The following is a 72,089-nucleotide window of genomic DNA, read 5'->3' as shown; positions in this document are numbered from 1 at the left end:
TGACATCCACTTCTTCACAATTTGTAATCTTGCTACAAACAACATCAAAACCATTATTTTTCTTTTCTTTATTCCAATATATTGAGAATCATCTCCCAACAGACACACTAAGGGGGAAAAGGGGCCTTTATCCCTGTACTCTCTTCTATTTCTTTCAGCACACTCTCCCAGTATGTTTGCAGGTGTGAGCATAACCACATCAAATGCAGCCACCCTGCCTGTTCCATTCCACACCTCACCTTAAATAATAATTCTGGAGTATAATACACCCTTCTAACTATATTGAACTGTATCATTTGATGATTTACATTTGTTGACACTTCCTTTACATTTTCCGAAATCTGATCCCATTTACCTGCTAAGTTACCAACTTCCTCTTCCCATTTTTCTCTCCCTCTATTCAGCTCTTCCTTCTCCAGTGCACATTCTCTCAATCTGCTATATTGTCTTGACAGGCCCTTCTTTTTTCCTATTTCATCCTGTACAATTTTTTATAATATCTGGGGTATGCATAATTCCATAGATCTCCTTATTTTCTGTACACTTCACAGCATGTTGCAAACTGATAAACTCCTGCCATGCCCTATCATCTATACCAGGGGTGGGGAACCTTTTCCATGTCGAGGGCCGGTCGGGCATTAATAAAATCATTCGAGGGCCGCATACCGTGCGCGGCAATTAGTAGCGGGGGTTTGCAGCACCCAGGACAAGGCATAGTATTGTTCCCCTAATGCCCCTGCTATTGTAGTTAACCCCCAAGTCATGTCCCTGGTAGCCTAGTTAACCCCCATCAGGTATGTCTCTGGTAGCCTAGTTATTCCCCCCCCATCAGTCATGTCTCTGGTAGCCTAGTTGTCCCCCCCATCAGTCATGTCCCTGGTAGCCTAGTTGTCCCCCCCCCCCATCAGTCATGTCCCTGGTAGCCTAGTTATTCCCCCCCCCATCAGTGATGTCCCTGGTAGCCTAGTTGTCTCCCCCATCAGTCATGTCCCTGGTGGCCTAGTTATCCCCCCATCAGTCATGTCCCTGGTAGCCTAGTTGTCCCCCCCCCATCAGTCGTGTCTCTGGTAGCCTAGTTGTCCCCCCCATCAGTCATGTCCCTGGTAGCCTAGTTGTCCCCCCCATCAGTCATGTCCCTGGTGGCCTAGTTGTCCCCCCCCCCCCCATCAGGCATGTCTCTGGTAGCCTAGTTAACCCCCATCAGGCATGTCCCTGGTAGCCTAGTTGTCCCCCCCCCATCAGTTATGTCCCTGGTAGCCTAGTTATTCCCCCCCCCCATCAGTCATGTCTCTGGTAGCCTAGTTATTCCCCCCCCCCATCAGTCATGTCTCTGGTAGCCTAGTTATTCCCCCCCCCATCAGGCATGTCCCTGGTAGCCTAGTTATTCCCCACCCCGCATCATTCATGTCTCTGGTAGCCTAGTTATTCCCCCCCCCCCATCAGTCATGTCTCTGGTAGCCTAGTTATTCCCCCCCCCCCCATCAGGCATGTCCCTGGTAGCCTAGTTGTCCTCCCCATCAGTCATGTCCCTGGTAGCCTAGTTGTCCCCCCCCATCAGTCATGTCCCTGGTAGCCTAGTTGTCCCCCCCCCATCAGTCATGTCCCTGGTAGCCTAGTTGTCCCCCCCATCAGTCATGTCCCTGGTAGCCTAGTTGTCCCCCCCCATCAGTCATGTCCCTGGTAGCCTAGTTGTCCCCCCCATCAGTCATGTCCCTGGTAGCCTAGTTGTCCCCCCCCATCAGTCATGTCCCTGGTAGCATAGTTATTCCCCCCCCCCATCAGGCATGTCTCTGGTAGCCTAGTTACTCCCCCCCCCCCATCAGGCATGTCCCTGGTAGCCTAGTTGTCCCCCCCATCAGTCATGTCCCTGGTAGCCTAGTTGTCCCCCCCATCAGTCATGTCCCTGGTAGCCTAGTTGCCCCCCCATCAGTCATGTCCCTGGTAGCCTAGTTGTCCCCCCATCAGTCATGTCCCTGGTAGCCTAGTTGTCCCCCCATCAGTCATGTCCCTGGTAGCCTAGTTGTCCCCCATCAGTCATGTCCCTGGTAGCCTAGTTGTCCCCCCCCCATCAGTCATGTCCCTGGGATCCTAGTTAACCCCCAAATAAAAAAATAAACATCCCACTCACCTTACCTCCGCTCCCACGCTGCCCATGTCCTCTTCTGTCCCAGGTCCTCTGTGCCGGTCTTCTCCTGCAGGCGGCGCGCGATGAAATGACGTAATCGCGCGCGGCCCGCAGGAGACTAAAGACACGCGCCGCTCTGCTGGGGAAGGAGCCGGCATAGACAGCATCCTCCTGTGTCCGGCAGCTGTCACAGACACCGGAGGATGCGGTGTATGCCGGCTTCTTCCCCAGCAGAGCGGCGAGCATCACAGGGGAGCTGCGGGCCGCGGGCCGCATCGGGAGGTCTCAGGGGCCGGATGCGGCCCGCGGGCCGGAGGTTCCCCACCCCTGATCTATACCATACTCCTTCTTCAACCTCTCCCATGATTTCAGCTGGCCCATCCAAAACACATCTTTCACTTTTTTTTTTTTATTCCTGCTCTTATACACCAACCTAAGGGTGGTATTACACCGGCCGATGGGGGCCCGATAATACCTGTAAACGAGCAGCGATCTGCTAGATCGTCGCTCGTTTAATGGGCCTATTACACGGCCCGATAATCGTTTAACAAGGGCTGCAAGGACATCGTTACCGATGTCCTTGCAGCCCTTGTTTAAACTACATACATTACCTATCCACGCTCCAGGGCTGCTTCTGCGGTCTGCTTCTCCTCAGGTCCCGCGCACTCTAGCTTCAGAGTGGCCTGTCAGCTGACAGGCCGCTCAGCCAATCACAGGCCGGGACGGCCGCGGCCTGTGATTGGCCGGGCGGCCTGTCAGCTGACAGGCCGCTCTGAAGCTAGAGCAAGTGGGACCCGGGGAGAAGACAGCATCCCTGGAACGTGGATAGTTAATGTATATCGTCAGTCGCCGGCTGCTCATTGCTATTACACGTAGTGGTGCGCGGTCAGCGCCCGACGAAAATAGGTCAGAACCTATATTAACGATCAGCCGATGATCGTTGTCATCGGCTGATCGTTGTATTTATTATACGGAGCGATAATTGGCCTAATTGGGCCGATTCGGCCGATTATCTTTCCGTGTAATAGTACCCTAACTCTTTAAATTTCCCTATCTCCACCAGATTCCTATTATACCACAGAGGGGTAAATTCTAAATATATTTTTATCCCTAATACATCTTTAAGCTCCTTCCATGTCTTAACTATCATTTGTACTGAGGGGAACCCTAACCACCACTCCAGTAGTCTTGATTCTAGTATTCCCAACACGCATTCTTGTTGTCCTCCCATCTCCTTTATCAACCACTGGAATATATCAAATTTCCCCCTACACTTCACTAAATTTAGATGTGATGCTAAAAAATAATATTTAATGAATGGAAATGAAAATCCTCCTTTTTTTGAAGGTAAACAAAAATAACTTAGCTTGATTCTCACTCTCTTTCTCCCCCAAATCAGACGATTCATCATTACATGCACCCGTTCAAAGAAATTTTTCTCAATCCATACTGGTGTTGCATCAAACAGATATAGAATTTTCGGCAGTATCACTGTTTTAGCTTACATCATCCTATCAACTCTGGCACTTATCAGATCTATCCATATTTCTATTTTTTGTTTAATCTGGTCATCTTCCCTTATAAGAATCGCCAAAGGCTCTAGCACCAGTGCAAACAACATAGGTAAAAGTGGACACCCTTGTCGGGTGCCCCTTCCAAGCTCAAACTTATCTGTCCGCTGCCCATTCACCAGAACCCTAGCTACTGGTTTATTGTAGAGAAGTTTTATTATTTTTATATAATTCTCGCCCATCCCATATCTCCTCAAGGCTTCCCACAGGAACTCCCACTCCACCCTGTCAAGTGCCTTAGGGCCCTATTCCACTGGGCGATTATCGTTCGCATAATCGTTAACTATTAACGATCTCAAACGACTGCTGTTGCGAAAGACCTGAAAACATTCACTCATTTCCATGGAACGATAATCTTTACTTATGATTGTATTTGCGATCATTTTTTCTTCGCTGATTCTTCGCTATTGCGTTCGTATTTACTGCGAACGACCGAACGACATCTTATTCAATGCGAACGATTTGCGAACAAGCAACGATAAAAATAGGTCCAGGTCTTATAAAGCGATCAACGATTTCTCGTTCGGTCGTTAATTGTTAACTGCATTTCAACCGAACGATTATATTTCAAAACCAGGAGTGGATTGAAAACACAGAAAGGATCTGTTCACACAATGTTGAAATTGAGTGGATGGCCGCCATTTAATGGCAAATATTTGCTGTTATTTTAAATTATTGATGTTATATTGAAATAATGGCAGTTATTTACTGTATGGCGGCCATCCACTCAATTTCAACATTGTGTGAACAGAGCCTTTCTGTGTTTTTAATCCACTCCTGGTTTTGGTTGCAATATGAGGACCACAATACTGACTGAAATATACATAGTGTGAACCCAGCCTAAAGCTGGAAAAAGTTTTTCTTTATCACTTAAAAAATAACGTGTCTCTGTCCTCCATTCCCCTTACGTTCTACATTATCAGCCTCGTACCCATCCCCCGTCACTAAACCTCCTACTCCTAATCTCATTCGATCTAAGGACACATCTTCGGCCATCTAGAGAAAGAGAGATAGGGCCCTATTCCACCAGACGATCATCGTTCAGATTATCGTTAAATCGTTAAATCCAAACGATAATCGCTCGGGTTGAAATGCAGTTAACGACCGAACGAGAAATCGTTGATCGCTTTATAAGACCTGGACCTATTTTTATCGTTGCTCGTTCGCAAAACGTTTGCAAATCGTTCGCATTGAATAAGACATGGTTCGGTCGTTCGCAAAAGATACGAACGCAATAGCGAATAAATAGCGAAGAAAAACAATCGCAATTACGATCATAAGTAACGATTATCGTTCCATGGAAATGAGTGAACGTTTTCAGGTCTTTCGTAATAGCGGTCGTTTGAGATCGTTAATCGTTAACGATTATGCAAACGATAATCGTCCGGTGGAATAGGGCCCTTAGAATCCACACAAAAAGAAGAAAAAAGAAATTGAAAGACCAAAATAAAAACCCACAACCTTTCCTACTTCCCCCTCCCCGGTCAATAATTATTATTATAATATTCCCAGACGGTATAAATTTTACCAAAGGTAATACATTATTTCGTGCAGTTATATATGTCACCAAAGGTGCTGTATTATTCTTATAAACAGTTATACCTTTGCAAACCGATATATTCCACCGAGACTAGTATATCAATAACATATATCTCACGTTGGGGTTAATATGTTATTATTAAAAGCTAGTAGGAAATTCACGCAATTTAGTATGTTATCATTTCTAAAAAGTATATATTACACCCAAAGCAAATATGTTATGATTACAGATCGATATGTTTCACCTGGTGACGTGTATTATTATTTCAAGTACCGGTATTACAAGCAGGTATATATTTCATCAGAAGTATTATGCTATTATTCGAACTAGTATATATACCACTAAGAATAGTATATTATTGTTACCAGTGAATAAATACTACTATCACAGGCAGATATATGCCTCTCCAGAGACAGTATGTTACTATGACTGGCAGATGTACATTTCACCTAGGGAACTGTGTTGTCATTGTAAAACAGGTATATAAAATATATTTCACCTACAAATAGTGCGTTATTAGTCTATATCAGGGCCGGACTGGGACTTAAAATCAGCCCTGGCAATCAAACCCCAGCAGCCCACATATCATATCCCTCCCTATATATCATGGATAGCGGTATAAAATACGAGCTGTTGCAAATTCTACTTTATTTAGCCATGTCCCCCACTACTCCCTTAAACATGTGAACCCCACCATCAGCACCTAAAAATAATGCTATAACATAATCTGCTGTGGATTTGATGCAGCATATTTATGCACTCATTCAACTGATTAAATCAGAAGCATCAAATCCGCATTGGATTAGGTATGAACGTGCCCTTAAAGGGAACCTGTGAGGTCTATACCAGGTAACACAGCTGTAGATCCCAGCGTACAGATCAGGGATCGGATCTTTAGTCCAGTGTAAACCTCTATAATCTTTCTTTTCATTACCAGCTGAAGTGTCACAGAGGTGGAGCAACAGCAGCACTTTCTGCCCCGCCCCTTCCTGCTCTGACTGATGGACGTATAGGTTAGTGCTGCTGCTGCCGCTGCTGTTGTGAAACTTTAGTTGGAAATGAAAAGGACAATTATATAAGTTTACACTGGACTAAAGATCAGTGATATCTCCCTCACCCCTGTCTGCTAAGAGCTACAGCCCTAGACCTGGTACGGACCTCACAGATTCCCTTTATAGGAGAAAAACATGGCCACTTTCTTCCAGAAACAGCGCCACACTCTTCTTCAGTTTGTGTGAGGTATTGCAGCTCAGTTCCATTGAAGTGAATGGAGCCAAGTTGTAATAACCATACACTGAGGACAGGGTGGTGCTGTTTTTGGACAAAAGTTACAATATTTTTTAAATACCTTTTATCCTGACTATGTTTGCACACCATATAATGGCAGTCAAAGCTACATAATAAGCTGCTAGATAGCCATTTCCTACTGGATATCCATCTATCTATCTATCTATCTATCTATCTATCTATCTATCAGTAGGGCCCCAGGAAAAATTGAAGGATATATAATGGTAACATGGGTAAGAATTTTCTGTGCATGATAATACTGTCATAGTTAATAACACCAGTAAGCAAATATTATCACCACACTGTACACGTTACTGCCATACTGTCACTAAGCAAACCCACCAATATTGCCAATACTACCAGTATATAAGTAACAAATAATATCACCACACCATGAGCACGGCCATTACCACCACATAATGACTAATACCGCTACACTGTGACTGAATACAATCCACATATATATCCATATATATATATATCCATATATACAATCCATATATAAAACACTAATATTACCAATAATACGAGTAATACCATCACACCATGCCCACTACTCTCACCATACAGTGACTGGATAATACCACTATACCATCACACCATGCCCACTACCCTCAGCATACAGTGACTGGATAATACCACTATACCATCACACCATGCCCACTACTCTCACCATACGGTGACTGGATAATACCCCTATACCATCACACCATGCCCACTACTCTCAGCATACAGTGCCTGGATAACACTATACTGGCACCAAATAACAGCCACTATATAAAGACCAATATTCTCCCAAAGCAGTGACAATAGAACACAGGTGTTACACTCTGTCCCTCCAGCTGTTACAGAACTACAAATCCCATCAGGACTGGACAGCTAAAGCATGACGGGAATTGTAGTTTTGCAACACCTGGAGGGCCGGAGTGTGACACCCCTGATACTGAGGTAGATCCCAGCTGTATAAAGGTTCTGCAGACATTATAAGTGATTATAGTGCAGTTACATCCTGTCACTCACAGTAGGTGTCTTCTCTGCATGACGAGACGTCCACTTTTCCTTTTCTTCTCCATCTGGCTCCGGCCATCATGAAGGCTTCTCTGGCCATGACTCCTCCTCTCCACGGGATCTGCCAGACAGACATTTTAGGCTTCATGCTCCAGCAACATCCTCATCTATACATCCCCCCATATAGAATAGCCCCCCTGCTGTACATCCCCCCCTATAGAATAGCCCCCCTGCTGTACATCCCCTTATATAGAATAGCCCCCCTGCACCCTCCATATAGAATAGCCCCCTGCATCCCCCCATATAGAATAGCCCCCCTGCATCCCCCTCCTACATAGAATGCCCCCTGCATCCCCCTCCCATTTAGAATAGCCCCCTGCATCCCCCTCCAATATAGAATAGCCCCCGGCATCCCCCTCCGATATAGAATAGCCCCCCTGCATCCCCCTCCCATATAGAATAGCCCCCTGCATCCCCCTCCTATATAGAATAGCCCCCTTGCATCCCCCTCCCATATAGAATAGCCCCCCTGCATCCTCCTCCTATATAGAATAGCCCCCCTGCATCCTCCTCCTATATAGAATAGCCCCCCTGCACCCCCTCCCATATAGAATAGCCCCCTGCATCCTCCTCCTATATAGAATAGCCCCCCCCCTGCACCCCCTCACATATAGAATAGCCCCCCTGCATCCTCCTCCTATATAGAATAGCCCCCCCTGCACACCCTCCCATATAGAATAGCCCCCTGCATCCCCCTCCCATATAGAATAGCCCCCCCCTGCACCCCCTCCCATATAGAATAGCCCCCCTGCATCGTCCTCCTATATAGAATAGCCCCCCTGCACCCCCTCCCATATAGAATAGCCCCCCTGCATCCTCCTCCTATATAGAATAGCCCCCCCTGAACCCCCCATATAGAATAGCCCCCCTGCATCCTCCTCCTATATAAAATAGCCCCCCCCTGCACCCCCTCCCATATAGAATAGCCCCCCTGCATGGCCACATGTGAAGGGGTTAAAAAAAAAAAAAATTCTCACCTCACCTCGCTCCCAGCAGCTCCCAGAGCGGCGGCTCTCCTCTCTCTCCTCCAGGTCCTCAGCGGCGCCTCAGGGAAGTGACGTCACCGCTGGGGGCCTGGTGGAGGTGGCTGCAGACGTGCCTGCGCGCGGCACGTCTGCGGCCCTCGGCACTTGGGAGGGGAGCAACGGGGCGGAGACACGCCACCGCAGCCCCCTCCCGCCACCTCCCGCCACCACAGCCCGCTCACCTTGGCCCGGCTGGCCCGCTCCTGACGTGCTCCGCCAATCAACGAGGGGCCACAGCGGCGGGCCGCATCGGCCCCACGTTGATTGGACTGGAGGAGCATGTCAGGAGCGGGCCGCAGCGGTGATCTTTTTTTTTTTTTCTATTGGACAGCCCGGGCGGCCCACAGACTGGTAATCTGGCCAGCCCAGCGGGCATTTGCCCGCCTTGCCAGATTACCAGTCCGGGCCTGGTCTATATGTTAGTATACGAATAGCCATAAACACACGACAGCAAATCCAATAAGCTTCTAAACAGTCCTCTGTGGATATCAGCAATTAGTCCTGGATTAGTAAAAGGCAATGGGGGAGATTTATCAAACATGGTGTAAAGTGAAACTGGCTCAGTTGCCCCAAGCAACCAATCAGATTCCACCTTTCATTCCTCACAGACTCTTTGGAAAATGAAAGGCAGAATCTGATTGGTTGCTAGGGGCAACTGGGCCAGTTTTACTTTACACCATGTTTGATAAATCTCCTCCAATGTGTATTAATGTATTACAGCAGATATATAATCACCTAGAGAAAAAATATATTATTGATATCAGCTAATATAGATCTTACTAACAAATAATATATTACTATTACAGGAGGTATATACCCAGAGAAATTTGTTATTATCACCAGCAAATTTATATTTCACCTAAGACCATATGTTGTTATTACGGACAAATATCCAGTATATGATCTATATGTAAATAAACTACCAAACTAATAACCTGCAACACAGTTATTCCTGATTAGCAATAATTACGCCCAGATTAGGAACAGTTGATAACAGCAATCAATAGCAGTTAGTCCCAGCAACAGTAAAACCCAAGTTAGAAATAGTTGATATCAGCAAGTAATAGCAGATAGTGCCAGCAATGGTAAAACCCAGGTTAGGCATAGTGGATATCAGCAATTAACAGCAGTTAGTCCAAGCAATGGTAAAACCCAGGTTAGGAATAGTTGATTTCAGTAATTAATAGCTGTTAGTCCCAGCAATGGTAAAACCCAGGTTAGGAATAGTTGATTTCAGTAAATAATAGCAGTTAGTCCCAGCAATGGTAAAACCCAGGTTTAGGAATAGTTGATATCAGCAGTCAATAGCAGTTAGTCACAGAAATGGTTAAACCCAGGTTAAGGAATAGTGGATATCAGCAATTAACAGCAGTTAGTCCCAGCAATGGTTAAACCCAGGTTAGGAACAGTTGATATCAGCAGTTAATAGCAGCTAGTCCCAGCAATGGTTAAACCCAGGTTAGGGACAGTTGAAATCAGTCATTTATAATAGTTGGACCCAACAATGGTTAAACCCAGGTTAAGAATAGTCTATATCAGTAATTGATAGCAGTTAATCCCAGCATTGGTTAAACCGAGGTTAGGAATAGTTCATAACAGTAATTAATAGCAGTTAGTCCCAGAGTAACTTCCTGGTTAAATCAATGTTCATTAATCTGTGTATACATATAGCCATGGAAGAACAGGACAGTAGATCCAATATTCTCTCAAACAGTCATTCGTGGATATCAGCAACTAATCCCCAGATAGCAAGGAACAATTCATCTCATATTCTCTTGAGCAAGTACAAATGGGTTAATAAACACACTAGGCGATTTTCTCCCACTGTGTCCCCTGTATTCCTCCCCTTTAATTCTCTATAATAGGGGTAGTATTCTCCGCTTGGCAGTGTCTAATAACACTAATATCACTTGTCCTTATCTGCGGGTTACCACGTCTAATTCGGGGTGCCTACAACGTCCGCTCACCCGACCAACTCCTCTTGCTTTTTTTTTTTTAAAGGCACCTTTCAACACCCCCACCGGCCCTCTTACTGCCGATGGAGCTCTCTGGCTGCTGCTCGCCTGTTGCCCCTCTCACAAGCTCCGAGCGACTCCAGCTTACTCCTTCCACAGACGTGCGGCGGCCCAGCTCTTCTCCTCGTATTTTCCTTACTGCCTTATCCTTAACACAAGCCGACACCTTCCAGCACTCCAACCTGCCCCTTTCACTGCCGATGGAGTACTCCTGCTGCAACCAGCCTGTTGCCCCTCTCACGAGCTCCAGACGGTTCCATCTCCCTCTTTCCACACGCATACTGAAGCCCGACTCTCCCCCTCATGGTCTCCTCACTGCCTTATCCTCTACTCAAGTCTAAGAGCCCTGGCCCGCTGATCAGCTAGCTCCGCAGACAAGCAGCTGGACCCGGCCACACCGTCCTCCACTGTGGCCCAGTCGCTACGACCACCGGTCTCACAGCCAACGGCCTGGTATGCAGTACCCTGAGGTGAGAGCAACTTCTTTGCTATCCGGGATCCTGATCAGGACAGCGATCCCTACTCAGAGTTCTCAGTGCATGACGAGGACGAGTATGTGGTTGAAGCAGCCTTTGATTATGATGACACAGAGTACGCAGCTACTTTGGCTCCACCACCACGTTCCCGTGCTCCGGCCACAGCAAAGCCGCAGGGCCACAACCCTTCTGGGGCGGGACCGCCTCCACTATCTCCACAGCCGCAACCGCAGGCTCACAAGAGTAAAATCAAGCAGCTCCTGGATGTGCTAAAAGACATTGCTAAGCAGCCACCCTTCTGTCATCCAGCGGCAGAAAAACAGCAGGCCTCAGCGGTACCAGCACAGTCCCGGTCCAATGGCGCAGCTACCAGGAAAGTCACTGCAGCAGAGCTGGAGAGAAAACTAATGAGGCATTATGATCAGCCCCGTCCTGGTTAAAAGCCCCTAGAGAGACGGAGAGCCACGGTACTATCGTTTGACAAAGACAAGGGATAAGGACATACGAGTGAGTCGTCGGGCCGTAAAGCAGTCATAATTGCCTGGTACCTGACATAACCTGAAGGAAGGTGAGATCATGGAATATACTCCTTACACCTTTGAGGGACTCAGATGGGCTGGTGTGATCACCAGACTTAAATCCTATGTACAGGAACCTTACACACCTACTGCATCAAAGGACTGGAATGAGACCTGGGAAGAGTACCACCAGCCCTGGAGGAACAAGTTGTTGTGGCTACAACCACTGAATGTCAGGCAGAAAAACGCTACTGCAACCATTGCTGTCCCTCCTGCAGCAGCTGTCACAGAGGTCAGCACTGTGTCTCAAATCCAGCCTGAAGTCACCTACAACGTTGCTGTGACCACAGCTCCATCACCAGTCACTACTACAGCTTCAACCATGACAGAGGAGTGTGTCTGTTGCAAAAGATTTGGATCCAGATGTCTACTTCCGGCACAGCCAAGGAAAAAGTCTACCAAACTGGCTTCTAGACGATCTCTAACCTTTTAGAAAGGGTGTCCCCCAAAAGGAATGCTGAAAAGGACACTATGCTGTCCCTAGGGCAGTTCGGATGAGCTGCTCTGTTGAGCCACATTGGCTCCTACAAGTTCTTGTGTGTCCCCAGTTGCAACGACCCTGTTCAAGATCCTGCACCCGGCCTAGCCATGATCCCCCTCCCTAAATTCCCCTTTCTTGTAAGGAAGGTGCCTCACTATTGTTGTTTTAAAAGAGGAACTGATGCATCATGGCACTACCCAGAATGCATATGGATAGATGCATCCAGTATCCCAAGAGTTTATGGTGGACGATTTTATTATTGGCCAAAACAACAAAGTGACAGTTTTATGTGTATATGTGCTCTTAAAAGTATTTTTGCTATAACATGTTCTAATAAATCAAGTTGTGCCTTAAACGTCCAGTCTTTTTCTCAAGGTGTTACGCCGTGGACGGCTTTTCTCAAGTGGGGGAGTATGTGGTGTCCCACTAGGGTGTTACTGATGTTCACACCCTTCGCAAAAGTCTGTATTTTTTGTGGTCTTATTACAGCCAAAGTAGTATTTGAAGATGACCACTAGATGTTGCTTTATTATATATTGAAACGTGAGAGCTGCACAGCTGAAGTGTCTCAAAGGGTTATTGTATTTATGTGTACCAGATTCTGCGAACCAGTAGGATCTTTACTTTTTTCTGTCCTATCACTTTCCCTTTTTGCTCTTCTGTTGCACTCTTTCCAACCAACCACAGTGCACCTTACATGCTGGATAGAAAGTTAGTCCCTTAGGTGAAGGAGGAGTGTTAGTTGAGCTTCTGTGGTCTTACCTGGGCCCTGGCCCTCTGCCAGGTCCCCCCTAAAAAGTCATAGCCTTAGTCAGTACCCTGCATGGGTAGGATGCACAACAGTGCTCTCTTAAAAACTTCTTGCAGTGTTAAACCCCCCCAGGAGAGGACTAGCCAACAGATCATCTCAACCCACACCAAGGACTAGGAGTAACCACAGTGCAGTACAGTATCCACTAAAGAGCCAAAGAGCTAGGAACTGATCCGGGTGGAGCAAAGTTACTGAAAAGACTAGGAACTCCTGGAAACCCTCAGCACTCTGCTCTTCCTAGGTAACAAGGTCTGGGGCCTGTGTCACCCATTAGTATGATTCAGCCAAAGCTAGTGGGCATAAGGTGGTGTGAAGACTATAGGAAAGTCAATACGCAGGCACAGGTTGTCTTCTCCTTCCATTGGTGTGGGACAATCTAGGGGGTTGGGGCCTAGAGCTTTAGGCTGGCCCTTCCAATGGCTGCTGAGGGGGCGATGCCTATGCGGCGATGATGTCATGGATGGGGGCGAGGCTAAGTGGCACTAAGTGCCCTCCGATTCTGCACAGACGTAGTGACACGACCGGCCTTCTCCGACTAGACTGGTGCGTCATTGCGTCTGCAATAACGGCTACATTCTTTGTTACGTGCTGGATCATTGTTTTTCCTTGAACATATTGGCACACACCAGCCAGGTGTGGATCCGCAGCATCGGAGAGCCAACAATCGGTTAGCTGATTATCTTTTTCTTCACTTGTCATTGCGTCTGCACAGGATGGCTTTAAACTGGGACCAAAAAGATTTCTCATGGCTAGGAAGAGTTAATATAATTCAAATGAACTCACTCCCATTACTCTTTTATCCATTTCAATCTATTTGTATACTACTTCCCCGCTTCTTTTTCCTGTCATTCTTCTGCTTATTTTCCGGTTATGTCTGGATGCGTAGCCATCCCTGCATAGCCAAGAAAACTTTAGTCCAACCCAAAATCATGGGGGGTTTAGCCCTGCAAAATTTGTATTTGTGCTACTTATCCACATTGTCCAAAGTTAACAACTGTTTTGTTATGCTTTTAATCCATGTATTATATGTCATCCACATTTCTCAATTCTTTTCTCTCAGTACCCCCCTTCCCTCTTTTATATATCCCTTTTATATCTCTCTTTTTTTTTTTTATCCCCAATGTCGTTAATGAAAGTTCCAATGAGAAAAAAGAAATGATTCCCTCCTGGCTTTGGTTGAAAAAATATTGCATAGGCATTTTTTCTAAAACCAGTGACTGTGAAACTCCTCCTAAACATTCTAATGGAATTCCCTACAAATACTGAAGGTCAGATGAAGAATCGATTGTCTGAGCCTTCTCTGCAATAGCACATCTCATCTGGAAAGCAGCACATAAAGGCTGACTGCTATAGCATTCAACATGTCTTTCTTGAAAAAACTTAGGTATCCACATAAATTTCTCGACTATATGGATGGATTTATAATCTCAAAGGTAAGATATATCATTTTTACAAATTTAAATTCAATTTCATTGAGCACAAACCATTTTAAGCATTTGTCTGTGGACACTCTAAATTGTGAGTTTTTTTTTTATATATATATTCCGTGGCCTTTGCTTCATAGTATAAACAGGAAAATAATTCATGTGTGTCTTGCTTAGCTAAATTATATGGGCTATGCTTAGTGAAGAATAACAGTATGGGGGAAATTTATCATACATGGTGTAAAGTAGAATTGGCCCAGTTGTCCCTAGCAACCAATCAGATTACACCTTTCATTTTTCAAGGAATCAGTGAGGAATGAAAGGTGGAATCTGATTGGTTGCTAAGGGCAACTGAGCTAGTTCTTCTTTACACCAGTTTGATAAATCCCCCCCCCCCAAATAATTATATAACCTGAAGACACAGCATTACAGTGCACATATTAGGATACATCACATATCTATTATCTAAGTTATCTAAGTCAAAAGTTAACGTGAGAGATTAGTTACTCACCTGACACCTTACTTTATTGCTTGGCCCTTAACTCTGATTCCTGACTCTGACCTAGACCCTGATTTTGGTAATTCTGGCCAATGGAACATGTGCCTGTGCTACAATAAAATGACCCTTCCCTTCCAGTTGTGTAAAAGAGTCTGTATTCAGCCAGAGATGAAGTATCCTATGAGAGGCTAATCTGTTAGTCAATCAAAAACTCTATGGGGGAGATTTATCCAACTGGTGTAAAGTAGAATTGACTTAGTTGCCCCTAGCAACCAATCAGATTCCACCTTTAATTTTTCAAAGAATCCGTGAGAAATGAAAGGTGGTATCTGATTAGTTGCTGGGGGCAACTGAGACAATTAGACTTTACAACAGTTAAATAAATTTCCCGTATATGTTAGCAAAAACTGTATGTAGAAAACTAAATAAAAAAATGAAAACCTGTAGAGGACCCTTATAACTGAGTAGTCAGGTGCCAGCATCAAGTATAAATGTAAAGGAATAAAGTCAGGTATTAGAGCCAGAGGTGCAGTCTCCAGAATCTCATCTTCCTCCCCTCGCTGAAAACACTCAAGTGATGTCAATCAGGAGTGACTGACATGGCGGGAAGCCAATGGCCCTTTACTCTCTCAATTGGAGCACCGCATTTAACATAAGCCCTTTATTAGGAGCACTGAAATTAAAAGGGCTAGGCTGAACAACCAGGAGCTAGGGGGCCCAGCATTTGCCCAGACCGAGCCAGATTCTGCAGGTCTGGTCTGTTCCTGTGAATGCCGCTCTAGGTCTGGTCCCATCAGAGAATTCTGACGTCCATGTACTAATATTGACCCCATACAGCATCAGCTATTATCGATGTGTTAAGTGTAAGAAATTAAAATATCTCCTCACATGTCTAAATGAATGTTTTTTTTTTTTAATAATAATTAACTAATTACCTGCCCCAGTGTATGGAGTTAAAATATATATATATATATATATATATATATATATATATATATATATAATGCCAACCAGTAATGTATTACATTGCGGGAAGAACACCAGATTGCGGTTGTCAACACCAAATAAAGTAGCTGTTTTTATTCTGTTTTGTTATTGTAATAAAAAAAAAATAGCTTATATCTAACACAATTGGAAGATTACAACTGACACCCGCTGTGTATAGAGCAGAGCAGGCTCAGCTCCATCCTACTCCTGAGCCTGCTCCATACTCCCTTTCATATCTGCTGTGTCAAATGTACAGATCAGCAACATGAAAGATTTAAAGGAAACGTGTAATCAGAAAATGGCCTATTCTTTAAATCAAGTTTTTACGTATAACATATTTTCAAAACATTTTTGTGATTTTTTTTTCTCTTAAATCTAAATATAAAATAATTCTTGCACATTTCCTTCTGGTCAATAGAACTCTTAATGAGCTGAAATATCAAGTTCTGTTAGGATCACTTTACAGCAGTTTCATCCTAAATATTACAGGCAGGATTATATTGAAAGGCGGCACCAGTGTTTATATCATTTTGTTGCTCTGTTCAGTTTTGCCATGACCTTTGACATGAAACTATCTTCCACAACCTCACCTGTGTAACAGAGTTTGGCTGTTCCTTACTCATTTGTGAATTTATTTCAACCTACGTATAAAAATGCTGATCATTATCACCTGTTTAATATCATGCCCCCTGACAATAATTTAACGTAACCCCACATAATATAACAATTGATGCTCTTTCAAAGGCAGAAGATGTTCTTACCTAATAATTTTCTGACACAGATCTGCCAAAAACTTTTGCAACAGTATTGTTTACTATTTGGGTTTATATCAGTTTTTGTTCTTCTGTTTTGGTGTTTGCCCTTTTTCTGGCCCTTTTTGCAACTTTTTTGTGAGTTATTATAAGGAGTTATACATGAGAATTTATATGCTCTTTCCCAGTGTTGGGCTGGGGTATCTGGGGCCCACCAGAGGCTATGATACTGGGTGCCCACCAGTAAAGAACCAGTGAGAAACGACATGACAGTAAGTGTTTGTGTAGCTTCTAAAGCTGGGGGTCCACCGGAGGATCCTCCGGTACTCTGGTGAGCCAGTCCGACACTGCTCTTTCCCCTCTCATCTCCAGGTATATTGTTGCATTCCTCCTCATCTTTTCAGTAACAGTGTCTGTGCATTTTAAAGTATCTAAATAAAGCTTTGTAGCTATGGTATTTTGACCTATTTCTTTTAGTATAAATATAATGCATAGGTTTTCAGCCACTATTAATATGGACAAGTAATTTAAACTACTGATGCATTTACACATTAGGAAATTGTATTGTTCTCCAGTCAAGTTCTCACAGCACTTATTTTATATTATTTTTTAACAAAATAAAAACTCTCAAAATAAGTACTGGTCAGAGCTCAGCCTCTTCATCTTTTCTTCATTACCTCTGCATAGGTCAAAGAGCACAGACTAAAAAACTTTTCCACTATAGTGAATAGGGTTCCAGTCTGTTGTGGTCATGTCCATAAGGCTTGCCATGAATCAAGTTTTTAGATGTTGCAACAATAGCTTAAAGGGGTAGTGCACAAAAAAAATGTTTTCTTTCAAATCAACTGCTGCCATGAAGTGCCAGAGATTTGTAATTTACTTCTATTAAAAAATCTCAAGCCTTCCAGTACTTATCAGCTGCTGTGTGTCCAGCAGGAAGTGTGTTCTTTCCTGTCTGACACAGTGCTCTCTGTTGCCTCCTCTGTCCATGTCAGGAACTGTCCAGAGAAGGAGCAAATCCCCATAGAAAACCTCTCCTGCTCTCCAGACTGGAAATAATACCACTTTCTGATGGGCATACAACAGCTGATAAGTACTGGAAGGCTTGAGATTTTTTAATAGAAGTAAATTACAAATCTCTGGCACTTCATGGCAGCAGTTGATTTGAAAGAAATTTTTTTTGGTGCACTACCCCTTTAAAGCGAAACTGTACATGCATGTAGCCACTCCCTAACTACCAGTACCGCATTGTCAAAGTCCTCATGCCGTGTCCAGTTCGGGGGGTCAGCCTTTCTTCCACTGCCCTTATTTTGAAAAAAACTAATTTTATTGCTGCATCACAAAAATAGTTTTTCTCCAAAAACTGGCACCAGGTCCATGTCCTCAAGCCGTATATGTGTTAAAATAATGGAGCATAATTTTATTAAGGATGAAGTGCCGTGGTTGTCCTTTCTACTTGTGAATATACTGGATATACTGTTGCTACTATTTAACCATTGAGCACCGTCAAAGGGGGATCAGAAAGGGTTAAAGCGAATGTACGGCACTGTTCTATTCACAGGCAGCGGCCGATGTCAAGCACTGGAGGTGGCTGGTAGGGATGGTCCGAAACTGCCAAGGTTCGGGTTCGTATGAACCCGAACGCTCGGCATCAGATTTCCGCTTTCTGCCCTCTCCGTGCAGCGGGTGGATACAGCGGGAGGACCGCCTGGAAAACTGGGATACAGCCTATGACTATGGCTGTATTCCAGTTTTCCAGGCGGTCCTCCCGCTTTATCCACCCTCTCCACGGAGCGGGCAGACAGCGGGAATCATTTCTGAGAGTTCGGGTTCGTACAAACCCGAACCGAACTCGGTTCGGACCATCCCTAGTGGCTGGCCTACCCCCAGTGGGAGGAAAACCCAACCCCTCTATGATGCGACTCCATTGATTCTAATGGAGCCGTGTCATAGAGGATCGGGGCTTTCCTCCCACTGGGGGTGGGCTGGCCCACCTCCACTGCTTCACCCCCAGCCGGTGCCTGTGAATAGAACAGCACTGTTCATGGAATCCGGGCTGCGGTTCAAAAAAAAGACTACTCCGTGCCACGACCGTTCTATCCATGGGCAAAAAGCAAATATACCTGATGGTACATACGCTTTAAAGAGAGACTGTTGAATACATTCCATGTGAGTAGTGTCAGTGTTTCTTTCTTCTACTATGGTTAACTTATGTGTTATATTTATACTAAACGAAATAGACCATAATCCCATATTTAAATAGCTTTATTTTGATACTTTAAATTGCACAGACACAGTTACTAAAACCATAAAGTGGGAAACAACAAAATATGTGTATAATTTCTTATAACTATCACAATACAGTTGCAAAATGTGACACAAGAAGGGCAAACACCAAAGCAGTATAACACAAACTACTATAAAGACTAGAACACAAACTACTATAAAGCAAAATGGAAAAGCAGTACTATGAGAAAAAAATTTGCAGAACATTTAGCTGTTATTTTTATCAATTAACAAAATACAAAGTGAATGTATAGAAGAGATTTCTGAATCAGTACAATATTAAGTATAATCAACTCCTTCCTATGAAACAGCATAAATTCCTGTAGGTATACTCGCACAACAGGGATTATGTAAAATGATAGTCAAGTGTCATGATACACCAAATATATTAGAAGTGATAATAATAATAATCATTAATAATCATTTTCATTTTTAAGTTAAAACAAATTGAACCTATAAAAAAGAAACAGCTGTGTAGGGGGGCTTAAAAATGGGTAAGGAACAGCCAAACTCTGCTACAGAGGTGTGGTTTTGGAAGTAAGATCCTTAAATATTTGCACATTATAATATATTAGGCAATCAAAATGCAGTAATATCAAATACAGTAAATACATACATATGCATATAACTGTAACCTAATTCTAGTACTAACAGGTGGTACAGGTTCTAAAGTAGTTTGTCTCTTCTTCCCTTGTAGACTATGTTTGCAGCATGTGAGCTGGGAGTTTTCGATCTACTACATGAAGTACAGGAACCAATGTCAGCAGCAACAATTGCTTCTCGCTTGAGTACCAATGTAGATAGAATGGAGGTGCTGCTTGATGCTTGTGTAGGACTGGAACTTTTACAAGTTGATTTAAAAAACAATAAAGGTAACAATTCCAAGAATTAAAAAAGTTTACCTCTTAGGGTACACATCGTTAAACTGAATATCATCATATGTAAAATATTCCATCTTAGTAAACTGCTCCCACAGAAAATGGTCGCTTAGTATAGACAGCTCTGTACTATGTACTATGCTGAGCCGCCATTTCCTGTGGGAACAGCAGATTAGCAGGTGTTGTGAAAACGATGACAGCGCAGAAATCAGGAGACAGTGGGCAACCCGGGAACCGGCAGATGCCACGTAGCGGGACATGTAAGTATATGGCACTATTATGTCCCCAACAGCCCTTGCAACAACATAAATCAGTAGTTTATGCTGGGCAACCCCTTTAAAGGGGTTGTCCGGCGATAAAAAATTATTCACAGAATAACACACATTACAAAGTTATACAACTTTGTAATGTATGTTATGTCTGTGAATGGCCCCCTTCCCCGTGTCCCACCACCCCCACCCGTGTACCCGGAAGTGTGGTGCGCTATACATTACCTGTCACGTGCCGACCACGGTCTCCGATCCTCAGCAGTGACGTCTTCTTCGGGAGGCCTCCCGAAGAAGACGTCACTGCTGACGATCGGAGACCGTGGACGACACGAGATGCGGTGAGTATAATGCACCACACTTCCGGTTCTAGCGTGGGTGGGGGGAAACACGGGGAAGGGGGCCATTCACAGACATAACATACATTACAAAGTTGTATAACTTTGTAATGTGTGTTATTCTGTGAATAATTTTTTATCGCCGGACAACCCCTTTAAGCAAAAAGGATTTGGGACACATATTAAAGGGGTTATTCAGCGCTACAAAAACATGGCCACTTTTCCCTCCTCTCTTGTCTTCAGATTGGGTGGGGTTTCAAACTCAGTACCATTGAAGTAAATGGTGCAAACCACACCTGATTTGGAGACAAGAGAGGGGGAAAAGTGGCCATGTTTTTGTAGCACTGGATAACCCCTTTAAGAGGACAAAATAGGTATTATTTATATGGAGATTCTCCTATGCTTAAATGTTTTAAAGAGACAGTGTCACCCCCTTTTGCATTTTGACTGCTCTCCACAGGTGGAAAGGGTAAATGTTGAAGCTTTCATTACTTATTTTATATTATACCACATGGTGCTTGTTCTGGTAAAAAGTCGTTTTTATCACCTGTGGATTGGTATATGTGGGCGGTGCCCCACGGCCTATGTGCCACATCGCTCCCCTCCTAGGGCCACTTAGCCCTGCCCCATCCATGACGTTATCACTGCATAGGCCCCGCCCCCTCAGCAGCCATTGGCAGGGCCAGCCTAAAGCTCTAGACCCCACCCCCCTAGATTGTCCCACACCAATGGCCGCTGAGGGGTCGGGACCTATGCGGTAATGATGTCACGGATGGGGCGGGGCTATGTGGTGCTAGGGACGGAGTGATGTGGCACATAGGCCTCGAGGCCCCGCCCACATATACTAATTCACAGGTGATAAAAACGACTTTTTACCAGAACAAGCACCATGAGGTGTGATATAAAATAAGTAATGAAAGTTGTAACATTTACCCTTTACACCTGTGGAGAGCAGTCAAAATGCAAATAGGGGGTGACAGTGTCACTTTAAATCCAATAAGATATATTGAGAAAAATATGCAATGTCACAAACTAAACAATAAGCCTCACTTAGCTTATTTTAGCTAGTATGTCTATTCAAAATGAATGACTTGCCCCTACAATTTCCCATTGCCTAACATGTGGGATATAAAAAGTCCAAGTGCATTCATACTATTCACAAAACACCAAGGTGACTTCATATTGTCTTCTAATTTACAGCAGGAGTAAAAAAAATTTTTTAGGGCTTATTCACAAAATTTTTTTTCCCTCCAATTTCAATGTTTCCAAAAGAAACAGAGAAGCGCGCGTTTCCTAGTGCATTAACCGGATAACATGTAGGTGAGTTCTATGCAATGAAGCTCACTCACCTGACCGAGTTGTGCCACGATTTAGGCACAACTCTATGAAGCATTTGAGGATGGTGTCACCGCAGCCAGGATAGGAGCACCAATGAATTGGTGTGTGGAATAAGAGGTGATGATCCAAGACGGACCAGAGGACCAAGAAGATCTCCTTTTTGACCGGTGCTGGTGCTCAGAGTAACCAGATTGTTGGCGTGAAAGTGTACCGGATAAAGTAACACGTAGATGCATTTCTTTACCATAAGGTGTTTTATTCAGTGCAATGCGTTTTGGCCCGACAGTGAAAGAACAGGCCTTTCTCATCCTTGAGAAAGGCCCGTAAAAAAAAAAAAAGTTGGTCAAAAAAAAGAATAAGCAGATATTTTTCTTATAATGTTTCTTGGTTCTACTCCTGATGTTTCGGAAAGATATGGAAGGAGGGGAATGGGGTTGTTATACCTTTAAAAATCTAAAATAAATCATGTTTCCAATTTACATTTGTTATTTTTTTATTTTGTTATCATGATTTAAAGGACAAGTGCCATGAAAAACTTTTTTCCAGTAATTGAAGCACATTACAAAGTTATATAACTCTGTAATGTGCTTCAATCACCTATCTGCCTCCCTCCCCTGTCTTTTCCCCCCTCCACCCCCCACCAGGAAGTGTCCTGACTCACACTGACCTGATTACTGTCGTCACCGTTACCAAGCTCTTCTCTCAGCTCCTTCTCCTGTTACACTAGCCTCCCCCCTCCCCTGCCTTGTCAGGTGACAGGCTTGCTCAGCTCCCATTGGCTGAACAACTGCAAGCCATCACTTGTCACATCTCACTTGCTTATCTTCCCTCAGACTGACTCCAGCACATAGGCAGCTCCCCCCTCCCCTCATACCCTCTCTCCTGCTGCCGTGGACTCAGTGAGGGAGTCATGTCACTAGAGAAGATAAACTGAGCAAGCAGAGTCACCTGACAAGGAGGGGAGGGGGAGGCTGATGTAACAGGACCTAGACCAGCCCTCCTGCTGATGACTCATCCTCACAAGAAGGAGCTGCCTGGTGACGGTGACGACAGTAATCAGGTCTGTGTGAGTCAGGACACTTCCTGCTGGGAGGTGGAGGGGGGAAAAGACAGGGAAGGGAGGCAGATAGGTGATTGAAGCACATTATAGAGTTATATAACTTTGTAATGTGCTTCAATTACTGGGAAAAAGTTTTTCATGGCACTTGTCCTTTAACACAAAGCCATACTTACTTTGATCCAGGACTGGACCTGGATACAAGTAAGCATAGATTTGTTTTAAAGCGTGATAACTAAAAAAAAAAAAAATAATGGATGTAACTTGCTAACATACTTTATTTTACATCCCCTGCTGATTTACATTTTGAGGCTGGGTTCACACGCTGTAACTGTGCGGCTGTTTTTTTTATGCGGCTGTAAATGTGCGGGTGAAACTCCGGCCGTGGGAAAAAATAGACATGCGGCTCAAAACATACGGTCATTTACTTGGAAATCTGGTTCAACTAAAAATAAGAAATAAAATGTTAAGAAAGTGATGGAAACACCTCTGGATGCATCTGGGAAAGCAGGGAACACAGTTTACATGAATTGCTATTACCGGGGTTTGCGATCCTCTGCACTAATGCCGATGTCTCTCATGGTTAATATATTGAATTAATAAAACACATTTTCTGTCTAATAAAGTCCCTTTTATTGTTCAATAATTAAATGTAAACGATTCCATCATTTTGCAATTAAATATACTGTTAAAATAAATATATATATAAATAAATGTATATTTATATATATATTTATTTTTTGACAGTATATTTAATTGCACAATGATGGATTCGTTAGAATTAAATTATTGAACAAAGAAACTGAATTTATTTCCACGAAAATGTGTTTTATTAATTAAATATTAATTAGTACAGGAAGCTCTATAAGCCGGTAATTCATATTCCCGGCAATAGAGCATTCTGTACTAATCATCACTTTACTTTAATGAAAACATCAAATGTTTCTTCTAATTATGTTGTGACAATAGCATTATTAGAAGAAACATTTAGAATTATATGTGCGCTCAGCTGATTGGCTGTTCGGCTGAGCGCACATATAATAAGCCGGTCCGCAGCACAGTGACTTCATTGTGCTGCGGACCAGCGAAGAGGACACATCGGGACATCGGATGGTGAGTATAGAGCTCTCCCCACCCCCTCCCCGACACTGCACCCCTCCCAGCAAGGAAGGGGGGTCAGTTAACCCCTTCCTTGCTGGGATGGGTGCAGTCTGACATCAGTCTGGCCCCCAGGGGGTTAAGGGGGATGCAATACATCCTCCCTTAACCCCTTGGGGGTCAGACTGTAAGCAGCGATCTGTAAAGATGTTGCATAGTGTAAGGAGCACAACACCGCTCACAATGATGGGTGTTGTGCTCCTGTTTGTGTGTTTTTTGTGTGTTTCTCCCTTTTTGTTTTTCAGATATCGGTATCCTGGGGATTACGTCGGATTCCATGGACTACGTCGATGACCAGCGGTTGTTCTTAGAATTTTTTTAATAAAATGGTCAATGAGGGGTGTGGGGGTGTTTTTATTTGAATAAAAAAATATTTTAAACTTGTGTCTTGTCTTTATTTCTTTACTTTATAGACTTAGTAGTGGAAGCCGTCTAATAGACGGAATCCATTACTAAGTTGGGGCTTAGTGTTAGCCGGTATAAAATGGCTAACACTAACCCCCCATTATTACCCCAGTACCCAATGCCACCAGGGGTACTGGGAAGAGCCGGGTGCCAGTGGTCCCGTCGCGTCAAAATTGGCGCTCCTGGACCGGGCGGCAGCAGGCTGGTAAGATTTAGGCTGGGGAGGGCCTAAACCAATGGCTCTTCCCACCCTGGTGTTACCAGGCTGCTGTCGTTTGGTTTTTAACCCGGCTGGTTATAAAAATAGGGGGGACCCTATGCGTTTTTTTTTTAAATAAATAAATAATTAAAAAAAACGCATAGGGTCCCCCCTATTTTTATAACCAGCCGGGTTAAAAACCAAACGACAGCAGCCTGGTAACACCAGGGTGGGAAGAGCCATTGGTTTAGGCCCTCCCCAGCCTAAATCTTACCAGCCTGCTGCCGCCCGGTCCAGGAGCGCCAATTTTGACGCGACGGGACCACTGGCACCCGGCTCTTCCCAGTACCCCTGGTGGCATTGGGTACTGGGGTAATAATGGGGGGTTAGTGTTAGCCATTTTATACCGGCTAACACTAGGCCCCAACTTAGTAATGGATTCCGTCTATTAGAAGGCTTCCACTACTAAGTCTATAAAGTAAAGAAATAAAGACAAGACACAAGTTTAAAATATTTTTTTATTCAAATAAAAACACCCCCACACCCCTCATTGACCATTTTATTAAAAAAATTCTAAGAACAACCGCTGGTCATCGACGTAGTCCATGGAATCCGACGTAATCCCCAGGATACCGATATCTGAAAAACAAAAAGGGAGAAACACACAAAAAACACACAAACAGGAGCACAACACCCATCATTGTGAGCGGTGTTGTGCTCCTTACACTATGCAACATCTTTACAGATCGCTGCTTACAGTCTTACCCCCAAGGGGTTAAGGGAGGATGTATTGCATCCCCCTTAACCCCCTGGGGGCCAGACTGATGTCAGACTGCACCCATCCCAGCAAGGAAGGGGTTAACTGACCCCCCCTTCCTTGCTGGGAGGGGTGCAGTGCCGGGGAGGGGGTGGGGAGAGCTCTATACTCACCATCCGATGTCCCGATGTGTCCTCTTCGCTGGTCCGCAGCACAATGAAGTCACTGTGCTGCGGACCGGCTCATTATATGTGCGCTGAGCCGATCAGCCAATCAGCTGAGCGCACATATAATTCTAAATGTTTCTTCTAATAATGCTATTGTCATAACATAATTAGAAGGAACATTTGATGTTTTAATTAAAGTAAAGTGATGATTAGTACAGAATGCTCTTTTGCCGGAAATATGAATTAACGGCTTATAGAGCTTCCTGTACTAATTAATATTTAATGAATAAAACACATTTTCCTGGAAATAAATTCAGTTTCGTTGGTCAATAATTTAATTCTAACGAATCCATCATTGTGCAATTCAATATACTGTCAAAAAATAAATATATAGATAAATATACATTTATTTATATATCTATTTTTTTTAACAGTATAATTAATTGCAAAATGATGGATTCGTTAGAAATAAATTATTGACCAACGAAAGTGTCTTGATTACAAAGAAAATGTGTTTTAGTAATTTAATATATTAACTATTAGAGGCATCGGCATTCGGCATCATTGCCGGCTATTTTTGAAGTACTCCGTACGGACCGCCTGTCAATCCTCGGCCGCATGTTCAGCCGCAAACAATGGTCTTGTTCATTTTTACGGGTCCGTTTACGATAGGGCCGTAGATTCAGACATAGTGTGCACTGTGCAGCCGCATATCCTATACTTCCAAGCATACACACGAACCACCAAAAATACCGCCGCACAATTACAGCCGCAAATACAGCCGCACTGTTACAACGTGTGAATAAAAGGTGAAAGTTATAGCAAGACACTTTTAATACTGTTCAGATGAAATAAGACCAAAATGAGTTCCAAATATTGACCAAAATAGTGGTCCAGATTTACTATGCAAATACACCAGAATTTTTGCATCAGAACTCTCAGGCCCAATTCACACATCAGGGAAATCTATACAGATTTCTTATCACAAAATATGGATAGATTTCCTGACCCATAGGGCGCAATTGATCACGCCCACCCAGAAAATAAAATCTGGAAATGTACTAAATGTACTATATATACATGTACTATAATTGTCCATAATTCTGACATGGATGCCCCATAAGACCCTAAGGGTATGTGCGCACGCGCATCTCTGCCCGTGCCATTGACTCGATTCTATGCACAGGCGGATTCTGCTGTCCGTCCAAAGAATTAACCTGTTCATTCTTTGGGTGGACAGCAGAATCCGTCTGTGCATAGAATCGAGTCAATGGCACGGACGGAGATACGCACAGGCGAGTGACAGAATCCGCGACAGGTTATCTGCCTGGATTCCGTAGTATGCACATTTCCTAAGGGAGCACCTGGAATTCTGGACAATTACAAATGTGCATCCAGCAACTGTCCAGTATTCCGGACAGCTAGTCCAGGCCAGCATCAGTATACAGGCAAGTTCTGTTCCTGGCCCTCTATCTGTACGCACCCCCATTCCCCAGCATTTAGGTACACAAGTGATACCACCCATGCTCTCGCAGAGCTGGAGATGGTAGGTGAGTATGTTGTTGGTTTTTCTTACGGTCAGGAAACATTGATGGTTTTCTGAAGTGTTCCTAAGGGTTTTTGATAGTAAAAACAGCCATGGACAAGGACATGAGGCCTTAGGCTTTGCAACACATGAATTTTCATTGCATTTTTATTGCAATACTGTATCATTTAAAGCGTAACTGTCATATTTTTTTATTGCAGAAATCAGTAGTATAAGTGATTTTAAGAAACTCTGTAATAGGTTTTATCAGCCAAAAAAGCCTCCTTCTGTACTCAATAAGCAATCTCCCAGCCTCCCCCCCTGACTTCTTATCTGTGCATTATCAGGCAAACACATCTTCATTACAGAGAAGCCAGTGAAGACGGGCTCTGCTCTCTCCATTGTAAGCCTATGAAGGGGGGTGGGGCTGAGGGAGATGAGGGAGCAGGAAGAGGTGACATGAAGGTCAGCTGTTTGGAGACTGTCTGGGCACCTAAAACGCAGGATTCAGGGGTCAGAAAGGTCAGTGCTTATCTATGAACTTACTGAGAGAAGATTGCAGGGTGTTGTGCTTTGCAGGACTGCTCCGTGCTCAGTCACTCCTAACAGCCCCTCCCCTCTCCATAGCCACATAATGGACACAGAAATCCTGCTTCTTCTGAAGTGAGGGGGGAGGCTGGGAGATTGCTTTTTCAGTCCAGAAGGAAACTCTTTTGGTTTATAAAACCTATTACAGAGTTTCTTAAAATCACTTATTCTGTTGATATTTAATGTTTTAAAAAAAATGACCCTGAAATGACAGTTACGCTTTAATATACTACTTAAAATGTACCTGTCATTATTATTTTCAAAATCTAAATCAACAGTAGATGTGAAATAAAGCAAATTTGCAACATACATTTATAATTTTTTTTGTTGGTATCATGTTGTAAAACAAAGCTGAACTTACCAGAAATCCAGGTTCAGTCTCCTGAAGACAGATTTTTAGTCTTGTGCTGGTTGTAAAAACAGACTAAACACAGGAATTCCGGCCAGTACAGAGAGTCACGGCTCAATGTTTCAAACTTTCTTTATATCACATCTACTATTGATTAAGATTTTGAAAGTTATAACCACAGTGACACTTTAATCATTTTATTATAGTGCTTGAAAAGCACTATATTGTAATCCGTATTCTTCTTCTTCTTCTTCCGTTTCTTCTTCTTCCAGCTATTTTTCGATCGGATTTGTCGTTTTTAAGAAATATATGTTTAAAGACCCCGAATTTCCCATAGAAAATAATGGCCCATTGCAAATAATGGCCACACTCTAACCACTAACAGCCAATCACAGCACATATGCAAATAGCTGAAATATAGCAGCCAATAGGAACTCTAAGGTCTCGTCAGGCATGTATCACACCATCCACAGTCACATGTCCACTATTGGCCAACAGAAAATGTAATATATGGAAGGTCCTTAACGATTTTGTCTCACTGACATGAGTAAGATTGTCATGGTAACCGAGCAATGATCTTACCATCATAAGTACCCAGATCGCTCTTAAAGGGACCCAGGTCGCCCTTAAAGGAACGCAAGTCGCTCTTAAAAGGACCCAAGTCGCTCTTAAAGGGACGGGAGCCAAGTCGTTCTTAAAGGGACCCAAGTCGTTCTTAAAGGGACCCAAGTCGCTCTTAAAGGGGCTGGACCCAACTTGCTTTTAAAAGGAAGGGATCCAAGTCGCTCTTAAAGGGAAGGGACCCAAGTCGCTCTTAAATGGTCCCATGTAGCTCTTTAAGAGATCCAAGTCGCTCTTAAAGGGACGGGACCCAAGTTGCTCTTAAACGGACGGGACGCATGTTGCTCTTAAAGGGGCCCAAGACCCTCCAAAAGGTATGGGACCCATGTCGCTCTTAAAGAGACCCATGTCGCTAGAGCGACCTGGGTCCCTTTAAGAGCGACCTGGGTCCCTTAAAGAGCGACCTGGGTCCCTTTAAGAGCGAAATGGGTCCCTTTAAGCATGAAATCGGTCCCTTTAAGAGCGACCTTGGTCCCTTTAAGAGCGACCTGGGTCCCTTTAAGAGCAAAAATGAGTCCCTTTAACCTCTTAAGGACCCATGACATACCGGTACGTCATGGATCACTGTCACTTAAGGACCCATGACGTACCGGTACGCGGGTCCTTTAAGAGGGCGCCGCGGCCGGCCGTGTCCCGATCGGGGGAGATAGCCTGCTATAATACATAGCAGGCTATCTCTCCCTGTCGGCATGGGGGATTTGGAACCTTTCCGGGCCATCGGTGACCCGATGACCCGAAAAAAAATGTTGGTCGGTGCTGTCCGAGGACGGCAACGACCGCCATTACTGTAAAAAGTAATGGAGATCACGGTACCACCGGCCCGGCCGTTCACGGCGTTCACGGTTCCCACAAGTAATAAATACCTGCTCTGGACCCCTCAGCTAGGTAGCTGAGGGGTCCAGAGCAGGTATTTGTACATTATTCACCTGTCCCGGGGTCCTGATCGGCGTCTTCCGGGTTCTCTTCTTCTTGTCGGGTCTTCAGCTTCTTCCGTGACGTCCCAATTGGCTTTTTTCGGCTCCAGCGTCGTCTTTTTTCGGATTTTTTTGGCTCCAGCGTCGTCTTCTTTCGGATCTTGCACTCTGCTGCCCTCTAGCGGCTGATAAGTGTAATACACGTATCAGCCACTATAGGGATGTTCAGAATGTAGTAAAAGTTTTGTTTTTTTTTCCAAATTTTTTTTTTCTATTTTCCGCACCCTATCGCCGCTGAGTGTTGAAAGTGCGCTGCTAATCAGCAACTCCTCCTTTTTGGCGTAGGGTGTTTTTTTCTATATCCTACTGCCACGGTCTACTGATAAGTGCCGCACATAAGTGCGGCATTTATCAGCAACACCATTTTTGGCGTAGGTTTTTTTTTTATACTTACTATAAAAAAACACGTAAAAAACACTACATTACACCACACTACACTACATTGAATAAAGTTTGACACTACACCACTACATACCCCATATACCAATCCCTATATAAAAGTGGCCCCCGGCGTGTTTTCGGTATCGGACGCATACGTTATTATTGCCTCCGACACCGAAACAGCCAGTGAGGATGAATGGGGGGATCCTTCGTTCCTCCATTCATCCTCATCCTCATCCTCCAATGACATATCTGGGGGTAGCGTAGCGTATGCTGCCCCCCAGACACGTCTTTTCCGCCAATACCGTCCCAATAAGAGATAACGGTATGGCGTATGAATACATTGGACGGAGAGCGGAATCCGCCCGTGCATAGAATGGAGTGTGACACGAGCGGAGACGTGCGCCTGCATCAGTCCGCCGGTGGGTGCCAGCTGCGGAATGCACAAAGGGTTATCCTTCGCCATTCCGCAGTGTGCACGTAACCTTAGAGTGTATGAAGGAAGGGACACCCGAATCCTGCCTGCCCCCAGATGCCCCCCCCATCCTCAGAGTTAGTGGGGAGATCGTTTGGGAACTTATCTTCCCACTGCTGGATAAAAGTCACCACCTGTACGGGGATAACTCTTATACCAGCACCCCCTCTTCCGGTCCCTCGCTGCCCGAGCTACTGTAGCTTGCGGCACGATCTGAAAATATCAGAAGTAGTAAGAGAGCCCAAATATTTAGTAGCCATGGAGTGGACCCAGCGCTTCTGGATATGAGGGACCCCGTATCCCTACAGGACAACATTTTCCAGGTGACGTCCCCCACACTGGAAAACAGGAGACCCCAGAAGAAGTGCAGAGTGTGGCGTAACAGGGGGATCAGGAAGGACGCCATTTTCCAGTGTGACGCCTGTCCTGATCACCCCAGCCTCTGCATACTGGATCGCTTCAAGGCGTACTACACGTCATTGGGGTTCTACATTATCTAAATTCTGTCCCTTATTTCTATTTCAGGGGTCACGTTGATCCAGGGATTATTCTGATCGCCATTATGGAGTCAGGAAGGAATTTTTCCCCTGTGATAAAGCTACTGTCGTCTGCCTTACGAGGGTTTTTTGCCTTCCTCTGGATCAACACAGGTTGAGTTTGATGGACACCTGTCATTTTCAACCTTATAAACTAATAATTGGCCTAATACCCCCAAATAAATTAGAATTGTCCCTTTTCCCCAGCTAAATAGATATGGCCGCCATTCCCATTAGAGGATGCCATGATGCAATTAGAAAGCCTCTGTGCGTCCAGGACAGTAGAAACCCCCCACAAGTGACCCCATTCTGGAAACTACACCCCTTAAGGAATCTAACGAGGGGGGCAGCAGGGATATGGCATCCTGGTGACGGCCACATTTGGGACGTGAAAATGAAAAAAAATATATTTTTTATTTTCACGGCACATGTTCTACATATGTGCCTGTTACCAGTGGGGTCCATATGCTCACTGCACCCCTTGTTAGATTCCTTATGGGGTGTAGTTTCTAGAATAGGGTCACTTGTGGGGGGTTTCTACTGTCCTGGCAGCACAGGAGCTTTGTAATTGCGACATGGCCTCCATCCTCCATTCCAGCCTATAAATGGCGCTCTGTCCCTTTGGTGGCTTGCCCTGTGCCCATATGGCAGATTATGTCCACATGTGGGGTATTTTCGTACTCAGGGGAAATTACCCTACACGTTTTGCTTTTATTTTCTTTTTTAACCCCTTGTGGAAATGGAAAAAAAATAAAGGCTAGACCAACATTTAGTGTAATTTTTTTTAAAATTTTACTCTAAATCATTGATCTTGTCTTGATTTTTTCATTTTCACAAGGGGCTAAAAGATAAAAAAAAAACACAACGTGTAGCGCAATTTCCCCTGAGTACGGAAATACCCCACATGTGGACATAAAGCGCCATGCGGGTGCAGGGTAAGCCTCCAAAGGGAAGGTGCGCCATTTTTTTTTTTGAGGCTGGATTTGGCTGGAATGGATTTCGAGGGGCCATGTTGCATTTAAAAGGCCCCTGTGTTGCAAAGACAGTTGAAACCCCCCACATTATGGAAACTACACCCCTCAGGGAATGTAACAAGGGGTGTAGTGAGCATATGGACCCCACTGGTGACGGGCACAAATGTGGAACAATGTGGCGTGAAAATGAAATATTACATGTTTTACACTATAATGTTGGTTTAGCCTTGAATTTATCATTTTCACAAGGGGTTTAAAGAGAAAAAAAACATAAAATGTGTAGAGCAATTTCCCCCGAGTCCGTAAATACCCCACATGTGGACATGTGCGCCAGGTGGGCACAGGGCAAGCCTCCGAAGGTAAGGAGCGCCATTTGGTTTTTAGAGGTTGGATTTGGCTAGAATGGATAATAAACGCCATGTCGCATTTACAGAGCCCTTGTGCTGCCAAAACACTGGAAACCCCCCACTAGTGACCCCATTCTGGAAACTACAACCCTCAAGGAATCTAACAAGTGGTTCAATGCGGATATGGACCCCTTGATGACGGGCACATTTGTGCCGTGAAAGGGAAAAAATGAAAATTTTCTCTTTCACTTCACATTTTTCCACATTTGTGCCCATCACCAGTGGGGTCCATATCCTCACTGCACCCCTTGTTAGATTCCCTGAGGGGTGTAGTTTCCAGAATGGGGTCACTTGTGGGGGGTTTCCAGTGTCTTGGCAGCACGAGGGCTCTGTAAATGCGACATGGCCCTTGAAATCCATTCCAGTGAAATCCATCTTCCAAAAGCCAATTGGCGCTCCTTCCCTTTGGAGGCTCGTCCTGCGCCCGCTTGGCACTTTATGTCCATATGTGGGGTATTTCCGTACTCGGGAGAAACTGCGCTACATGTTTTGTGTTTTTTTTTTCCTTTGTCTAAAAATGAAAAATTGCTAGAACAACATTTTAGTGTAAAAAATACTTTTGTCTTTTTTCACGCCATATTGTTCGGAAAATCTGTGAAGCACCTGTGGGGTCCAGATGCTCACCACACCCCTTGTTACATTCCTTGAGGGGTGTAGTTTTCTAAATGGTGTCCCTTTAGGGGTGTTTTTTAGGTTTTGGCACCCCAGAGCCTCTGCCAACCTGAAATGGTACAGTCAAAAATGACCAAATATAACGGAGGCGTTGAAATTCACTAGGCGCTCCCTTATATCTGAGGCTTGTGGTTGCGTCAAATAGCGCAATAGGGCCACATATGGGGTATTTCTATAAACTGCGGAAATGGGGCAATCAATTTTGGGGTGCATTTCTCTAGTAATAAGTTTATAATTATGAAAAATATTGGATTACAATAAAATCTCTGCACAGAAAATTAACATTTTAAAATTTCTTACACAATTAGCTTTTATTTCTGTGACACCCCTAAAGGGTTAAATAACTTTCTGGATGTACTTTTGCAGAGGTTAGGGGGTGCAGTTTCTGAAATGGGGTGCTTTGTGGGGCTTTCTAACATACAGGCCCCTCAAATACACTTGGTAAGGCTGCGTTCACACTACGTATATTTCAGTCAGTATATGTATATTTCAGTCAGTATTGTAGTCCTCATATTGCAACCAAAACCAGGAGTGGATTGAATAAACAGAAAGGATCTGTTCACACAATGTTGTAATTGAGTGGACGGCCGCCATATAACGGCAAATATTTGCTGTTATTTTAGAACAACGGCTTTTATATTGAAATAATGGCCGTTATTTACTGTTATATGGCGGCCATTCACTCAATTACAACATTATGTGAACAGATCCTTTCTGTGTTTTTTATCCACTCCTGGTTTTGGTTGCAATACTGACTGAAATATACGTAGTGTGAACGCAGCCCCCACCTGAACAGGTCCCTAAAAATATCTGATTTTGAAATTTTACTGAAAATATGGAAATTTGCTGCTAATGTTTTAAGCTTTCTATTGTCTAAAAAAAATGAAATATAGTTTATAAAATGCCGCCAACATAAAGTAGACATGTTGCTAATGCTATTTAATATATAATTTATGTGACAATTTTTCACTCTATTTTGTTTTTTTCATAAAGATTCGTTATAAGTATCGACTCCAATTTACAAGAAATGTGAAGTACAATATGTAACGAGAAAACAATCTCAGAATCAGCCGGATAGGTAAAAGCATCCCGAAGTTATTAATGAATAAAGTGACACAGGTCAAATTCATAAAATTTGCTCCGGTCTTTAAGGCCATTTCTGGCCGGGTCCTTAAGGGGTTAGGAGCGACCTGGGTCCCTTTAAGTGCGACCTGGGTCCCTTTAAGAGCGACCTGGGTCCCTTTAAGAGCAAAATATGTCCCTTTAAGAGCAAAATGGGTCCTTTTAAGAGCGACCTGGGTCCCTTTAACAGCGACCTGGGTCCCTTTAGGAGCGAAATGGGTCCCTTTAAGAGCAAAATGGGTCCCTTTAAGAGCGATCTGGGTGCCTTTAAGAGCGAAATATGTCCCTTTTAAGAGCAAAATGGGTCCTTTTAAGAGCGACCTGGGTCCCTTTAAGAGCGAAATTGGTCCCTTTAAGAGCGACCTGGGTCCCTTTAGGAGCGATCTGGATCCCTTTAAGAGCAAACTGGGTACCTTTAAGTGCGATCTGGGTTCCTTTAAGATCAACCTGGGTCCCTTTAAGAGCGAAATGGGTCCCTTTAAGAGCACCCTGGGTCCCTTTAAGAGCTACCTGGGTCCCCTTAAGAGCGACCTGGGTCCCTTTAAGAGCGACCTGGGTCCCTTTAAGAGCGAAATATGTCCCTTTAACAGCAAAATGGGTCCCCTTAAAAGGGACCTGGGTCCCTTTAAGAGTGACCTGGGTCCTTTTAAGAGCAAAGTATGTCCCTTTAAGAGCAAAATGGGTCCCTTTAAGAGCGACCTGTGTTCCTTTAAGAGCAAAATATGTCCCTTTAAGCATGAAATTGGTCCCTTTAAGAGTGAAATTGGTCCCTTTAAGAGCGACCTGGGTCCCTTGAAGAGTGACCTGGATCCCTTTAAGAGTGACCTGGGTCCCTTTAAGAGCGATCTGGGTCCCTTTAAGAGTGAAATATGTCCCTTTAAGAGCAAAATGGGTCCTTTTAAGAGCGACCTGGGTCCCTTTAAGAGCTACCTTGGTCCCTTTAAGAGCGAAATGGGTCCCTTTAAGAGTGAAATTGGTCCCTTTAAGAGTGACCTGGGTCCCTTTAAGAGTGACCTGGGTCCCTTTAAGAGTGTCCTGGGTCCCTTTAAGAGCGAACTGGGTCCATTTAAGAGCAAACTGAGTCCCTTTAAGTGCGATCTGGGTCCCTCTAAGAGCGACCTGGGTCCCTTTAAGAGCAAAATGGGTTCTTTTAAGAGCGACTTGGGTCCCTTTAAGAGCAAAATGGGTCCCTTTAAGTGTGAAATTGGTCCCTTTAAGAGTGAAATTGGTCCCTTTAAGAGCGACCTGGGTCCCTTTAAGAGCGAAATTGGTCCCTTTAAGAGCGAAATATGTCCCTTTAAGAGCAAAATGGGTCCCCTTAAAAAGGGACCTGGGTCTCTTTAAGAGTTACCTGGGTCCCTTTAAGAGCAAAATATGTCCCTTTAAGAACAAAATGGGTCCCTTTAAGAGCGACCTGGGTCCCTTTTAAAGCAAAATTTGTCCCTTTTAAGAGCAAAATGGGTCCCTTTAAGAGCAAAATGGGTCCTTTTAAGAGTGACCTGGGTCCCTTTAAGAGCGAAATATGTCCCTCTTAAGAGCAAAATGGGTCCCTTTAAGAGCGACCTGGGTCCCTTTTAAAGCAAAATTTGTCCCTTTTAAGAGCGACCTGGGTCCCTTTAAGAGTGAAATATGTCCCTTTAACCTCTTAAGGACATAGGACGTATGCGTACGTCATATGTCCTCACTTGCACTTCAAAGCGGGGCCGCGCGGCGGCCCCGCTTTGAAGTGCCGCGATCCCGGGTGCCGCGAGTAGCCCGGGACCGCTGCTATTAGCGGGCACGGTCTGATCGCCGTGCCCGCTAATTAGCTAATCGGAGACAGCTGTCAAAGTTGACAGCTGCCTCCGATTACCGGAGGCAACGTTTCCCTGGTGTCTAGTGGGGGAGATCGCTCCTCCGGGACCTTGTCCCGGAGGAGCGATCTCCGTTACTGATGCCGGCCGGGGACGCGTCCAAGATGGCTCCGTCCTCGGCTCGGCACTCGTTCGTTTTCGGCTGCAGCAGCCGAAAGCAAACGAGTGCCGATCTCATGGATCTCTGCAGCATATCTATGCTGCAGAGATCTCAATGAGAGATCACAGTGTATATACTAGAAGTCCCCCAGGGGGGCTTCTAGTATATGTGTAAAAAAAAAAAAAAAAAGTGTTGTTAATAGTAAAAAGCCCCCTCCCCTAATAAAAGTCTGAATCACCCCCCTTTTCCCAGGTTTTAAATAAAAGTAAACAAATAAATAAATAAATAAACATGTTTGCTATCGCCGCGTGCGTAATCGCCCGAACTATTAATTAATCACATTCCTGATCTCGTACGGTAAACGGCGTCAGCGCAAAAAAATCCCAAAGTGCAAAATTGCGCATTTTTGGTCGCATCAAATCCAGAAAAAATGTAATATAAAGCGATCAAAAAGTCGTATATGCGCAATCAAGGTACCGATAGAAAGATCACATCATGGCGCAAAAAATTACACCTCGCACAGCCCCATAGACCAAAGGATAAAAGCGCTATAAGCCTGGGAATGGAGCGATTTTAAGGAACGTATATTGGTTAACAACGGTTTGAATTTTTTACAGGCCATCAGATACAATATAAGTTATACATGTTATATATCGTTTTAATCGTAACGACTTGAGGAACATGCGTAACAAGTCAGTTTTACCCCAGGGCGAATGGCGTAAAAACACATTTCCCCCAAATAAAAGAAATGCGGTTTTTTTTTCAATTTCACCACACTTTGAATTTTTTTCTGGTTTCGCAGTGTACTTTATGCAAACATTCAGCCTGTAATTGCAAAGTACAATTAGTGACGCAAAAAATAAGGGCTCATGTGGGTTTCTAGGTGGAAAAATGCAAGTGCTATGACCTTTTAAACACAAGGAGGAAAAACCGAAAACGTAAAAACGAAAATGGGCCATGTCCTTAAAGGGTTAAGAGTGACCTGGTTCCCTTTAAGAGCGAAATGGGTCCCTTTAAGAGCGAAATGGGTGCCTTTAAGAGCAAAATGGGTCCTTTTAAGAGCGAAATGGGTCCCTTTAAGATCGAAATGGGTCCCTTTAAGAGCAAAATCGGTCTCTTTAAGAGCGACCTGGGTCCCTTTTTAGAGCGACCTGGGTCCCTTTTTAGAGCGACCTGGGTCCCTTTAAGAGCGACCTTGGTCCCTTTAAGAGCGACCTGGGTCCCTTTAAGAGCGACCTTGGTCCCTTTAAGAGCGACCTGGTTTCCTTTAAGAGTGACCTGGCTCCCTTTAAGAGCGACCTGGGTCCCTTTAAAAGCAACCTGGGTCCCTTTAAGAGCGACCTGGGTCCCTTTAAGAGCGACCTTGGTCCCTTTAAGAGCGACCTGGTTCCCTTTAAGAGCGACCTGGCTCCCTTTAAGAGCAAAATGGGTCCCTTTAAAAGCGAAATGAGTCCCTTTAAGAGCAAAATCGGTCTCTTTAAGAGCGACCTGGGTCCCTTTAAGAGCGACCTGGGTCCCTTTAAGAGCGACCTGGGTCCCTTTAAGAGCGACCTTGGTCCCTTTAAGAGCGACCTGGGTCCCTTTAAGAGCGACCTGGGTCCCTTTAAGAGCGACCTGGTTCCCTTTAAGAGCGACCTCGCTCCCTTTAAGAGCGAAATGGGTCCCTTTAAGAGCGACCTGGGTCCCTTTAAGAGCGACCTGGGTCTCTTTAAGAGCGACCTTGGTCCCTTTAAGAGCGACCTGGGTCCCTTTAAGAGCGAAGAGATCCAGGTCGCTCTTAAAGCGACCCATGTCGCTCTTAAAGGGACGGGAGCCAAGTTGCTCTTAAAGGGATGCGACCCAAGTCGCTCTTAAAGAGACGGCACCCAGGATTAAAGTTTCTCTTAAAAGGAAGTCACTGGTAAAGGGGCGCTCTGGAAGTCACTGGTAAAGGGGCGCTCTGGAAGTCACTGGTAAAGGGGCGCTCTGGAAGTCACTGGTAAAGGGGCGCTCTGGAAGTCCCTGGTAAAGGGGCGCTCTGGAAGTCACTGGTAAAGGGGCGCTCTGGAAGTCACTGGTAAAGGGGTGCTCTTTTCAAGCACTATGTATTTCCCTGGAAATTCTAGTTAATTCTAGTTAATTTCCAGCCATATTTCATTTTGCTTTCGTACTGAAAATCTGTATAAACATACCCTTAAAAATTGACAGTAAATCTCAATATGAAATATTTTTGACTATAATAAATCTAATGAAAGTAAATAAATAAATGAATTATATGTCTTTTAAAGGTGCATGCACTTTTTCCTGCTCCCCGGACAGCACATCCACAGATCCACACCCATAAGCCCTAATATACCAACAATATCCACGCTGTTCGGGGTCCAGGAAAGGGTGCTGAGGAGAGGTGCTTCTCATCCAGCGACGCAGTGTAAACCATGCACGCGCAGGAAGCAGCCCCTGTCCATGCGCGAGCTCTTCCTGTACATGCACGTCAAGTAGCAGAATAATTATGCAAACATGAATATGCGTAGGAGGTAGTGATGAAAGCTGGGCGGGCTGAGGGGAGTGCTCTGGTCTCTTAAGGATCTGATTAGCATATTTACTCCAAAATGGTGAGACCGATGGGAAAAAAGACTATCACTGCTAACAGGAGGTACGCAGCTGCAGGGGGATGTCAGAAAGTTAGTTTGCATGGACCTGCTAATACTTCCCTTTAGGTTACAGATTTCTTTATTCTGCATCAGTAGAAAACATTGTACGCTACCTCAGGTTGTGAATACATATTAATATTGACATTTACAATGTTTAGCTGCAATAGTGTGAAAGGGGTAACTATCCTGTTTTTGTATTTTTTTTAATAGGCTATTATTCCAATACTGAAGCTTCCACTGTTTACCTGGTAAAGACCAGTCCTAAGTCACTCTATCACATGATGGTGTTCTACTCTAAAAACGTATATAAGTTGGTCCAGTTCCTGCCACAAGCTGTAAGGTACTGTGTTGATTTCACATGTTGTAAATCAGAGGCAGATAAGGTACATTCATACCTTTTGAGAGAATTTTGAGTTCATTGCACACCTTACCTTTGAAAAGGGACACTAGGGAGATCAGGATACTGTCATACAAAGAGACATGCTATTTGCAGTGTCCTACAAGGTTTCTCAGTGGGATAAGAATATTAATTGTCAGACATATGCCTTTAGAGCTGCTGTGTTTTAGTAGTGTATAGCCCCCTGTGCGCTCCCCCAGAATAATATAACCCCCCTGTGCTCCCCCAGTAGTATATAGCCCCCCCTGTGCCCCCCCCCCCTTCCTATATAGCAGCAGTCACTAGAGGTCGCACTCCCCTTGTCCTGGCGCCTTTGCTCCAGTGACCTTACTTGAGCGCCAACACCACAAGGAGAGTGCGGCCTCTTGTGACCGCTGTGGCCACAAGAATGACTGACAGGGAGGGAGCCAATGGCTCCCTCTCTGTCATTGCTGCTGCACGGTCTCTATGAGCGCTCATACAGTAGTTACTGTGCAGAGCTCAGCAGTGGTTGAAAGGGCTTGTAGGGGGCGCCATGAATGGGTAAGTAGATGAATTACTTACCCATCCCGTTGGTGCTCCCCCCTGACATAATGGCGGCCGGAGCCCTGTGCGGAGCAAAGGCCGGTTTTGCTGGGGGGGGTGGGGGGTGGGGGGCCTTAACCAGTGGGTCCCGGGTCACATGCACCTTTTGCCCTCTGGTTAAAGCAGCCCTGTATAGGGGGTACCTAAAACTGGTAAACTACCTGCTGACTGCCTATGTACTGTGGAAAACTACCTACTAGGAGCACCTATATACTGTGGGAAACTACTGTACCTGCTAGAAGACTTACATACTGGGGAAATTAAATGTTTTGCTACTAGAACTGTAACCTAACTCCTTGTTACTTTACAGGGAAGGTAAAAGTCAGTATGAAAGGGCCTTTGGAGTATCTTCAAAAGAAGTATTTGAGGCGGTTTACAGGTAAATTGTGCCCAAAGCTTTGTAACAATCACTGCTTAGAACAAGGTTTTAAAGTTCTAAAATAAAGTATTTCCTGGTGCCTAAACACTGAAAGAGTTTGTCTTTTATAGTAAATATTTTGCCGAAATATTTTTAAGAGAATAAGACAGCCTTACACACCAGCCCCAGGACCTGAGAGGTAATGAGAACAACATTCTCCTGAGCTCTTTTAAATGTTCCTTAGAACAAAAAAAGACTAAGCCTGATCCAAAGCTTTGTCCAGGCATGATGGAAATTATAGTTTTGCAAGAGCTGGAGAGACGCGAGTTTGACTGTGCACTACAGTATGCATCAATGTGAAAAGATTGCTGGATATTTTTACACCCCCCCCCCCTCCTCGCTTGGCCAAGCACAGTGCAGTACTCAGGCATAGGGGTAGCTGATTTCCAATCCGGTTTTCTACAGAATAAAGAGAGTGTAGGGCGGGCGGCAGCAATAGTGGCTGCATGGGGAACTGTATCTGAGGGTGCTATTACACGGACTGATGGCAGCCTGATCAATACTGTAAATGAGCACCAATCTGCTAGATCAATGTCAATGATCAGGTCTCCTCCTGCACCCTGTATGCTTCCTCCCCGGTTCCCCGAGCTGCAGCTTCAGAGCGGCTCATCAGAGCTCACACTTCCTGAGTCCAGACTGTTATCAGCACTACAAGTCATAGCACATGGGTTTTGGCTTCCCAATGACACTACTCTCAGCCATACGGTGTAAGCGGTGCTCAGCTGTCAGTAAGTCCATATATTCTACAATAAAGAAAAATCTTTAGCGGCACTCACCATAAAATATACCTTTATTGAAGTATGAACACGCTTTGCAGGAACATAGAGGATGCTCCCTTCAGGCGCATGAATGCTTCCGAAACTGTCGTAGGCCAGGAGGGAGCGTCCTCTATGTTCCTTCAAAGTATGATCATACTTCAGCAAGGCTATATTCACACTAAACGTAACACCAGATTGCTCTGTATCTCAAGATCCCAATAGGGATTGTGGGAGACGCAAAGGATGCCTGGAATATTCGGCAGGGTTTTCTCACAATAATCCTTTGGAAATGGGGTTGGTGCATGACAGTGTGTAAAAACAGCTGTGGTACATTGTATTACCTAAAAAATTGTAAATAGTATGTGCTGTACTGTTTGCTGTACGTAGTGTATACAGTATATGGTGTACTTGGTGTTCTGTATGCTCTTATGTATAGAGTACATGCAATGTATGCTGTATGTATAGTGTGTGTATTGTCGGGTATTCAATGTATGTTTAGTGTATGTATTGTGGGGTGTATACTGTAGGTATAGTGTGGGCATTGTGTGGTATATGTATAGTGTATGCAGTGTGTGTTGGACATATAGCGCATATTGAAATATAATATATGCATTGTACATTCTTGTCTTGCCCTGGGTGCTAGCAACACATGGCAGTGACACATCGCTGCCTCTCCCACTCCCAGAAGTCTCTACCTTCAGCCTCTGGGGTGAGTGACAATACAGAGTGGGGAGGTCGGGCACCAGCTGTATGGGAGCCCGGAAAGGGGGGGGGGAGACACTCCCAGGCCCACACAGGCAGGGGGCCCACTGAACACTGCGCTGGTAAACGAAGTCTGCAAAACACATGTATTGGTCTTATTGGGCCTCTTGCGGGTGTCAGCCTTTAACTGTATGTGCTCCTTAGGAACGGATACAGTTAAATGCGGTGCTATCACTGACAAGACAAAAAGTCATTGGCTTCCTGCCCTGCCAATCAATCTTAAGTGTCGGCAGAAGGATTCTGTATCCAGTGACAAAAGGCTGTTGTCCGCCCCCCAAACGCTTCAGCACTGACAAAATGGGAGAGAGACGAAAAGATGCCAGAAGATTTTAGTGCTATCGCCACATGATTTGCTCCACTAGGGGGCCCGCTGAGGCTTTGTCGCCCAAGGGCCCAAAAAAACCTGGAGCCAGCCCTGGAGTGGGTTTGGAAGTTTGTCAGTCCATACCCATCTGCATTAAAATGATACAAATAAACACAAAAGATCACAGCGCAAAAAATGTTATAGGAGTCAGAACAAAGCAATTTTTAAACCCCTTCCCAACAATAATACATATATACTGATGTGTGCGGAACCGCTGTCAGAAACGTATATATACATTCCTACTGCACAGAGTATGTGCAGTAGGAATGTATATATACGTTTCTGACAGCGGTTCCGCATACATCAGTGTGTCAGGGGTTGGAGGTAATGAGAGACAGCTGCGATCCTGCAGCTGCGTCTCATTAACTCCTTAAACGCCGCAATCTATAGTGATTGTGGTGTTTAAGGTAGTCAGTGACAGAACAAGCTTCTGTCACTGAGTGATTGGGACCCGATGGGCGGGGGTAAGTCACTTACCTCAATCCTCTCGGATCGGCAATCTATGAATAGAGTCTGCTCTCAAGCAGGCTCTATGCATAGATCGCCGATAACACTGATCTATGGCTATGCTATGTATCAGTACATGCAATCTAATGATTGCATGTTGTACAGTGAAGAAAGTGTAAAAAAAAATGTGATAAAAAAAAGTTTTTTAAAGTTTTAAAAAAACCCTTAAACCCCCCTCCCAATAAAAGTTTTAAATACTCTTTTAATAATAATAATTATTTTGGCTGTAGCCTAGTGGAACGCCCCTGCTCGTTGCTCCTGTGTATCCATTGCATTTATTAACAGTGAATTTTTGCAATAAACAGCTAGCCGCCTCATGTTATTCTACTGTTTACAATATTACATATCAGAGTGTGTGCAATCGTCCGATCAATTAAGATATAACATTATTGTTTCCGCACGGTGAACAGCATAAAAAAAACCCACCAGTATTGCTGCTTTTAATTATATATATATATATATATATATATATATATATATATATATATATATATAATATATATATATATAGTGATCAAAGTTTTTCTGTAACACCAATATGTTATTGATAAAAACTAGAGATCATAGCGCAAAAAAATGACACCCCAACCTGCCCTGTAGGTGTAAAAATAAAAGCGCTATGGCTCTTAGAAGATGGGGAGGAACATTGCATTAATTTGACCCGGACATCTTTTTTAACTAGTACATCATAATAAAAAACTACAGAATTTGAGTTTCATTGTAGGCATACCAACCTAAAGAATAGAGATGGGAATATGTTTTAAAAATTTCAAGTAACCAATGTGTTTATGATTGTGTGATATTAGATCAGAAGAGGAGATGTTGGTATTTATGCGTTGTATGGATCCAATCTGGAATATTTGTGGAAAGGATGTTATCCAAGCTTTTGACCTCTCTATGTTCCACACAGTATATGATCTTGGAGGTAAGGCGAAAAATCATTATATATATATATATATATATATATATATATATATATATATATATATATGATAAATATCATTCCTTTAGCACACACACACACACAAACACACATATATATATATCACATTTTGAGGCTGCGTTCACACTACGTATATTTCAGTCAGTATATTTCAGTCAGTATTGCAACCAAACCAGGAGTGGATTAAAAACACAGAAAGGATCTGTTCACACAATGTTGAAATTGAGTGGATGGCCGCCATTTAATGGCAAATATTTACTTTAAAGATTTTATTATTTCATACATAAATCCATATACTAAATCAAATCTACTTCATATACAAAAACCACGATAACAGATGAAAAATTCCCTTCTCTACCAAATATTACCTACTATTCTAGAAACCCACAACCCCTTAACTACATTCACAATTAATAACGTTACTATCCTGTGTAGTTAAACCGGCAGGGCGCCCACCCAATCCTATCTTATAATTTAATTCTTTTACCTCTGCCCTCCTCCACCTCCTCTAGTATATCTGTTATGGTCAGTATGGCAAAGGCAGTCTGACAAGACACGGACAGTGAGCCCTGAGCTGACCCCACCCACTGACCCTGCCTAGTTGCCACGGACGGCCCTAAATGGCCCGGACAACCACGGAGTCGGTCCCTACACTGAATAGGTGCGACACACAGAGCACGGACAGACAAACAAAACACAATAAGAGGTGTCAGACAAACCAGGTCAGCAACAGTCGAGCGGCGAAGTACAAAAACAGCAAACAGGAGAATAGTCAAGGTCAGATGCAGATGGTCCAGAATACAGAGATCAGAGGAACTAAACAGGGAGCTGAGACTGCGAGTGAACTCTAATAGTCAGCAGGGAAGGGAGAAACTTGCTGCTTTTTATCTTGGATCAGAGACTTAAGTCCAGCAGATGATTGGACCAGCCCTGATCCCAGCAGCAAGTTCAGCTGAGAAGATCAAGCAGAGCAGTAACCCCTGCACTGCCAGGAGTCTGCCAGGAAAAGCGGGTGTGGCTGGCAAATACAACACAATACAGACAGAGTAAAAAAAAACACAGACAAACTCAGCGCTTCCTTGACCGCGCGGCACGGACCGAGGAGCGCAAAGTCATATTCCTAACAGTACCCCCCCTCTTATGAGGGGCCACTGGACCCTCACTCAAAGGACCAGGCTTAGAGGGGTTACGGGCATGAAACTGCCGGATAAGGCGTGAGGCATGTATGTCCTTACTGGCAACCCAAGTATTTTCCTCGGGACCAAATCCTTTCCACTGGACAAGATATTGGACGGAATTTTGAACTTGGCGAGAGTCCAACATCTTGTCCACCTCAAACTCCAGCTCACCTTGGATGACCAGAGGAGCAGGGAGGACTGCTGGAAGCACAGGAACTACATATTTTTTTAACAATGATTTATGAAAGACATTGTGAATCCTCATATTATTGGGTAACTGTAGGCGGAAGGACACAGAATTAATGATTTCTGTAATTAGATAAGGACCAATGTATTTAGGTGCTAATTTTCCAGAAGGGACTCTGAGCTTAAGATTTCTCGTGGAGAGCCACACCTTGTCCCCTACCTGATATTCATGGCCAGATATACGTCTTTTATTAGCTTGTATGCTAGACAACCTCTGGGCCTTAGTCAGGCTCGCAAGAGCCTGGGCCCAGACTGTGCACAGTCTTTGATAGATAACTTCAGCTGAAGGATTTACAGACTCTGGAGAGTGAGCCGATGAATACCTGGGATTATACCCATAATTGCAAAAGAAAGGCGACATTTTGGTAGACTGACTCTCTCTATTATTAAGCGCGAACTCTGCTAGAGGCAAATAGTTTTTCCATTTATCCTGAGAACATGATACAAAACATCTAAGAAATTGTTCTAAAGATTGGTTTACCCTCTCCGTTTGCCCATTAGACTGGGGGTGAAAGGCAGACGAAAAAGACAACGAAATCCCCAAACGACCACATAGTTCTCTCCAGAATTTGGAGACAAATTGCACTCCCCTATCAGAGACAATGTTTTTAGGAACCCCATGTAACCTTAGGATATGGTTTATGAACAGAGTGGCCAAAGTACAAGCATTGGGGAGTTTTTTCAACGGAATAAGGTGGCACATTTTGGAGAATCTGTCCACCACCACCCAGATCACTGTTTTCCCTTTGGACAATGGCAAATCTGTGATGAAGTCCATAGCGAGGTGGGTCCATGGTCTCCTAGGTATAGGAAGAGGGTGGAGGAGGCCCTCTGATAACCTACGAGGGACCTTGGACCTAGCACAGACTTCACAAGCTTCAACAAAAAATTTTACATCTTGGGACCAAGAAGGCCACCAATATTGCCTTGAGAGGAGATACTTGGTACCAGCAATTCCCGGGTGACCAGCCAGAACAGAACAATGGGTTTCCTCCAAGACTCTAAGCCGGAGATTGGGGGGTACAAAGAGTTTTCCCTCCGGAGTATTTTCAGGGGCAAGGGACTGAGACTCTACCACCTGAGCGACAAGATCAGGTTGGAGGATGGCAAGGACCACCCCGGGCGCAAGTATATTTTCTGGTTCACCTTTTGGGACATTACTGGCATCAAAACTCCGCGATAGGGCATCAGCTTTGACATTTTTAGAACCTGGACGATAGGTTATCTCAAAATCAAAACGAGTAAAGAACAACGCCCACCTCGCCTGTCGAGGGGTTAGGCGTTTGGCCTTGTCTAGGTACAATAAGTTTTTGTGGTCAGTTAGTACCCTGACCTTGTGTTTAGCTCCTTCAAGGAAATGCCTCCATTCGTCGAATGCCCACTTGATGGCAAGCAGTTCCCTGTTACCAATATCATAATTTCCTTCTGCTGGGGAAAATTTCCTGGAGAAGTAAGCTATAGGTCGGAGGTTGGTGAGACTCTCAGGGCCCTGAGAAAGAACCGCACCAACCCCCACCTCTGAAGCATCAACTTCAATAACAAAAGGTTGCTCCAGATCAGGCTGGATGAGCACGGGTGCCTTGGAGAAACATCTTTTTAACTGTCCAAATGCCTCTATAGCCTTGGGAGTCCAGTTATCTAGGTCAGCCCCTTTTCTGGTCAGGTCAGTAAGGGGTTTAGCAATTATGGAAAATCCCTTAATAAATTTTCTATAATAGTTGGCAAATCCCAAGAATCTTTGCAATGCCTTAAGGTTAGTGGGACGTTCCCATTTCTCAATGGCTGCCACTTTGACAGGATCCATACTAAAAGAGTTGGGAGAAATTATGTACCCCAGAAAAGAGACCTTCTGGATTCCGAATTGGCATTTGGACAGTTTGGCAAACAAGTTATTATTTCTAAGCAAATGCATAACAGTGCGAACATGGTTTACGTGGGAAGACCAATCCGGCGAAAAAATTAGGATATCATCCAAATACACCACCAAGAATTTCCCCAGATGTTCCCTGAATATGTCATTCACAAAATGCTGGAATACTGCAGGGGCATTACTTAGACCAAATGGCATCACCTGATACTCGAAATGTCCCTCAGGGGTATTGAAGGCGGTCTTCCACTCATCCCCCTCCCTTATTCTGATCAGATTGTAGGCCCCACGAAGATCTATCTTGGAGAACCACTGAGCACCCACAATGTGATTAAAGAGATCTGGAATAAGAGGAAGGGGGTGCTGGTTTTTGATAGTGATCTTATTTAGTTCTCGGTAATCAATACACGGTCTAAGACCACCATCCTTTTTACCAACAAAAAAGAACCCTGCACCCATGGGAGAGCTGGAGGGACGAATGTGACCCTTGCGGAGGCTTTCCTGAATGTACTCTCGCATAGCCTCCCTCTCAGGCCTAGACAAATTAAAAATTCTACCTTTAGGGTATTTAGTACCAGGGATCAAATCAATGGAGCAATCATATGGCCTATGAGGTGGCAACACATCAACAGCCTTCTCGTCAAACACATCTGAGAAATCGGAAATAAACTCCGGGATCTCCCCCTCCTTGGGGAAGACATCTGCGGCATTCAGCGAAATACAATGAGGAGAGCACTCAGATCCCCATTTTACCAATTCACGAGTGGACCAATCAAAAACAGGGTTATGTTTACTCAACCAAGGTAAACCCAGAATAACATCAGTAGATAAATTGCCCATGATTAAAAAGTCAAGCATTTCTTGGTGAATTGACCCAACCTGCACCTTCATAGTCGGAGTGATATAGCAGATTCTACCCCTGGCCAAAGGGGTAGAATCCGCACCAGTGATGGTCAGCGGATTATTGAGCAAAAGCGGACATGCCTCTAAATGTGACCAAAAACTGGAGCTAATGAAATTGGCGGAGGCCCCAGAATCCACATGAGCAAAACCCGAGACCAATTTGTGCCCCAAACAAAGTGAGATAGGTACCAATACTTTGTTTTTATGTTCAAGGGATACCTGTGCACCTGAATGACCCCCTCGATGGTCACTCAGGCGCTGGAGTCTTTCAGCCGGCTGGTCAGGTCTAGCAGGACAGGACCTCACACGATGACTGAGTTTACCACAGTATAGGCAGAGGTTGTGTTGCAAGCGGAAGGCTCGTCGGGTCTTGGTATTTGAGGTTCCAAGCTGCATGGGTTCTTCTTGTGACAGAGGAACAGAAGGAGGAGGCTGAGAAACACAGTCAATAACAGGAAGAGAACTAGAAGACTCAGAAGTTCCTTTCTCCCTATGTCTGTCTCTGAGTCGCCTGTCAACCCTAATCGCCAAAGTCATTGTTTCTTCTAAGGTGTCAGGGGTAGGGTATACCACTAATAGGTCTTTAAGCTGGTCCGACAACCCCATCCGGAACTGGCACCGCAGTGCGGGGTCATTCCAGCCAGATGACACACACCACTGTCTGAATTGCGCACAGTACTCCTCCACAGGTCTCTTTCCCTGTTTCATGGAAGTCAGTTGGCGTTCTGCTTCCGCTGCTAGGTCTGGATCGTCATACAGGAGTCCTAGGGCAGAAAAAAATTGATCCACGGAGGTCAACTCCATGGATCCAGGGGGTAATGAAAAAGCCCACTCCTGAGGAGGACCCTGCAAGAGGGACATAATAATGCCTACCCTTTGGTCCTCATCTCCAGAGGAGTGGGGGCACAAACGAAAAAACAACTTGCACCCCTCTCTAAATGTTCGGAAATGCTTCCTGTCTCCCTTATACTTTTCAGGGAGCTGCACCGGAGGTTCCGGAGGTAGAGGGGTGGTCATGGTCACCTGTCGGGGTGCAGTCTCTTGTTCCTGGACGCGCTCAGCAAGGTTCTGAACCAGCGTGTTCAGACCTTGCATCTGGTTCACCAGAGTCTTCATGGCGTCCATAATGCTAGGTTACCCCAACAAATTATTAGGCTGACTATTCTGTTATGGTCAGTATGGCAAAGGCAGTCTGACAAGACACGGACAGTGAGCCCTGAGCTGACCCCACCCACTGACCCTGCCTAATTGCCACGGACGGCCCTAAATGGCCCGGACAACCACGGAGTCGGTCCCTACACTGAATAGGTGCGACAAACAGAGCACGGACAGACAAACAAAACACAATAAGAGGTGTCAGACAAACCAGGTCAGCAACAGTCGAGCGGCGAAGTACAAAAACAGCAAACAGGAGAATAGTCGAGGTCAAATGCAGAAGGTCCAGAATACAGAGATCAGAGGAACTAAACAGGGAGCTGAGCAGGCGAGTGAACTCTAATAGTCAGCAGGGAAGAGAGAAACTTGCTGCTTTTTATCTAGGATCAGAGACTAAGTTCAGCAGATGATTGGACCAGCCCTGATCCCAGCAGCAAGTTCAGCTGAGAAGATCAAGCAGAGCAGTAACCCCTGCACTGCCAGGAGTCTGCCAGGAAAAGCGGGTGTGGCTGGCAAATACAACACAATACAGACAGAGTAAAAAAAAACACAGACAAACTCAGCGCTTCCTTGACCGCCCGTCACGGACCGAGGAGCGCAAAGTCATATTCCTAACAATATCCTGATTAACTATCCAACACACATTTAGGCAGCGACGCAGCCCCATCCATACCACCCCATAGACCCGGGCGGGGCACCGGGGGACGAGCCAGACCCCATTTCACATTATAACATCTCATTATTTCAGCCCTAATTAGCCTCTTCACACCTTTAACCTTGCTCACCTTATAACCGGACGCACCCAGTTTTGGGCACCCCGAGCTATCGGCGAGCCTACCCACTCACACATTGAAGTCCAAGACCTAGTATTAACATAGCCTCTGGTCTCCAACCCCACTCTGTCCCGGAACCCCCCCTCTGCCCATTTTCATGGACAGCTAAGAGTCTCCAGACAGACGGGTTTTTACATACAAACATCTACTCATGAGGCTTAGACTTAGCTACCCCTTTAGAGCATCGAACAGGTGTTGCATCAGCCGCTTACATCCCGGCCGTCCCCGAACTTCCACCGCTTCTTATGTGCTATCTACCTTATAGTGAGTCCCCTCGCCCCCCCCCCCCCCCCCCGCCCAAGGGGCAGCACAGACACAGCCCCGCCGGCTCCCCATTCATCCTTCCTCATTCATCCACGTTATTATTATATCTACAAAGTAGGCGCCCCGAGAGTACCCCACAGGTTACAATTCTTAGATCATTAGGTTCCCAAGTTCCCCTCTTCCCAAATTGGGCCACCAGAACATATTATATTTACCTCTAATCACTCGAGCCATCAGGAGAAGGTTATATATTATCATTTTAATACAATTGGACATGTGCTGATCTTCGAATACACCCAGAATTGCACAAATATATTCATCATTAGTTACAAAATCAAATAAACGTGACAAAACTAAGAAAACCTCTGTCCAAAATTTGTTTACCACCTCACATTCCCACCAACAGTGTTCAAGTGATACATTGTCAATTCCACACTTGCAGCAACTGACCCTATTTCCTTTTCTCCACTTATTAATATCTTTTGGTGAATAGTACAATCTGTGTGTACAGAAAAATTGCATCATCATGTTTTTTTTATCTGTGATATGATTTCTCGCATTTCCATATACCTTCAACCAAAAATCATGATCTCTATCCTCTATTACCCTAGCCCATTTCTTTTGTGAAATAATGTCAGCCTTCTTCTTAAGACTATTCCCATAAACCTTATACAACTTAGTGATCTTACCTTTTACCCTACCCGATATTCCTAGTATTTGTGCAATACCTTCTGATACAATTACATTCCAGCACACCCTCGAATCCGTATTTCTAACTGCATCCTTCACCTGCAAAAATCTTAAATAACATAACGGTGCCAAAAAATTACAGTTTAACTCGTCATATGACTTAAAACTCCCATTTGTAAAAAACTGATGTGCATACTTTAGTCCACTTTTTATCCAGTATTCGGAATCTGGTACTTTTGCAATTTCTGGAAACTGGCTATTACACCACAACGGGGTAAAGGAATAAATCCCTTCTTTTTTATCACCTTTTTTCACCACTTCCCACACCTTAATAGCTAGTTTATAGATGCACGTCCTTTTTGTTCTTTTATCCACTTTTCCAGGAATTTTTCTTCTCTCCATTTTACCAGCCAAGCTAAATTAGAGGCGATAAAATAGCCAAAGAAGTTGGGCACTGCCAACCCTTCCTTTTCCTCTGGCATTTCAAGAATCTCTAATTTTAGTCGCACCCTTTTTCTGTTCCAAATAAGCTCATTTAATAGACCATCTATTTTCTTAAAGATCTTTCTATCTACCCAAACGGGGGAGGCCCCTAGCACATAGTTCAACTGTGGTAGCCAAATCATCTTTATTAGACCCACCTTATCTGCCCTAGACAAAGGGAGTTTACTCCAAATACTGATCTGCTGTTTCATCTTTTTTAATCTCGGGTGAATATTTAAATGTTTAAATCTACTCATATCTGCTGCCATCCATACCCCCAGATATTTAAATACTCCATCTGAACTCAGTATTCTAAGATCTGTGTGGGTCTGCACCCTAATTTTGGTATCCAGAGGTAACAATACCGATTTCCCCCAGTTAATAGTTAGACCAGAGAATTGACCAAATCGTCGTAATTCGCCCATCACCTCTTCTAAACCTTTTTCAGTGTTCACCAAAAACAACAAAAGATTGTCAGCATATAAGGCTATTTTGTCCCCTCTCCCCCCGGCACCGAAACCCTCTATCTGCTCATTGTTATTGATACATCTGGTGAGTGGCTCCATTACCAGAGCAAAGAGCAAGGGGGACAGGGGACAGCCTTGCCTGGTCCCTCTATCCAGGGGAAAATACTCAGATGAACACCCATTAAGTGTAACCCTAGCTCTTGGTTTACAGTATATTATTTGCATCCATCTAAGAAATACTTCCCCAACACCGAATTCTTTTAAAGTTCTCCATAGGAAGGGCCACTCCACACTGTCAAACGCCTTTGCAGCGTCTAATGACAGAATGGAGTGACCCCCCCCTAGTCCTCCCATCTGCACATTCACAAACGCCCTTCTGATGTTGTCATGGGTAGATCTCCCTGGAATAAATCCTGATTGATCTCTGCCAACGAGAGAAGTGAGAACCCTCCTCAGCCTGTTGGCCAGCAGCTTCAATAGTAATTTCATATCTGCGTTTATTAGCGCTATGGGTCTATACGATTCTGGTTCTAATAAATCTTTATCAGGTTTGGGGATTAAAACTATATCTGCATCATACATGGACTTGGGCAGGTAACCTCTAACATACGCATTACATAGGATTTCCTGAAACTGAGATAACACGGCTTTTTCAGTTGCTTTTAGAACTTCTGACGGGAGTCCGTCTGGTTCAGGGGTTTTCCCCAATGACATGCCTCTAAGTGTATGTTGCAGCTCCTCTATTTCAATGGGGCGGTCTAACCATTGCTTCTGATCTTCCAATAATTTGGGCATTTCTAAGGTAGAAAAATAAACATCCAGATCCGATCCATTCAACCACCTAGTTCTATAGAGCTCTTTATAAAATCCAGCAAACACCTCTAATATCCCTTTAGGGTCTCTCACCAATAACCCCTCCTGGTTTTTGATTTCTACCACTATCTTCCTAGACTCCTTTTACCAGGGAGACCAATAGTTTTCCTGGTTTCCCCCCCTGAGAATACTGGTACATACCCTTGAATCTCAACTGATTCAAAACCTTCTCCTGCATAAATTGAGTAAGTTCCTGTGTGGCTCCCATCCATCTAGATTTAGCTACTGCAGTCTCAGATCCTATATATAACTTTTCAGCTTCTACTACTTCTTGTCTAAGTTGATCTTCTTTCTTTCTAAATTTTTTCCTAACCCCACTGACTTGGCCTATCAGGAGTCCCCTCAAATAAGCCTTGGAGGTATCCCAGACAACATGAAGGTCCGCAGAACCCTTGTTAACTCCAAAAAATGTATCCATATCCTCTACAATCCGGTTCATATTAATCAAACTTAACCAGTGTGGGTTACATCTAAATGAGTGGGGTTGCCCACCCTTCTCAACTCTTGTATCAACGTCAACCCTCACTGGCACGTGATCCGATACACTTCGGGGTTCATACCTAATATTCTTAATCATCTTCAGGGCACTGTCATTTACTAAGATCAGATCCAATCTGGAAAACACCCCGTGTGACGCATTGTAACAAGTATATACCCTATCCTCTGGATGAAAATGCCGCCAGGCATCAGTCCAGCTGAACTCATCAATTATTTTTTGCAGGGGTGAGCTCGGTATCCGAGATATTACTCTCCCATCTACCCTCTTACGGTCCTTCCCCTCATCTGGGACTGCATTAAAGTCCCCCATCATATATACCGGCCATCCATTAAACTTCAGAGAAAATCTGAAAAATCTAAGGCACACGTCCATTGAAAATGGGGGAGGAATATATACAAATGCTAACACCATAGAAACCAAGTCTATATTACAGGCCAAGAAAACATATCTTCCTTCTGGGTCCACCTCTGACTGAATAGGTTCAAAATTAATTGAGCTATGTATCAGCACACTCACCCCTCTTGCGTATGCCGAATATACTGCGTGGTACTGATGAGACACTCAGCAGCGTTCCAATACATAGATCTTGTCCTGGACCAAATGAGTCTCTGTAATACAAATTATGGCCGGAAGGTGCCTCAGCAGTTCCCCTAACACAGCATATCTTTTTAACTTATCATTGATCCCCCTAGCATTCCAGAATACCAACTTCACCATTCACAGAGAGAAACAGAAAGGGTAAGAGACAGAGGAAAAAAAAAAAAAAAAAATATATAACACCCACGACCAGCTGAGCCCCCCCCCCCCCCCCCACCTGATATCCGAAACATCTTCAGATATCACTATACCGTGTGCCAATGGTGTGCGGCACCCAACCAGCTACTGAAAAGACAGGGAAATAAAATAACTTATAATCCATTTGTTTCAAGCCAGGACACCACATCTTCAGGATTTTTAAAAAAATGCGTTTTTTAGGTGGTGTATCACCCTAAGTTTTGCCGGATACATCACTGCAAACTTAAGGTTATGCTGTTTAAGTCTCCTTTTTACTTCAACGAATTTTTCTCTTTTTTTCTGTGTAGCAAATGAGTAATCAGAATATAAAAAAACTTTGGAGCCGTTTATTTCTCTTGGAGATTTTTCTCTTGCTTTACGTAAAATTATATCTTTATCCCTAGCACAATGTATTTTAGCGATTACCGGTCTTGGACTGTCTCCAGGTATTCTACGTTTAAAGGTGATTCTGTGTGCTCTCTCAACGCAGAAATGTTTTGATATTTCATCCTCCCCCATACCTGCTACAAGCCATTCTTGTATGAATCTAGTACAATCTGAGCCCTCTGTGCCCTCTGGAATACCCACAATTCTCATATTCGCACGTCTATTTCTGTCCTCTAAATCCGTCATTTTAGTGAGTAGTTCTGTATTGATATTCTTTATTTCATTGGTCTCACTTGTCAACTGCGACACTTTATTTTCCAAGGTTAGAATTCTCTGCTCTGCATCTGTTACTCTGTCTCTCATGGTGTTTAAGTCACTACGAATGATTGAGATTTCTAACTTAATTTCTCCTACTTGCCCTGTTAAACCAAACAAGGTGTCATTTGATCTGTTCACTGCCTGTAGTATGTCAGCTAGTGTGGGTTCCCCTTTTTCAGCTGGCTGGGACTCATGATTTACTGATGTCTCTAAAAATGACTGATCAGCGCCATTTTTAGTTGCATTTCCCATGCTTAACCTTGCAGCTGCGCCTTTCACCTGCAGTGAAGGGCTCAAAAATTTGTCAATTTTTTCAGATTTCTCACTCTTCTTTTTCACTGCTGGGGGAGGGGTTGCCACCTTTGATTAATTTGCGTTGTTGTTACTTTTGGTTCTCATATCGTGTACTTACTAATCCACCTGCAGTCGTATTCACAATCGCTAAGGTAGAGTAACACCACCCCACCAGAGGAGTACTGTCCACACTTCCAAGACTGTACAGCAAAACCAGGGTAAGAGACACCACATATATTAGGTATCAACAGAGAAGGCTATGCAGTATAATAGTCCAGCTACTCCCGGGTTAAACTCCTTATTCAAATCCAGAATTCTTCATAGCTAACCAATAATATGATTTCAGTATTGTCTTTAGTGCCCAGGTTACAGTGGCCCCCTTCTCAAAACGGTCTCACCAGTGTGATTTGCCCATGTTCAGGAGGGTTCCCGGTCTCCTTCACCACAGCTGACACTACAACATCAGGCTCCAGCCACATTTGACTCCAACACTCCGCTCCTGCTCCGATTACTCCCGACGTCCTCTTCGGAACCCCGAGGGCTCCACGCCACCATCCACGCCTCCACTCCTTCCCCGGAAAGACCGCCGGTCTCGCCGTCCAGTCACCTCCTCCACCGATCACCTCCGCAGCCACCGAGCCCCACGGGAAGTTACCAGATCTCCAAACAGTGAAGGTATTCACCGGCAGCCCAACGCTTTCCTCTCAACGACTCCACGCTTGTTCCCGGCAACTCTTTCTACCTCCGGGTCACAGCCTCCCCTCCGCTCGCACAGCATGGCCAGACACCGCACACCTCGGGCGTGATCACGTGCTACGTCATCACGCTAGCACCTCCCTTAATGGCAAATATTTGCTGTTATTTTAAAACAACGGCTGTTGTATTGAAATCATGGCAGTTATTTACTGTTATATGGCGGCCATCCACTCAATTTCAACATTGTCTGAACAGATCCTTTCTGTGTTTTTAATCCACTCCTTGTTTTGGTTGCAATACTGACTGAAATATACTGACTGAAATATACGTAGTGTGAATGCAGCCGGCATCCAGAAGCTGGCGTTTATATCAAGGTGAGGAGGGGCACTACATAGATATTATTTATCTCTTCCTGTAAATGTGCTATGCTTTAGCAGGAAGTTTTTAACAGCCAAGATGCTCTAAACCTTTATTAATCTACTATAATTTAGTTGCATAGTTGCAGAAGTTCCCATAAATGTTCTGCACTTGTAGGTTGCTTTGCTTGTTACCTTTCTGTCTAATTCATTCCGACGAAGCTCAGCAGGTTTAAAGGCAGAGGGATTCCACACAGGGTGGGCCTGCAGGTCCCCAGTGTGACAAAACCCCCTCCCTTCTGTGATGCTGCATTATTAGTATCAAATCAGCTGTGTTACAGAAGGGATTGGAGATAGTCTAACTGGGGGCTGGCAGCCCCAGCCCCAATGCTTCATGCACGGCGGATGCTCAGGATTAGACCAGCATCATGCATGGCACTAGGCGATGGTTTGAAAAAAGGCCTGCGCCACCTGCATCCCCGCACTGGCACTGGTCTGTTAATGTAAAAAGCCCATAGCGATGTACCTAGTGGTACATTTGCTTTAAGTCTGGGGACAATGCAGACCAATAGTTATGGATCAATGTCATGCTATAATATGAACCCATGACCAACTAAGTATATACCAGTGGGTACTGTATGTGCAACAAAATGCATTAGTAACCTCTTTTTTTCCAGTGCAATAATCACCTCTGTATCCAGCAAAAGAGCCCCAAACCATTGCTCCTGAACAGTATGTTTGACACTTGGTGTTGCACATGGAAAAGCAGAGGCACTTCTGCCATGAGACCACTTGAAGTCATGGCCTGAGGCGATAATGACATGGGATGGCAGCACCCGAGGAACCAGGGCATATCAGGTGCTGTGCCTGGCTCTTTAACTGTGGGCGCTCATAATGAGTGTTTATAGATAGATGATGCAGCACTGTCATTGACAGAGTGTAAATCCCTTGGTTCCCTACTCTGCAATAAGAGTGATAATCTGCCAACTCGCTTGGTGTAATAATGTAAATGTAAATAAGGTCTTTTATCCTTGACCTAAAATCATTGCCCACTGGCTGGGCATCAATACGTGTAATAGTGATGTGTGGCTGACGACTGATGACTGTGTAAAGAAAATAATATATACCGGATTTTCTGGCGTATAAGATGAGTTTTTAACCCTGAAAAATCAGGGTTAAAGTTGGGGGTTGTCTTATACGCCGGATATGGTCGCCCCATACTGTGGGGGGGCTCAAAAATTGCCCCATCCCCACTGTATGGGGCGACCACTACAAAAAAACAAACATTTCACTCACCTAGGGCCCGTTCCCAGCCTCTGCGCACCTCCGGTACCGCTCCCGGCGCAGGCAGTGTGACATACACTACCTGAGATGGAGATCACCGAACCTCTTCCCGGCAGCCGAAAATCTCATCAGAGAGGGTTGTAGATGCTCAGCTGCCAGGAGTGCTACGGGAGAATGATGGAGGTGCCAGAAGTTCCCAAAGCCTCTCTCATTCTCCGGAAGCTCGCCCAGCAGACGAGCGTCTCAGAGCCTCTCCGATGAGACGCACGGCTGCAAGGGAGAGGTTTGGCGATCTCTGTCTCCGGCACAGGTAGTGTACGTCACACTGCCTGTGCCAGGAACTGTACCGTAGGCAAGCGGAGGCTGGAAACGGGCCCTAGAGAGATTGGCTGTTATGTAGCCAGGCTGTCCAGAAAAATGATGGAGGGGTTGTGGCCTCCCAGGATTTCTTCTCCATATCCTTTGGGCTTGTCCTGTAGCTCATACATCGGCTTCCTCTCCTCTCCGCTCAAACAATTAACATGTTAGTTCTTTGAGTGGAGAATGGCGGCAGCGGACAAGCGCGCACCCTCTCATTCACTCAAAGCAGCACACTGAGCGCCGCGGGATTCCGTGGCGGGGAGCTCCGCCGCAAAATTACGCCGTCTTTACTCAGTGTGAACTGGCCCTTATGCACTTATCCCCGTGGATACTCACTGTTCCCCCAAATGGTCTTTTTATTTATCGGTTTACATGACTTCTCTGTATCCCAACGAAAACTGTTGTCTATTGTGTTTATAATGGCTAAAATAGTTCTGCTGCTGTACTGTAAATCTCCTACTGTACCAAAAACACTGGAACTGGTGATACACATTTATTCGAATAAACCATAGCCAGGGGTAGCCTCTCCTTTTCTAGTTTCCAACAGATTTCGGCCCCATGGTCTAACTCCAGATATTTTAAGTTCCATTAAACTGCTTTAATCTTCATTTTGGACTGTCAGCATATAACTGCACACCTTCTCTTTGCTTTGTAGGTTAATTCTTCTTAGTTATGTTAGGTTTGTTAGGTGTTGGAGGCTAGTTGTTATATGTCTAAGCATGAGGTAACATGTCCAACTGTTTATACCATTTCTTACTGTTTACCAGAGGCCACTATGTCATGGGCCTTGTAATATGTACATTATACTGTCTAGTCTCCTCATTTTTGTTAAAAAATTGTTCTTTATTTAATAAAAATATATTTAACGAGAAAAGCATAAAAGCATTGTACAATGCTGTTTGGACCATGTGCAATACAAGCTTCTTGTACCACGCCCTGGTCTTTCTCATTGCACTGTATGGCTTGAGGACTTAATCAGACAGATCAACTCCTCCCATGTACCGATTGTAGTCCAGAATCATATCTCTTAAGTGTCCCTCTTTTGGAGGGACAGTCCCTACTTTTGACCCATGTCCCTCTGTCCCTATTTGCCCCTTACATGTCCCTCTTTTTGACCTAGGAATTAGATTTGCATTTATAAACTTTTTATGTTGCTGTAGAAAGTGTCTGGTTTCTTACTGTATAATAGACCCAAACCTGCATATTATTCCATCATGTGGTGCACAATGGATCCTAAAAATTGTTATATTGAGATGAATCATGTGACATTATGGCTCCTTTCACACATGCAGTTCATATGGCCACATACACGCATCTATTGGTGTTACAGAACTGTTTTGGTGCCATAATCTGTGCCACATATAATGATTAAGCCACTAAGCAGAAATCAATGTAACTAAATGCATCACCTATATGTAATTGCACCCTTGAATTAAAAGTGTAGAAATTTTGGTAAAATTTTCCTAGAGTGACCCATAAGTGTCACTCTTTGTCCGTCCAAAATGTTGGGAGGTATGCAAAATACAATCCAGTTTCAGTGTCATGGTTGTGGTACCTGGCACAGGGACAGGGGTGGTTCTGTTACCATGCATCGTGGTCAAAATAAGGACATTACGTTTATCCCTATATTTGACCAGCAACAAGTTTTCATGGGTAAGGGCCCTTCTTTCACCCCTTGGGATGGGGTCGGTGACAAGATTTCTAGCGAGGCCTCTTTGTTTTTTCTGCTCGGTATCACAAGCTACAGTAGCTTGGGCAGTGAGGGACTTGAAGAGCGGGATGCATATGTAGAAGTTAACCACATACAGGGGGTAACCCTGATCCAGCAGTGGGTACATAAGTTCCCAAGCGATCTTGCCACTAACTCCGGGGGGTTAGGGCGCATTCTGGGGGTTCAATGTGGGTGTCCCTCCCCTCATGAACCCTAAACCTGTGAGTGTTCCCTAAGGTACTGTCACAAAGTTTGTATACTTTTATGCCATATCTTGCCAGCTTACTGGGAATATACTTGGTGGAAATGGAAGCGTCCCTTGAAACTAATTAGGGTCTCATCTATTGAGATGTATTTCTCGATATTTCTCTGCAAATTGCCTAGGCTGTATCCCTGTTTTCAAAGCGGTACTCAGGCTTTCTTCACCTTCCCCACGGAACGGGAAGGCAGTGGGAGTCAAAAGGCGATGGTGCAGGTTCGTACGAACCTGGACTTCGACTCTGTTCCATCATCTCTACTCATAATCTCTTCCTGTGTCCCCATCACCTCATAATCTCCTCCTGTGTCCCAATCTCCTCATATTCCCTTCTGTGTCCCAATCACTTCGTAATCTCCTCCTGTGTCCCCCATTACCTTATAATCTCCTCCTGCATCCCCCATTACCTTATAATCTCCTGCATCCCCCATTACCTTATAATGTCCTCCCCTATCCCCCATCTTCTTATATTCCCCCAGTGTTCCCATCCCCCATCAACTCATAATCTCCTCCTGTGTCCCCATCACCTCATAATCTCCTCCTGTGTCTCCATCCCTTTATATTCCTCCATGTGTCCCCATCACCTTATAATCCTCCCTGTGTCCCCCATCACCTCATATGCCCCCCTATATTCCCATCTCCGCATAATCCCTCCTGTGTCCCCATCACCTCATAATCTCTCCTGTGTCCCCACCTCCTCATATTCCCCCCTGTGTCCCCATCTCCTCATATTCCCCCTGTGTCCCCCATCACCTCATATTCCCCTCATTGTGTCCTCCATCTCCTGGATGGACATTTCTTAAGCAAAGTGAAAGTAAAAGAAAATTAAACTACTACTCACCTTACCAATCGTTCCCATGCTGCTGTAGAAGAGAATGGCACAGAGCAGATCTGATGTCCCCATGCTCTGAGCCTCCTGTCAGCTCTGTGTGCACCATTATAAGGACACAGGCAGAGCTGACAGAAGGGGCACTCCTGTAGTGCAGAAGCAAGGAGTCCGTCATGACACAGAAGTCCCTTCTACACGAATATTCTGTGGGAATATAACACGCCTGGAATATGCATACAGGTGCAGAGACATCAGTCTATGGCTGATCTCTCTGCTCCTGTAGTTCAGTGAGCGGTATAGCCAATAACCTCCAAAGACCTCAGTGGACCCCCTGCCAGGGTGGGCCCTGGAGCGCCCCCCCCCCCCCGCCCCACCTAATTTCGCTACTGCTTTTGACAGATCTCCTTTTAAACATCTTTAAAAAAAAAAATAAAGAAAGCATGTAGATATAGCAAATAACTGTTAAAGAAGACTACCTATAATCTTTTTCTTTTATAGGATGTTTGGGAGGTCTTGCAAAACAATTTGTATCTACGTACAATGATTCAACAGTCACCATTATGGACCTGCCAAAGGTTGTGCAAACAGCTAAGAAACATTTTGTAGCAGACAAAGAACAACAGATACATTTCCTTGAAGGTGCAGTATATATAACTTAGAAAAAAAAGATATGGCAGCAAAGAACATTTCATGTTTCTGTATTGTTTTCCTGATTATACAATCGGAGCTCATAGATTTGCAATATGGACTTGCTATCGTAGAAATATCAAAAAATCATATTCTGTAGATTGCACTGCGTGGTAAAGCTGACTTAGTGTCACTGTCATTATAAAAAAACTTTTGACATGCCATAGAGACATGTCAAAAGTTTGAATTGGTCTAGGTCTGAGTGTTTAGACCCGTACCGATTGGGAGAACGAACCAATGAAGACCGTGCTAAGCGCAGTCCTCGTCCGGCTCTGTGTCACGTGATCAGTTGGGCTCATAATGTAAGTTTATGGAACCCGACTGATTATGCTGACACAGAGCAGGGAGCATACACAGTACTGCATGGAACTCTCCCCTCTCATTCTGGCGATCAATATGGGTTTAAACCCTCAGAGCCGGACCGATAAAAAGTTTTCTATGATGACAGTAAATCATTAAAGTGTAGAATATAACATTAAAAAACTTTTGACATGTTCAGACCTGTACTGATCTGGAGAACGAGCGGGGAGAGGACCCACTGCTCCTCATTCTGTGTTGGTAAAAAAAAAAAGAGTCAGGCTTATAATGTCTATTAGGGATGAGCGAACTTTTGAAAAGTTTGGCTCGGTTCCATCCGGCGAACTTTCGTGAAGTTCGGATTTGTATGATCCGAACCTAAAACGAACCTTGCTATAACGGCTGAATAATTGCAGCTACAATGGTGGGAGTCTTATAGGGTATAGTTTAGTTTAGTTGCAGTTGCTATTACAATGAAAAAATTGGAAAAAATCAAAGTGCAAAAATAATGAAAAAAAAAAACTAGCCAAAGTGTGAGTAATTACACGGGACTAGAGATGAGTGAATAGCAGTTGCTGGCAATAATACTGCACCCTGTAATAGTTAATATTTAATTAATAAAACAAAGTTTCGTTCTAAAAAAGCTATTTTCAATGTGCAATAGCATAATTAAAACGAATCAATGCTTTTGCAATTAAATATACTGTTAATAAAAAAATAAATATATAAATAAAAGTATATATATATATATATATACATATATATATATATATGTATGTATATATATATATATATATATAATTTATTTATTTACAGTATATTTAATTGAAAAAGCCTTTATTTACAGAAAACCAGGATACAAGGGATTATAGGAGTAATAATCCCTTGTATCCTGGTCTTTTCTGTAATTTTATTTGTTATTGTTATTTTAACCAGATTCGTTATGAACTTTCTCAAAGTTCGGTTTGGTGACGAACCAAACTTTTTGCAAAGTTCATAACGAATCTGGTTTGTTACGGTTTGGTTCGCTCATCCCTAATGTCTATCGAACCCAACGTTTTTTTATGACATGTCAAAAGTTTTTCAATATGGCAGTGACACTTTGAAGGCTAATAAAAGATGGTTGCAAACTAGCAATGACTATTCTCTGACATTGGTGCACAAATAGGGTATGTTCACACGGAGCAAAACAGGCAGAATTCCACAGCGGAGCCCCCCCCCATCTGCCTCAGTGTCTCTATGGGATGGCTCACGTGCCTCCGCTCCCGCCGCACTCTGCTCAAAGAATTGACATGTCAATTCTTCGAGCTGAGAGCGCCTGAAGCAGAGACATGTGAGCCATCCCATTGAGACACTGTGTGACACTGAGTCAGGCGCCTGTTTTGCTCAGTGTGAATGGGCCCATATTGTTTATATAAATCTACCTACTGTATATAATAGTGATAAAGTTTATTGTGCATGAAACAGGTTTTTACTTTTTCAGAGCTAATGGAATAATAAATGATTTTCAGTCTGTAAGCTTTTTACATGTATTAAATATGTAACATATGTTCTCATTTACATTTGGCTGCACTTTTTTGCTACTGTATTAAAGGAGACTTCTTCAATGATCCTATTCCTGAGGCCGACCTGTATATTTTGGCCAGGATTATTCATGACTGGACAGAAGAAAAATGCCTTGGCTTGCTGAGAAAGATTTACCAGTCTTGTAGATCTGGTAAGCTTATCTGTAGGAATATTGCACCTTTTTTTCAGACTATAAAACACATAGAATTTAACCCTGGTTTACACAACTGAATACGGAAAAAAATATTTTCAGCTTGAATCTTCCTACAGCTTCTGTGCTGTCCTACTGCAGTCCTCCAGCTGTTGTAAAACCACAATTCCCGTCACGCCTGGAGAGTGAAAGCTTTAGCTGTAGTTTTACAAACAGCTTGTTTGACAACCCTGTCCTAGAAAGAGGGGAGTGACTGGAGGGATAAGATTTGACCAAGGTAGTGTTTATGTACACCCTGTAAGAATGTTCACCTAGTTTGCATATTTTATTTAAAAAAAGAGCTACTGCATAGACCAGTAGGCAGCTATGTGTGTACTGCTTTACTAAACAAAAGACCCTTTAAAAATTTAATATTTCAGCAGATATGCATTTACTTTCAATGTATCCATTATCTAGAAATTAAAGTAAAAAAACATTCATAATTGATGGCAGGTATTGCTAAGGATAAGTATTGATACCTGTATTTATGACCAGTGCATTTATTGGGTATATCCGTGTGATCACACTGATACTGATATATCCAGTGAATTTTTACTTATAGTATGTTATATTTTTGTTCCTAATTTGTATAAAATGACAAATTAATACTTATCTATTGAAACAGAATATCTAAAGGTCTTTTTTTAAAAGCAGTAAAGTAGGAAGATTTAAAGTAAAAGTGAGAATTCTCTTTTAGCCATCATTACCTTCCCCTTTTGCTCACAATTGAGGGGATGTGTCTGATCAGTGGGGGGTCTGACTGCTCACCAATCATGAGAAAGTTGGTTCATCCAGCCCATAGATTTGAATGGAGCAACAGCTGGGTCCAACTGCCACTCCATTTAATCAGAGGGGAAATAGGACTCTTGTTCTCCTGATCTATTAGGATCCGAGCAGTCAGACACCCACTAAGGGTATGTGCACACTGAGGAATTTAAACGGAACCTCCGCCACAGAATTCCCAGCTCGCGCCCGCTCGCGGACTGCAGCGGCCGTGTGCGTCTCTGCCTGTGTCATAGACTCCATTCTATGCACGGGCGGATTCCTTCCTCCGTCCAAAGAATGATCAAGTTCATTCTTTGGACGGAGGAAGGAATCCGCCCGTGCATAGAATTGAGTTTATGACACGGGTGGAGATGCGCTGGGAATAGCGCAATGGAGGTTCTGTCCGAATTCCTCAGTGTGCACATACCCTGGTCAACTTTGCCTATTACAGGCACATTACAGTGCAATGCAGATCTGCATGTAATGAGGCAATCAAATAGCGAAGTCCCCATGGTGGGACAGTAAGGTAAAGTAGAACAGTAAATATAAAACACACACACACACACAAATAAAAAAATAAATAAAGTACAAAACACAGAAAACTCCCATAGTCCCTAATGCAACAATAAATGTGGAAATAAATAACAAAAAGTACACATATTTAGTATTGCCACGTGCATAATGATGCTGGCAGTACAATTATTACATTATTAAACCCGCATGGTGATCGCAGAAAATCTAAACTGAGAAAGATGCAAATTTGTAATTTTTTCATTAAAAAATTGCGATTTTTCACAAAAAAAATCCACCAAAATTTACCACTTACCTAAAAAAAATGTCTTGATAAAACAATCTCAGAATTGCATGGATAAGTTATAAAGAAGCATGTGTGGTCAGCGCTAGAGATGAGCGAACCTGCCGAGGTTCGGGTTCGTATGAACCTGAACTCTCGGCTTCTGACTGCCACTGTCTGCCCGCTCTGTGGAGAGGGTGGATACAGTCGGAGGACTGGCTGGAAAACTGGGATACAGCCTATGGCTATGGCTGTATCCCAGTTTTCCAGGCGGTCCTCCGGCTGTATCCACCCTGTCCACGGAGCGGGCAGACATATATAACAAGACAGTGCTACTTCAGGGTGAATGGCGTAAAAACAAAAACAAAAAAAAAACAAATTTTTCAATTTCACCACACATTGAATTTTTTCCTGGTTTTGCAGTGTCCTTTTTGAACAAATTCAGACTGTCAAGTACAATTAGTGGCGCAAAAAATAAGGGCTCATGTGGGTTTCTAGGTGAAAGAATGCAAGTGGCCTTTTAAGCACAAGGAGGAAAAAAACGGAAGTGTGAAAATGAAAATTGGCCCGGTCCTCTAAGGGTTAAAATTGTTTTGTTTTTTTTTGTCAAAATTTGAAAAGAAAATCCAAATTATTCCTTAGACCTGACACTGTATTTTTTCTTGATAATGCTAAGGAGGTGGAGTGCTGATAGTTGAAGTCCTTTTAAATGAAGACAAAAGCGGCCCGGTGCATTCGCAGATGTTTTCACTGGCAATGGTGGTCATGGCAGAAGGCAAGGAACGGACACCATCGGAATACACCAAGCTCCTTACAGACGCTGGCTTCAGGGACATTGAAGTCAAAATAACTGGAACTCTGTATGATGCAATACTGGGAAGGAAGTAGGGCCATGTGTAATTTTCTTATGTATTATAGAACCAACTGAAATGTATGCCAAATAATTAGTTTATTGTGTTACAGGGAATCTGACAGCAAATTGCCAGGATGTCAGATAGGTTAGCAGCTAAAGTGTCAGACGGAGCACTGTACATCAATCGGTGAAAGCAGGGGAGGAGGTAAGGGGAGAAACCGTGCCTCCATGACACTTCAGCTTCTAATTAAAAAGACACTTTTAGGCTGTGTTCTTACTCTGGAAACATTGCGGGAAAGGTAGCGTCTCTTAATATTGACAGCCATCATCTTCACTACTAGAAGGCCGCCCCTATTGATTCTGGTATGTTCCTGTAGTGGGAACCTAGCCTTAGACTAGGTCCACACACAGTAAAATAAAAGCTAAATACAGTCATCATTTTAAGAAAATAAAACAATGTGGAAACAGATGGAAAAAAGGGCCATATTTTAGAAAAGCATAAATAAAGAGCATGTTCAATAATTGGATAGTCGTAATCAATTACTGCCATCGTTCTATATAGTGTCTGCACTTCCAGCCCATTCAAATAATTGGTTTCAAAAAATGTATTATCTGTAGATGATGCTACATCGCCACTGTAGGCCGGCCCATTCCAATAGCCATCGAGGGAGGCGGGGTCTATCCCCCAATGATGTCACTGAAGGGAGGGGCCTATGGCAACAATGTGGCCGAGGGCCAAGTGGTGCTACGGCCATGACACCTGTCTAGAAAAGTCATAATGGGGGTGACTGTGTGACTTTAAGCAAAGGCAACAGGTTATTAAACAAATGTAGTTTATAGTTTTCAGATTAGTAGTTTATATGTTTCAAATGATACAATTTAAGAAATGCCTGTACATTTGAAATATGTTTTAACATAATGTATTAATATAGACTAGTTTTCATATATGACACAAGATCTTTAATACACCATGAATGTTAAAAGTATTAACAGTTTATGTTTTAACTAAAATATATTAAAACATTGTAAGGTGATTATAATAAAAAAAAAAATCATAAGCTTTAGATGTTTCAAAGAAAATATCCTGTATTTGAAATTTTGCATTTCATGTAATGTAACTGTTTTGTATCAGTAGAGAAAGACGGACATATAGTTTGCAGTAATGCTTTAGATACAATAGGTCATAGTTTATTATTTTTGAAAAGTTTTTGTACTATCTGAATACTCCCCTATGTTAATCCTAATTGTTTGGGATATCGTTTATACTATTACTGTCACTGCTGACAAATCTGCACAAGGTCAAATTTGATCTTTTATTAACCATACCCTGTTACCTTTTCATTTTAAATATGTAAAAACCCAATAAAACTTGATATAAAAAAAATAAAAATAAGTTATTCTACAGTTGTGTTATTGCTTCCCCCTTTGTATAAATTTACATTCTGAAAGGGTCGTTTAGGTTTAGGTCATACTTTTTGGTAAAAAAAAAAAAGTAAATAAATAAATAAAATAACTCAAATAAAAATGAAATATTTCCAAGGTCACTGTGGATATATGAAACAACATACCGCCATGATGTATTTGTTTTATATAGTATGGCAATGTTCACATGGCGTAAGACACCGGCCGTTCTGTGACCCGGACGAGTCACGGAATGGCAGAAAAGAACATCCGGCTGGATTGATGATCTCCACTACTAAAGAATTTGGATGCGGGCACATTCAAATTCCCTGCTGCACACAATGGAGCATGCAGCCAAGCCGCACGCTCCAATGTGTGAACTGACAGGTTCTCTGCAGCCGCTATTCAATGAATTGCGGCCACAGAAAACTGACATGTCAGTTTTTTGCAGAGCCACTAGGGGTCCAGGCCGGATTGTATACTATGGGGGACATTTATTAAGTCCAGCGTTTTCTGCGCCAGACTTAAAAATGTCCCTGCAGCTCCGACGGTACGGAGATTTATGTAGAGGCGGATTGCCTCTACATAAATCCCGTGCGCACTGGCGAAATTTTAATTTTTTTTCAATAATTAGATTAAAATTGTTAATTTATTAATATTTGTAATTAAAATTAATTACTTTTATGGCCGCGTTTTCACAATATACACATTTTCTTTTCCTGTCTCGCGCCGGCTCTTTTCAAAAGAGCCGGCGCGCGACAGGAAGCTCCCGGCATGCCGAGCGTTGGGAAGGGCTCCCATGAGCCTTTGCCGCCGCTCTGTAAATACACAGTGATCCCGTGCTATACAGCGCGAGATCGCTGTGTATGTCTATCCTAACTGGGCCTGAAGATACAGACTGCCTGTGCAGTTTGTAACTTATGCTTTTACCTAATCCTGTATAGCGGAGCAGTAAAGCCAGGGCCGCGGCCATCTTGATGACGTCACAGTGGTACGTTCCAGCGCTGGAACGCAAGGGACGCAATCAAGATGGCGCCAGGCTTTACTGCATCGCTACAGAGGAGTAGGTAAAGTATAAGATACAGGCTGCACAGGCAGTCTATATCTTCAGAAATAAACTTCATGAAGATACAGACTGCCTTTGCAGTCTGTATCTTATACTTTACCCAGTCCTCTGTAGCGGTGCAGTAAAGCCGGGCGCCATCTTGATTACGTCCCTTGCGTTTCAGCGCTGGAAACTACCACTGTGACGTCATCAAGATGGCCGCCCCCGGCCTTACTTCTCCGCTATACAGGATTAGGTAAAAGCATAAGATACAGATTGCACAGGTAGTCTGTATCTTCAGGATAGACTTAGGGAGAGAGAATCTTTTATTATAGAGACAGTTAATTTCAGGTGATTGGTTCTCTTTAAGGAAGAGCTTCGGGGGCACAGGAATGGTTAAGTATTTTTCTTTATTTTGTTCCTGTGCCCCCTGCCTACCTGAGATTTGTTAGTTTCATGGGACTTCTCCTTTTAAGAAACTTAAAGGGGTACTCCGGCCCAGCCGTATTTTTCAGATATGGCCGGGGAGGGGGTGGTTATGGATGCTGGAGGTCACTTACCTCCCCTGTTCCAGCGCCGGGTCCCGGAACGCGGCACCCTGTACCCCCGTCCTGCGGACGCTTTCTGGTCTGAGCTTCCGCATGAGATGTGACATCTCCAGGCAGCTCAGCCCAGGAAGCTGCCGCGGGATGGGGGTATGGGGCGCCGCGATCTGGGACCCGGAGCTGGAACTGGGGAGATAAGTGACCTCCGGCATCCAAAACACCCCCTCCCCGGCCATATCTGAAAAATACGGCCGGGCCGGAGTACCCCTTTAAGTGGCACGTTATGCTGTCTGCATAGAGTGACTGAAGAGTTACTAGTAGTGAGGTAGCATCGCTGGTCACATACACAGCTCTGGGCAAGGTCATTATAGTAATGTGAAAGGTTTGGTGATTGTTATATCAGGTGTAAGTAGGGGGGGCAATAATCAAATTCCCAGAAGGGCACAAGGTACCCCAGTCTGACACTGGCCAGCTGGTGCTCCCCCTAAAATACATAGGATAGGTTATAGCAAGCTAAAAAAAAATCTTTTAAATCAACTGGTGTCAGAAAGTTATATAGATTTTTAATTTACTTCTACTAAAAACCCTCAAGCCTTCCAGTACTTATCAGTTGCTGTATGGCCTGCAGGAAGTGGTGTATTCTTTTCAGTCTGACACGTTGCTCTCTGCTGCCACCTCTGTCCATGTCAGGAACTTACTTTGGACAGCTCTTGACATGGACAGAGGTGGCAACAGATATCACCTTGTCTTACTGGAAAGAATAGACCACTTCCTGCTGAACATACAGCAGCTACTAAGTACTGGAAGACTGGAGATTTTTTGATAGTAAGTAAATTACAAATTTCTGGCACCAGTTTATTTAAAAGATTTTTTTAAATCTAAATAATAGAACACAGCATCAAATCTGCTACAGATCCTGCACGTGTGAACGCACCCTTAAACAGCCTGACAACCCCTTTTGTACAGTCAATGCAGTTTCTTCATTGATTAACTAATCAGGTGATCACCAATTTCCTATTACAGCCTGGGAAATGTAGTTTTACATGCCACCCATACTGTCTTTACTCTGGAGGATTCCCAGGTAGGGATCCCCTCCTTCTTCTCTATTCATTTCAACAGCTTTTTCTTTGGCCGCCCTTTCCACATACAATTAAGTTAGATTGTCAGCAGTCTCCTTCATGTTACCAAATCCGCCGTATATAACCGTATACCAGTGGATGCTAAACTGAGTGACTGGAAATGCTGGGAATTGTAGTGTATAGAAATGTCTGTGAACCACAAGTGTCCCTCCAAAAAGTTGGGAGCTATGGAGGAAGGGCAGACTGCAAAGCATTATGGGGAAACTTGATGCCCTGTGTTTTCAGTCATCATCATCATCATCATCATCATAAGCAGCTTTACAGCAATGGAGCACCTTTATCAACCTGCCAGAGACAAAACACGGTCTGATTCGCCTATAGCAACCAATCACAGCTCACCTTTCATATCTTAACAAGGTCTTATAAAATTAAAGCTGAGCTCTGATTGGTTGCTATGGGCAAGTTAGATTGTCTAAATTGTGCATGGCAACCAATCACAGTTCAGCTTTTATTTTACCATAGTTATATGAGAAACGAAAGCTGAGCTGTGATTGGTTGTTATAGGCCACATCAAACAGTATTATTTAGTGTTCTTAGTGTGGCCTAACCATAAGCTGTTTGCTTGGTAACAAGTGTGCTTAGTGACCTCTGCAGTAAAGTACATCGCCAGTCATTAATGGGTTAATGCTTCAGATGTGTTTACCTGCAGTAACCATGGCAACCGTGCACTGCGATGACAGGCGCTTATGTCATAAAGAAGGTTCCATAAAGCAATGCACCGCGCCCTGATCAGTGCCATCTTGGATGCGCCAGAGGACCTTGAGTTTGTGTACTTTACTGCCCCCTACCCTTGATATAATGTGGAGGTTCTAGCAGGGGTAAAGGGGTGGTCTGCTTTAGACTGCCCCCTCATCATGTCTACACCTTCTTGAGAAGTGGACCTTGGTCTGTGAGGAAGAAGAGATACATCCACCTAGCCATCAATAAGGTGACAGATATTGCAGCCAGATCTCTCTTACTTCCAGATTATTATATTTATAGTTTGGTATAACCCTCTAAGCCCAGGGGAGGGGCAACTCTCCAGCCATGGCTCCCTCGAGGTTTCCCCCACAGGGGGTTTTTCCTCGCCTGAGTGCTGGAGGGTGACTCTTCGTGAGTCGGGGGTCTGCCATTTTCAGTGTCATGTAATTTTAAATAAAATTGGGACCCTTTGACACCTGATTATAATGTGTTGTGTCTTTATTTTGTGTTCTTTGGTTCAACTTATCATTATGCTTGGGAGTTGGGGATCAATCACATATTGCAGAGTCATAAAGCTGGACATCTGCCTGCTACACAGATCTATCACCTGCACAATGAGCACAAGTAGGATGGAGAAGTGGCTAGTTGAACTCCTGCATGTATGTGCTTATCCGGGGATTAAAGGGCATTCAAATCTTGAAGAAAACAGATGCATCGCAAGGTTTATACCTACATCTGCAAGGTTTGTCACAAGGTTTCTCAAGTGACAATGATAGCATATTATAGCAACATGGACACCACCATAAATATACATCATATATACACAACCCAGTGGCTCTTGTGTGTGGGGGCAGCATGAGGGGCAAGGCAAAGTATTGTGCCCCCACAACCATACATCCAGGTGTGGGATAGGTAGCTGCCCCCTCCCTTTGCAAAATTCCAGTGGTCACGAGAATGTGGGGAACGTGCCCCCCTCAATAAACAGTAGGGACAGTGTTCCATTAATTCTCTATAGGTCTAGTTATCCCTTATCCTGTGAATAACTTTAGGAGAGGGGTATGTTCTCATGTACTATATGGCTGGACCTAGTCTAGGTTTTTTTTTTTTTTTTTTTTAAGAAATATGGCATATGGCATTTTTGGGGGTTCAAAAACGCAGAGACCAGATGTTAGCTGATAGTTAATGGGGAAAAGTGAAATACAATACCCATAAGCCATTTTTCTGCTATGTTTTCTTTTCTGAAATCATAGCAGGCCTAGTGTTTTGTGTTTTGCCACAGACTTCTATAGGGGGGAATATTATCACGTCTATATGGAAATTACAGTTTTTTCCCCTATTTCATCAACAGCAAACCTGGAGTCACATGATAAAGAATCACATGACTTTACACTAAAATGAAAAAATGAGAGAAAAAGTGCCCCCAAAAAACACCAAAAAGCAGGAAAATGTGCAACAGTCTTTTTCTTGGTTCAGATTTATAGTGAATTCAGTAGAATTAAATGGGTACTCGGCAATTTTTTTTCTTTCAAATCAGCTGGTGTCGGAAAGTTATAAAGATTTGTATTTCCCTTTTATTTAAAAATCCAGTACTTATCAGTTGCTGTAAGTCCTACAGGAAGTGATGTATTCTCTCCAGTCTGACACAGTGCTCTCTGCTGCCACCTCTGTTCATGACATGAACTGTCCAGAGCAGGAAAAGTTTTCTGTTTCAATATATTTATTAGGTTTTAATAAACTCAAACTTTTCCAAATAAAAACAGTTGTACAACTTAGAACCGTACAACATTTCCAACAAACATACATCATTTCCAAACAATTATATATACATTTCAACAAGAAGAGTATTATAGTAGACACGGATCTGATTATACATCAGGAAACCATCCATAGTCATAATCCTTGTGTAACAAAATAGAAAATGTTAAGGTGAAAAATAGGAGCTTGTTGTCCATGGTGACCAATTCTCTCTTAATAGAGTTATTACCAAAGGCTATAG

At 43.8% G+C, this 72,089-nt stretch overlaps 1 protein-coding gene across 1 annotated transcript; it reads left to right on the top strand.

Moving 5' to 3' along the window:
- The first annotated feature begins 14,338 nt into the window (after positions 1–14,338).
- Positions 14,339–65,386, top strand: LOC138767165 (acetylserotonin O-methyltransferase-like). Its single transcript, XM_069944473.1, has 8 exons — positions 14,339–14,410; positions 19,623–19,797; positions 38,906–39,035; positions 39,967–40,035; positions 43,272–43,390; positions 60,630–60,770; positions 62,710–62,832; positions 65,106–65,386. Exons 1-8 carry the CDS (start codon positions 14,339–14,341, stop codon positions 65,315–65,317), a joined length of 1,041 nt encoding a protein of 346 aa, XP_069800574.1. The 3' UTR covers positions 65,318–65,386.
- Positions 65,387–72,089: the final 6,703 nt, after the last annotated feature.

This window comes from Dendropsophus ebraccatus, chromosome 11 (genome assembly GCF_027789765.1).
Source record: "Dendropsophus ebraccatus isolate aDenEbr1 chromosome 11, aDenEbr1.pat, whole genome shotgun sequence".
NCBI classification, from domain to species: Eukaryota; Metazoa; Chordata; class Amphibia; order Anura; family Hylidae; genus Dendropsophus; species Dendropsophus ebraccatus.
This window is presented reverse-complemented; position numbering and strand designations above follow the sequence as displayed.

Bases quoted from the DNA above. Each gene is read 5' to 3' on its own strand.
- LOC138767165 (XM_069944473.1), top strand. From the start codon at position 14,339: ATGTCTTTCTTGAAAAAACTTAGGTATCCACATAAATTTCTCGACTAT. The intron at 39,036-39,966 runs GTACTGTGTTGA...GTTACTTTACAG, and splicing joins TTCCTGCCACAAGCTGTAAG to GGAAGGTAAAAGTCAGTATG. The intron at 43,391-60,629 runs GTAAGGCGAAAA...TTTCTTTTATAG, and splicing joins CACAGTATATGATCTTGGAG to GATGTTTGGGAGGTCTTGCA.